At 49.1% G+C, this 71,502-nt stretch overlaps 1 protein-coding gene across 1 annotated transcript; it reads right to left on the minus strand.

Moving 5' to 3' along the window:
• Positions 1-40,271: 40,271 nt before the first annotated feature.
• LOC117011558 (TOG array regulator of axonemal microtubules protein 2-like) lies at positions 40,272-44,999 on the minus strand. The gene is made up of 4 exons (XM_033086983.1): positions 44,893-44,999; positions 43,652-43,804; positions 41,816-42,002; positions 40,272-41,055 (listed from the first exon to the last, which is right to left on the minus strand). The coding sequence occupies exons 2-4, from the start codon at positions 43,663-43,665 to the stop codon at positions 40,819-40,821; spliced, it is 438 nt and encodes a 145-aa protein (XP_032942874.1). The 5' UTR covers positions 43,666-43,804; positions 44,893-44,999; the 3' UTR covers positions 40,272-40,818.
• Between the last annotated feature and the right edge of the window lie 26,503 nt (positions 45,000-71,502).

Genomic DNA, 71,502 nt, shown 5'->3' on the forward strand with positions numbered 1-71,502 from the left:
CCACAGTGGCATCTCCATGGCCACCTGTCCCCCATCCTGGCACCCCTGGTGGCGTGGCCAGGCTGCATGTCCCCTGTCACTGCCACACCGCTCATGGGTGACAGGAACACGGGGGGCACGCACACCCTGTTCTGTCCCCTCCCATGGCCAGGGCACACCACGGCCCCTGCCGAGCTGCCCTGTAAATGGCCTCCCTTACAAGCAGCCAGTAAGGAAGAGAATGGAATTGTTACCATGACACTTGAATGCAGTTTATTTCTTTCGTTCATCCAGAGAAGTTGAGCAATATTGTAGGTGCTGTACTTAGGAGGAGTGGAATGACTGAGTTCACCAGGCTGGAACAGCTTTATTCTGGAGTGCAAGTGCAGGAAAAAAGGACCTCGGAAAGACAAATCAATGTGATTATGCAGAAGGCCCTTTATTGTTGACTTTTACCCTACTTATACATTCTAAAACTACTGTCCACGAGCTCATGCATCACTTGATTGGTGCCTCTATCTTGTCCACACGCTCTGCACACACCTTGCAATAAATATGATTGATTACAGTCCAGCGCTTCACTGCCCACCTTTGTCTTGGTTCTTCTAATCTTGGTGTTTTGTTTTTCAGCTTCTTCTCTTCCAATTTAGCACAATTTATGTTTCAGTAGCCTTGATGAATTCCAGAGTGTTTGATAAAACACCAGAAAAACAGCTAAAAATGGCTTGGCTGGTGCACCTGCTATAAACTATGGCCTTAACTAAGGCAATACATTGCTGCATCAAAGCTGAATGCTGGATGTAGAAGCAATTTCAGAGAAGGTCAGAATGTGCTGTGTTGGAAAGGCCCATCAGGATCACTGAGTCCAAGTCCTGTCCCTGCACCGGACCCCACAACAATTCCACCTAAGACAATGCCTGAGAGCACTGTCCAAATGCTTCTTGTCCCAAGACAGACTTGGGACTGGGACCAATTCCCTGGGGACCCTGTTCCAGTGCTCAAGCCCCCTCTAGGTGAAAAACTTTTTCCTGATATCCCACCTAAGCTTCCCCTGACTCAGCTCCAGCCATTTCCTCGAGTCCTGTCCCTGCTCATGAGAGTGAAGAGATTGGTACTGGCCCCTGCACTGCCCCTCAGGAAGATGTTGAAGAGCTCAGTGAGGTCAGACCGGAGTCTCCTCGTCTCCAGCTGAACAAACCAAGTGTCCTCAGCTCTTCCTCACAGAGTCCCTTTCCCATCCTTGTGACCTCCTCTGGACACTCTGCAATGGCTTTATGTCTTTTCTATGTTGTGCTGTCACTCAAGGAGAGGCCACCCCAGTGCAGAGCAGTGTGTGACAATCCCCTCCCTGGCGCGGCTGCTGCTGCTGGGCCTGCTGCCCCAGGACACGGTGGCACTTTGGAGTGCCAGGGCACTGCTGACTCATGTTCAACTTGCCCTTGGCCAGGACCCCCAGGTCCCTCCCCGCAGCTGCTCTCCAGCCTCACCTTCCCAGGGCATACACCCAGGCAGGGGTGCCCCATCCCAGGGGCAGAACCCGACACTGCCCTTGTTAAACTCCACACAGTTGGTGATTGCCCATCTCCAGTTGTGAGGTCTCTCTGCGGAGCCTCTCTGCCCTCCAGGCAGGCAACAGCTCCTCCCAGTTTAGTGTCATGGGTAAATTCACTGATTATCCCTTCAGGTCCTGTGTTCAGGTCCTTAAGGAAGATGTGGAAGAGCCGGGGCTGGCAGTGGAACCCTGCAGAACCCACTGGTGACCACTGCCAGCGCGGTGTCACCCCAGTCACTGCCACCCTCACTGCCTGACCCCTGAGCCAGTTGCTCACCCATCCTCCAATGTGTTTATCCAGCTGTGTGCTGGACACTTTGTCCAGAAGCATTCTGGGAGGTACAGTACGAAAAGCTTTGCTGAAATCCAGAAAGATTCCATGTGCTGGCTGTCCTGCATCCACCAAGTGGGTTTTACCCTGTTGTAGAAGGAAATCAGACTTCACAAGCAGAACGTTCCTCTCATGAAGCTGTGCTGACTCTGACTGATGCCTGTATTGTCCTCCAGGTGTTTTTCAATGCTTCCCAGAATAAACTTTTCAATGATTTTATTGGGTATCAAAGTGAGACTGACTGGTCTGGAGTGTCTGGGGTCCTCTTTTTTATCCTTCTTGACAATTGGGACAACATTCACCAGCTTCCAGCCAGCTGGGACCCCTCAAATCCCAGATGTGAGCTCTATGTTTGCTCTGATTTCTCCAGGGGTAGCAGCCTGCTCACACCCACATGTCTGAGCTTCTATTCTCCTCAGGCAAGCCCACTCTGAGGGCAGCAATGGGTAAAGAATAATTAAAAATACTCCCTGATTACAGGCACAAAGTCATTGCAGATAAAACAATCTCTTCAAAAGCTCTTTAAGGTGAGACTCACAGGGCACAAGTGAACTGCCATGAAAGGTTGGGAAAAAAAGTCTTCATCATGTCTTAGTACAAAATTTAGTACAAAATCCCAGCTTCAGGGGAAGTTGAGGAATGTTTTATTCCAGAAGGAATTGTCTTAAGTGGACATACTGTACTTCTTGTTCTTTGCAAAGCAAAGATAAGGAGTCTGACCCATTCTGCTGTTTAAATTAAATTGTCTGATTACATTTCAGGGATTTTAGTGGCTTGGAAATGGTTCGGTGACATTTTGTGAGCATTTTCTTTCTTGTGCATTTCAGCTCTATGTTTGAGGAATGTCTGCTGTGTTTTCCTGTAGAAAGCAGGTGTTCTTTATTTGGCTGAATGGGTGGGGCATAACTCCACCAAAGTCGGATATCGATGACTGAGAGAGAGAGGGGGACTACCTGTTTGTGATCAGAATCCGAATTCACTGTGAGCTACACATGCATATACACCATTTTTAGGAAGGCTCGTAATTTTTACTACATTCATTGGGCTGAACATCACACGGAGAGCCTTTATATTTCTACTTAGTTCAATCTTCTTTCCTGTCACTAGTCTTGATCCAATCTTCTTGTAATCTTCATAGCTCTGTTTGCTCTGGCCAAGACATCCTGGTTATCAAACTGCATATGCCAATTAAATCCACAGTGCTATCAGTCTCAGTTCCCACATCTCCCTCATTCCTTTCAACTAAAAATACACTCTTAAGTGACTTGTTTATTAATTTTTTTACACACTGTAAATTGCAAGAAATAACTATAACAATACATAATACAATGCCTAATACATATAAGCCTATTTTAACCGAATTTCTTATCCATCTACTAAGTCCATAAGTCTATTACAGGTCAAATGGGTGCTGATGAGGTTCTTCTCACAGGCATCCCCAGAGGGTGAAATCACAACTCTTCAGTGCCAGGGCTGGATTGAAATTAGCTAATTTTTTCTTTTCTCTAGGCCACATTCCTTTTGAAGGCAATCATGTTTTTTCAGATAAGCAGGTAACTACTTTGGACCTTCTGGTGATAAAACACATGCTCACCTTCTCCCTAGGTCAGTAAATCAGTTAGTCTTCATCACTGTACACTCAGTTAGGGATCTTTACATAGAAACTTTAGAAAGTGCCTCTGCACATGTAAATCTTCAAAGCAGTCTCACTCTGCCAGGGATTAAATTAGATTTGATTTAATTTTAAAATTCTTAGTATAAATATTGCATTATTTAAACATTTTTGAGGGGCCTTATTCCCTCTTCTTTAGTTTTTAAACAACAGTGTGTCTCCTGTTCTTGAAAATGAAGGAAACATAAAAAGCAAAATAAAACAAAGCAACGTGGCAAAACCGTAAATTCACACCAAGCAAAAATAAATTAGTTAAAACACACAATTTATAATACATGAAAGATAGAACGGTAATTTAAAACAATGCATTATCAGTTCCCTAAATACTGTACCATCACCCAGAGTCTGCAGTAACTGGCAAGCCTCCTTTTGGAGTGAGGGCTTGGAGAACCATTCCTGGGTAAGATTTTCCAAGTTCAATCCAAAAAGGGTTCCAGCTATTATAGGTCCAAATTCAGCAACTCAAAATGACTTAAGTATCATTTTGATGCAGAAGAAACCCAGGTTGTTAGCATACCTCTCGACCAGGAAAGGCTGGGATGTGGCCAAGGTCCAGGCCTTAACTGCAAGAGTCTCCCTAACATATTCTAAAATCTTCTTAGTAATAGTAGTTAGGAAGTTTTTAGATAGCTGAACAAGCATATATTAAAGTCTGTAAAGCAGCCAGCTTTGTAATTTGTCTTCAGCTAAAGTCAATGGTACCACAGACAAATAGCAAATTAGTAATGTAATAATATCTTAATGGATAATGCCTGGTACAAAAACTCAATGAATTCACATCATGAGATTAATAACATAATCAGGATTTTTAATATATCAGAAATGACTGTTTTAAGAAATTGAGGTAATATGTTCTTAGACATTTATCCATCATGACATTAACGCAAAAAAACAAAAAAGAAAGTACAGTAATTTCACAAATACAAGCCGCAGCAATTTGACAAAAATTTTGGTGGAAACCCGGAAGTGCGGCTAATACTCGGGGGCGGCTAATATGTGTGTAGAGAGTTAAGGACATGCATGCGGAAGATATCGGGCTGTACGGTCAGTTAGGACACACCCCCTCTGCAGCCAGACCCCTGCCCTGTACCTGGATGTACCTTGCTGACGTAAGCAGGAGGAAGTGACACTAACTACCCAAGCTATAAGAACCCTTGTGACCCCTCAATAAACGCCATTTGTTTTCCGCCACATTGGTGTCAGGAGCATTTGGACCGAGTGGCCCTGGGGTTGGGTCACCGTGCTGGGCCAGAATCAGGTCGCCACACCTTGAGAAGGCGACATCTGGTGCCGAAACCCGGGAGAATTTACGCCCGGAATTCGGGGTTCGCCTGGACGAGGCGCCGGTGGCCGCTCAGCTGGACTAGAGCGGTGGGGAAGGACGCTTCCCAGACCAGCGAAGAGCATGGACGCTATCGCGAAGGTCGTAAGTCAGTGGAATATTGAATGTAAGCTTAAAGATTTTATTCTCGCAGTGCTGAGATTGATTAAGCTGGGGGCTATAGAAAGCGCAGTGGACGTTCTCCATCCAGAGATATGGGATAAGTGCACAAAGGTGCTGGCTGAGGACACCATGTCCTGGGGTATAGGTTTCTGTCTTTTCGGTCCCTGGTGGATTTCAACGGGACCGGAGAGTGCTAACATGTAGCTATCTCTCAGAAACCCATATTTCATCAGCTGAGAAAGACCGGAGGCCACGCTTGACGATTTCCACACGAGTTTATTTCATGCGAAAGGGGGTCAGGCAGGATTCTCTCAGAACAAAGGGCAGACACCTATATTTATAGGTTCAGGAAGGATCCAACTACAACCAATAGAAGCTTATACAAAGAACAGAAACTGACCAATTAAACATCTGAATTTCTAACCAATTATGTTCCGAAGTGTTAGGAGAGTGACCAAATTCTTAAGGAATCTGGGTCAGCCTTGGTATCTAGGATATCTTATCTATTACAGCACGTTCCAAGGGCCAGGGGAAGATGGCTTTGGAGAAATTGTATCATCCACAATTCCTCTCTCTGTATTTACTAAAAAGACGCTTTTTGTAACTTTCTTGAAGCATTGAGCAAAGCATGCAAACATAACTAACACAACAACAACTACAATCAAAATCCACAAAATTCCCTTGACCAAAGATGCAGCCCATCCCGTCAGTCCCCATTGACTAAAAAGGTCATGGACCCAGTCGGGGGTGGTTTCCTTTTTCACCTCCTTTACGAGTTCGTGCAGCTTCTGGATGTTGGCGTGGATGGATGTGGAGCGGGATGAGAGGTTGAAGCAACACATCCCTTCAAAGTCTTGGCAGCCATGTCCATGGGCGAGCAGCAGGAAATCGATTGCAGCACGGTTTTGCAGAGAGGCATGTCTTGTGGTTTCTTCGTCTTTCAAGAGGTCACTCAGGGCAGCAGATGTAGCGTTGACCCGCTTACTAAGCCAACACCCCAAATGATCAATTTCGCCAAGGGCTTTTGCTGCTGCTACCCAGGGTAGAAACAGGGAGACAGCAACTCTTTTGGGTTTGTTCCAATTGTACAATTTAGGGTCGCAACTTTAATCATATTCAGTGTAGGATCTTTTTTCGCGTTTTGATTCACTATCTTTTCTCCAATTGTGCAACAGAGTGATGTTTGGGGTGAGGGTAGAAAGTCTGCCAAGGCTACAGGGTCCTCCCTGAAGGCGGGAGGGAATTCCGACCCAAACTCGATCACCACAGATAAGAAACATTCCTCGGGGCAAGGTTTTGGGATGGAGAGAAGATTCTGAAAGTGTGTGGGCAGTGTAATTGCACCAATCTAGGGAATTGTAAGCTTTTTTAATGGGGGAGATATCTTTTCGGTATGTGTTTTTTGTCAAATCCAAATCGGCAAAGTTTTGTCTTGGGCGTCTAAAGTAAAATTTGACACAAAATGTTGCCCTGGAGGACCCCAGCAAATCCAATTCTTGGGGTTCCTCCTGCGCATTTGGCAGCACTCGGGCTCGGGAAAAACTCTGAAATCGTGGGGGAGGGTGATGCAGGCTTTGCGAAAAGCTCGCCAGAAGCAGGAGACCTGGAAAGCCGCGCAAACTTGTTTATTAGCCACGCCGCAGCTGGGGATCGGGGCCGCTACGCAAACTGCGGAAGACTCTGACCCAATCGGGCGCGGGGACTCTGGGGCTCTGTAACCCGCTCCGTTACCCCCGGGAGAGAACTCACCACCATCGGAGGGGGGGAACACGCGCGGGCGTTTTGGCAGGGGCTCGCGGAGGAGGCGCGTGTTGCGGACATAGTATCGGAGCCCGAAACGGCCGCGGAATTAAAGGGAAAACCACCGCCATATGGGTTTGAAAATGGCGTCGGACCGCGTGTCTATGACGCGGGGGACGGAAATGCCGGGAGCGCGGCAAACGGCGCAAGTGCGGGCGAGGGGGGCGGAGGGACGGCCCCTGAGAAGGCGCCCAAGACCAATCACAGCACTCATTTTAAATCAAGTCCTTATAGGGCAAGAACCTCCCTCAGCAGGAGGCGGAGGGAGCCCAGGGGGAGGGAACGGCCCGACCCCCACAAGAAGGGGCGGGGTCGGAGCCCGAGAAAACGGCTCAGCAGCCCAGAAACGTCCAGCCAGTCGACTTCCGGCTCGGACTCTGACTCGAGCTCGGACGAGCTCGAGAGTTGGTCGGAGGATTGGTCCGACACCGAATCGGGCTTTAACAAACAGGGAGCGGTGGTATATTGTTGTAACCCAATACCCTACTGTTTTGGGGATGGTATGTCCCTTTAGCCCTGTGACCCCTGCAGGACCGGTGGACTGGCCCCTGCGGTGGGATTGGCCAGAGGCCAAGGCTGACCCCTCCCCTTTTCTGACTCATAGAAAAACCCTGAGCCCACGTGTGGACTCACTCTTTAATCCCCATCTCTCGCTCTGACCACATGGAAGCCTAAGAATAAAGCAGAATACCAACCCTGGGAGAAAGAGCCTCTAATGTCTTACTGTTCTACATGAAACAGCATCCACGGCCAGCTCTGCAAGGTATTTGGGGAGCAGGGCCAGGCCCTAGGGTGCAGTTTCAGTTGGCGCCCCGGAACGTGGTGCTTTTTAAATTAAAACCCACGTGAGAGGCTGTGACCCTTAGAAGGGTTAGGAAGCCGACGGGAAGCCCAACTACCCTGCGGGCGAAACTTGCTTTCTAGCAGGTCTAGCTTAATGGGACGAAACCGGTAAACCTTCCAGCCCAAGGGAGGTCGGTTTTCAAGAACAGATTACAAAGTACAGTTCTTCAGCTCCTCGGTACTTCGCACAGAGTGGTAAGTATAAATTTTCCTCCGTGGGGAGGGGGATTTTGAGGTGCTTTCTCTGTAGCATCGAGGTGCGGGGGGCTGGGCTGCACAGCGTCCTCCCTGGGGGTTTGGAGCTGTGTGCAGCCGGAGACACTGGTGGGGGTAGCAAGGCCGCCTTGAAACAGTTTCTGCCATATGTACAGTATCACGCCAGACAGCTGATTTCAAAGAGAGGCGCCGCTTTTGCTGCAGCCTGTGATTCTCTGTGGGGGAAGTGCCAGTTAGCCGGCAACTAGCAGTCTTCTCTTACTGTGTTTTAACTGTGCTTTGTAGTGAGATATTAGAGTAAATTGCTGTGGAAATATGGGCTCCCAGCATTCTAATTTGAAAAAGAGCGTGGCTTCACAAATTAGAGAACTTTTAAAGATTGCAAATGTGAATATTACTAACAGAAAACTAGAACGCTTTGCTAAGTGGCTGTCTGTAGAGAGATCTGATCTTAATTTGGCAGATATGAATTCGGTTTTCTTTTGGAATGAAATTGGAGATTTATTAACTTTAAAAGTCGAACATGGAGATAAAAAAGCCTTAATGTTCATCCCAATATTTTTGCAAATTAGAAAACTGTTACTTCAAACAGGAAATAACAGGCAGCCACAGAAAACTGCTTCAGAGACAACCAGTTCTTGTATCTGTCCCTCTGCATGTGTTCCTTCTTCACCTCAGAAATCTGACTCCTCTGTCTCTCTAACTCATGCTGACACCCACGTGTCTTTTACTACTGAGGCTGAAAGCAGACACCAAAATGGCTCCAGCCACATGGCATTAAACTCTTCTTCTTCCCATAATACTCCTTCTCCCTTGATAACACCCTCAGACCTCTCTCCAAACTCATCCTCGCCTCTGGGTATTCAGGACTGTTCTCCCTCTACCGGAGCTTTGCCATCCCCTCCCCCAAGCTATCAGGCTAGCACAGATGGGGGTAGGGGGTGGGTGTGGAAAAACTAGGTTCTACAGGTTCTACAGGACCTCCCTCTGAGATAAGGGCCTGGGCCTCGGCACCGCCCATCGCTCAGGACACTGTCCCGGTGGAGGCACATTATCGACAGTTAACACAGCCCAGAGCAGAGGGAGGAATACAGCCCATCCCTAAAACCCTCGATCTAGAAACTCAGATACCGTCTGTGGCTCCTGTCATTTATATGGGTAAGAGAAATGGCAGGAGAACATATCAGCCACTACCATACCAAGATAAAAAGGAAATTTGTAAGATTCAAAGAGAATTTGGCAGACACAGTGAAATGTTTAAAGGATTTTTAAGAGCAACATTTAGTTCTCATGAGATGGTACCTAATGATATTAAGGATTTATTCAGATGTTTACTTTCAGCTTCTGAATTTGATTTGTGGGAAAGTATTTGGAAAAGATCTTTAAGAGTGCTTTTGCAGGAACTACAACAAAGCCCAGAAAGTGCAAAAGATGAGGATGATAATGATATTACACAGGAACACCTAACAGGAGAAGGAGAGTACCAAAGCCCTGATAAACAGGCACGTTTATTAACTAAATTTGTTTTGGATAAGATCTCTCTAGCAGCAGAAAAAGCTTTCCATCAGTTACCTACTGCTGAAGTTACAAGTAGTTATGTTAATATTAAACAGTTTCCTTCAGAAAGTTTCTTGCAGTTTCTGGATCGCCTCCGTGCACAGGTGGAGAGACAAGTCTCGGACCCAAAGGTGCAGGCAGAGCTACTAAAGGAGATGGCTCAGAAAAACGCTAATGAATCATGTCGCAGGGTCATACTTAGTCTTCCCCTCGACCCACCACCTAGCTTAGCACAGATGATAGAAGCCTGCACCAGAAAAGCAGAACTGTTCAGTGCACCAGAGAGGAATCCAGGACCAGCACACTCACGATCTGCAGCAGCTATGACACCAGGACCAAGGAAGCAACCGGTACCACCACAGCAGCTGCAGCACATCACCTGCTTCCAGTGCAAGAAAACAGGACACTATGCAAGGGATTGCCCACACAGCCAGAAACAGAAGAAAACCAACAAACAAAAAAACTAGGTGTACAGCGCGTGCCCGCCATAAATACCATAACGCGCAAAGATATAAATACTGCGGGTTCCACACGGGAAAAAACCTCTCTCTTTAAAACTAAGGGGGAGGACGGGACAAATGGTGTGGGGATTAATGATAGCATTAATGTTAAATATTCAATTGGCAAGGGTTGGACGCCTTTTGGTCGTCTCAATCTTAAGACCACTAAAGGTGTTTGTTTTATGTCAACAGAGTGGACAGCAATTACAGTGGATCTGTCTAGCACTTCACTGGACCTGACGCTGTTGCATTTGGAGCTGCGCTGTGAGTATTTAGTTATGGGGGACACAGCACACACACCCTTGGAGATGGAATTACTTCCATTATCCAAGAAGGAAAATGTCTCAGGTTTCGTTCTCTTAGCACGCTGCTCACAACCACCTTATTACCTGAACGAGGGGCAAATCCTCGCCCAGGCCATCCCTGTTCCAAAGGAAATCACAGCAGAAGGAAAATCACCTGAAGTCTATTGGGCAGAGGTGGTGGGTGAGGAAAAACCCTCTGTGGCATGCAATCTGACCCATGGTTCAGACCATCTCCATGTGGAGGGGGTACTGGATACAGGGGCAGATGTGACGATCATACCCGAAAGGATGTGGCCGTCACAATGGGAATTGCAACCCGTGGCAGGCAAAATCCAAGGTATAGGGGGAATCAAATTGGCAAAAATATCAAAAAGCATCGTGCAAATTGAGGGGCCGGATGGAAAAATAGCTAGTGTCCGCCCGTTTGTTACAGACTATAAGTGCCCCCTGTGGGGAAGAGATACCATGTCCCAGTGGGGAATGAAAATGGTGATTCCCAAAAATTCTCAGGATTTTTAAAGGCGGCCACTGAGGAGCGCCCTGCCCACAAATTGACATGGTTAGATGATTCTCCAATCTGGACAGCTCAGTGGTCGATGAGAAAAACTTAAGGCACTGGAAGAGCTTGTAGCAGAACAATTGGCAAAAGGACACATAGAAGAAACTACAAGCCCTTGGAATTCCCCGGTATTTGTAATTAAGAAACCAGGGAAGGACAAATGGAGATTGTTACATGATCTCCGGGAAATAAACAAAATTATAGCAGACATGGGATCACTTCAACCAGGGATGCCCTCTCCAACGATGCTCCCTCAAAATTGGAAATTGGCAGTTTTAGATATTAAGGACTGTTTCTTTCAAATCCCTTTACACCCAGCAGATGCTCCACGGTTTGCCTTCTCTGTTCCTACCATCAACAGAGAAGCCCCAATGAAGCGCTACCACTGGAAAGTGCTCCCTCAAGGGATGAAGTGTAGTCCTTTCATATGCCAGTGGTATGTGGCCTCATTGCTGTCTCCAGTGCGTGCTCAGAGAAAGGAAGCTATCATCCTACATTATGTAGATGACTTGCTTGTGTGTGCCCCCGATGACTCTATACTCCAACACACGCTTGACCTAGTGGTTAAGGTTTTAACCTCTGCTGGATTTCAATTGCAGGAGGATAAAGTCCAAAGGATGCCACCTTGGAAGTACCTGGGCCTGGAAATCACTGCAAGGACCATTGTTCCTCAGAAATTGGACATTAATTGTAACCCAAAAACCTTAGCAGATCTCCATTCCTTGTGTGGGTCTTTGAATTGGGTTAGGCCCTGGCTAGGCCTCACAAATGAGGACCTAGAGCCCCTTTTCAATTTATTGAAGGGGGAGAGAGAGCTGATTTCTCCCAGGGAACTGACCCCAGAGGCAAAAGCTGCAATCGAAAAGGTACAGAAAGCATTGGCAGAGAGGCAGGCTCATCGCTACAAGCCTGAACTGCCTTTCAAATTCATAATTCTGGGAAAACTACCACACTTACACGGTTTGATATTCCAATGGATCGAAGGGCAGAGAGATTCGCTCTTAATCATAGAGTGGGTCTTCCTCTCCCACCAAAGATCCAAAACCATCACTAAGCCACAAGAACTCATAGCTCAGCTAATTCGTAAGGCAAGGATGAGACTGTATGAGCTGGCAGGTTGTGACTTCACATGTATTCACCTTCCAGTCAAACTCTCCGAGGAGGGAAGGAACTCTCCTGAGAGGCTGACAAAGGAGATGTTCGAGCACTTGCTCCAGAGCAATGCCAGTCTCCAGTTGTCTCTGGACAGCTACAGTGGACACATATCAGTCCATGCCCCGTCTCACAAGCTGTTCAATGAGGAATTCCACCTCATTCCTCGTGAGAAGAGGAGTCGGAGACCACTCAAAGCTCTCACAGTGTTCACAGACGCTTCTGGGGCTTCCCACAAGTCGGTGATGACTTGGAGAAATCCTCAGACTCAGCATTGGGAAGCTGATGTTGAGTTTGTGGAGGGTTCGCCTCAGGTAGCTGAACTGGCTGCAGTGGTAAGAGCTTTTGAGAAGTTCTCAGAGCCAATCAACTTGGTAACAGACTCAGCTTATGTAGCGGGAGTAGTGTCCAGGGCGGAGCAGGCAGTGCTCAAAGAGGTTGACAATGAGCAGCTTTTCAGGTTGCTATCAAAACTAATCTATCTGATTTCTCATAGAGAACATCCATTCTATGTGAGGCATGTGAGGTCACACACCGATTTGCCAGGTGAGATCGCAGAAGAGAATCGTCAGGCAGACTCCCTTGCCACCCCAGCAGAACCAGCACGCCTCCCAGACATCTTCCAACAGGCAAAGCTGAGCCACCAGCAATACCATCAGAATGTGCCAGGTCTGATCCGTCAGTTCAAGCTAACACGGAGTCAGGCTCGAGCCATTGTGGCCACCTGTCCCAGCTGCCAGCTCCAGGCCATGCCATCACTAGGTGCAGGGGTTAACCCCCGAGGCCTTGGCAGCTGTGAGGTGTGGCAGACAGACATCACACACATTCCCAGTTTTGGTCGCCTCAAATATGTTCATGTAAGCATTGACACATATTCAGGTGCGGTTTATGCCTCTGCCCATGCAGGAGAAAGAGCTGTGCATGCCAAACAACACCTAGTGCAAGCTTTTTCAGTATTGGGGATCCCTAAGGAAATCAAAACAGATAATGGCCCAGCGTATGTGTCCAAGGAGTTCCTGGAATTTGTCCAGCAGTGGGGAGTGGAACATAAGACAGGCATCCCCCACTCCCCCACAGGCCAAGCTGTGATTGAGCGTGCACATCAGACACTCAAGCAGGTTCTGGCTAGACAGAGTAATTCAACTGTGTGGATGTCTCCACAGCAGAAGCTGTGTAAAGCCCTGTTCACTACCAATTTCTTGAATTGTTCATTTGAAAACATGAATCCTCCTGTGGTTCGTCATTTTAACAGTGGCAAACAGTTCAAGCTGTCTGAACATCCACCAGTTTTGATTAGGGATCCAGAAACATGGGAAACCAAAGGTCCCTATGAGCTTGTTACCTGGGGACGTGGTTATGCGTGTGTATCCACTCCCTCAGGCCCTCGGTGGATTCCCCAGAAATGGGTGAAGCCTTATGTCCCCAAACAACCAGCTCCAGCTGAAGAGGAAGAGAAGCAAGTCGCAGTTGCTTCGAAAAGAAGACGCCGCCGGAGAGGAGAGAGAACTGACACAGAAGACGACCTTCCCGGCAGACTCAGAGACTTTTAACATGTTTTAAAATATTTGTTTTCCTTTTAACAACCTAATACCTTTCTCTCTTCTTTTAAACAAAAAAAGGGTGAGATGTTGTAACCCAATACCCTACTGTTTTGGGGATGGTATGTCCCTTTAGCCCTGTGACCCCCGCAGGACCGGTGGACTGGCCCCTGCGGTGGGATTGGCCAGAGGCCAAGGCTGACCCCTCCCCTTTCCTGACTCATAGAAAAACCCTGAGCCCACGTGTGGACTCTCTCTTTAATCCCCATCTCTCGCTCTGACCACATGGAAGCCTAAGAATAAAGCAGAATACCAACCCTGGGAGAAAGAGCCTCTAATGTCTTACTGTTCTACATGAAACAGCATCCACGGCCAGCTCTGCAAGGTATTTGGGGGGCAGGCCCTAGGGTGCAGTTTCAGTATATAAGATCACTAGCTGCAACGCTCCTGCATGGGTTAAGGGGATATCAGAGAAAGATCGAACCCCGCTTACAGACTGGCGGAAAACAAAGATAGCGTGCGCGGAGTGGACTCCGTCTGCCAAGCTGGTGTTCCCGGTCCGCGCGGATGGGGTGGGCGGAAACCAAAGAACCTACTCGCCGGTAGACCCGAAAGACGTGCAGGCAATTTTTAAAGCAATCGCGGACAGGGGGATTAATTCTGCCACGGTTTCCACACTCATCGATAGCGGTTTTGGAGGCGATGATATGCTTCCCTTTGATATCAAACAGACGTGCAGGCTGATTTTCGATGGGGCGGGGATGATCGTTTTTAAACAGGAATGGGAGGACAACTGTGCAAAGCAGCTAGCCCTGGTAACGGGGGCAGACCATCCACTGCATGGCTCCAGCATACAAAGGCTAATAGGCACAGACCCCACTATGATCACCCCCCAGGCACAGGCAGAAGGCCTGCGGGCCCATGAGGTTATGACAACAACCTGTGCTGCCCCAGAAGCCATCTGTGCTGCTTCTAAAGTAATAGCCAAGCCATCGCCATGGTCCACTATAAAGCAGAGTGAGAGTGAGAGCTTCACTCAGTTTGTGGACCGCCTTCAGGCAGCACTGGATTCCTCAGTATTACCCTCAGAGGCAAAGGGTCCTGTGCTTGCAGACTGCCTGCGCCAGCAATGCAATTCAGCCACCAAGGACATTTTAAGTTCACTGCCACCTGGGTCCAATGTTGCTGCCATGATCAGACATATTGCAAAGGAAGAACACCTGGCTCCCATCCAAGCAGCAGTTCACACTGCAACAACCAGTGTTATGGCATGCTTTAATTGTGGCCAGGCAGGCCACGTGGCAGTCAACTGCCCCCAGTCAGGGCACCTACCAGCAGCTGCTCCACCACGCCAGGGGAAACTTAGGGGACCATGCTGGGCTTGTGGAAAGAAGGGGCATCTAGCTAAAGAATGCAGATCCAAGCCTCAGGGAAACGGGAAGGGGAGGAGGCAGCTGGGTCGTACCCAGCCTCCTCCCTCCTGGAACATGAAGCGGCCCAGCAACAGCAAACCCCAATGGGGTACAGGGCTTCCATGCCCACCACCCCCTCAAGAAATGTCCAACTTCGTCGCCCAGCCAATGGCTCAATCAAACCCATCCGCACCTCAGGAATACCAAGAACAGCTCCCTGGGGGCGAGGCCCCTGGGTGGCTTTGGCCATGAAAGCATGGGAACGAGACCCATGGGTGGCCTTCGCCGTGAAGGTGGGCAGGCACCCACTGATCGTGTGGGCAACGTGTCGTCTCCACAACAGCGCTGATGACCCAGCCATCTGCCTTCCCTTTTGGGTGGACACAGGATCAGTCGTCACCGTCATCCCAGACATACACTGGCCTCTTCCATGGAAGCTAGAAGAAGCCCCCATGGTGGGCGGAGTTGGAGGACTGTCCCGAGCCCGCAAAAGCACCCAGTCAATAGCAATAACACTCTGCACCGAGAGAGGACCAGGAAGAACTATCACCCTTACAACTTACGTTATGTCGGATTGCTCACCCTTGTTAGGGAGAGATGCCCTAGCCCTGCTGGACGTTAGGGTGACAAATTTGTTCTAAGGACCACTGTCGCATACCCACCACTGCCCATCAAGCTAACCTGGAAATCAGTCAATCCGGTGTGGATCGAGCAGTGGCCCTTGTCCAAGCCTCGAATGACCGCCCTCCTTGCGCTAGTTGGCCGTGAGCTGCACAAGAATCATATAGAACCCTCCACAAGCCCATGGAACACCCCAATCTTCGTGATACCTAAACGGTGCAGTGAAGGCTTTCGTCTCTTGCACGACCTGCGAGAAGTGAACAAGAGAATCCAGCCTATGGACCCCGTGCAAACCCTGCTGCCCATGAACTCGATGATACCGAAAGGACAACCCTGCGCAGTGCTCGACATCAAAGACTGTTTCTTTTCTATTCCCCTGCACGAGGACGACAAGGAGCGGTTCGCCTTTTCCATCGTCTTTCCGAACAGCCAACGGCCCAACCTACGCTTCCAGTGGAGAATGTTACCCCAAGGAATGATCAACTCCACTACCATCTGCCAGATCACAGTAGACCGAGCGCTAGCACCAGTCCGGCAGAGCAACCTGACCGCTACCATCATGCAGTACATGGATGGCATCCTGATCGCCGCACCATCAACGAGACAAGTAGACCAACCGGTATCAACCATCTCCGAGACCCTGAAGACAAACGGCTTCGAGATGTCGAAGCTAGCACCACAATGTTTGTTAATGTTGTTTGTATACATTGCACTAGCATTATATGTTTTTAGCCATCCAGAAAAACTTTAAAATATTACTTTCTTTAACATTATAAGTTTAGTAAATCGAAATTATGTGAATTGGTTTACTAGAAAATATTTCACAGTCAAATAAAACTTGCATAGTTTTCTACCACTTATTAAAATTGAGTAAAAGTTTAATCTAAAAATATAATAGAAAAATATTTTGCCTAGTCTAATGTTTCAACCCTGGCCAGGCTGGAATATTAGCTAAGCAAAAGAATGTTTACTATCAAAACCCTCTCAGTCTGTTTCAATTGTGACCAGGTTGAAACTTGCTGACAAAAGGAGAAAATTGTAACATTCAAACATTTCTGAGTTAAAATTGAAATCAAGTAATTTGGACTAGTTGATTTAGCCTTGCAAAAGCTAAAACCTTTTCCTTTGAGATAAACATGAAGAATCTTATCCGGAGAAGATTCTCCTAAGTTATCATGTAAAAAGAAAAATTCTTAAACAATATTAAACACTAAAATTGAATTGTAAAATATCAACAATTATAATTCTCACCAAGCTAAAGTAATTCAAAGCAAAAAGAAACTCGGGAAATGGGAACAAAGTCAGAGGCTAGTGCTCACGAGGCGAGGGTATGTGGTGTCCACTCAAATCTATCAAACCAAACCTTCAGAGTAAAACTAACGAAAGTTGTGAGATTCTATTTGCAGGACCAGATCATCAGACGCCCCCGCAACCCACGCACCCCACTACCTGAAGAGAGGGAGAAACCATCAAGCAGCCTGGCACCGCCCAAGATGCCAGCGAACCCAAAGAGAAAAGAAGCTCAACCGGGACAGTTTGAGTCATGGTTCAACCGGTCCCCATGGCTCACCACCCTAATTTCTTCCCTAATAGGCCCATTCGCCATAATCCTACTAACACTAACCTTCGGACCTTGCATATTAAACAAATTAGTGCTATTTGTTAAAAAGTGTTTAGAAGCGGTTAACATTATGTTTGTCGAACGCCGACAATTACTTTGAAGCGTTCCTGTTACTAACACACTTATAATTTTGTGTACTAATCTTACTAACCCACAAAATTTTTTATAACATTTACCTTTTACACATTTTTACTAACCATGAGAGAGGGGGGAAATGTAGAGAGTTAGGGACATGCGTGCGGAAGATATCGTGCTGTACGGTCAGTTAGGACACACCCCCTCTGCAGCCAGACCCCTGCCCTGTACCTGGATGTACCTTGCTGACGTAAGCAGGAGGAAGTTGTTGCCCGACAGAGAGACACGAAACAACTAGGTTGTTTAGTGCGGTGCTTTATTGAGGGCCCTGGGGTCTGAGGACTAGCGTCCAAAGTCAGAGCCCAACGTTCCCCTTTTTCGACAGGTTTTTATATCCTTTTACAAAGTGATCTACATACAATAGTACACATTCTTCAAGACAATACAGTTACGTAAATCTCATAGATATTATTTCTAAAAGTCATAAATTCTACACGCTTGTCTACTCAAAACTATAGGTTACCCCCCTTTAATCCCCCTTGCTCGTCATCCCACCACCAGAACCCTTTATCATTTATTATTTCACTGTGTTCTGCATGCCCTACTAGATCCTTTAATTATTTATTTTGCTGTGTTCTGCATGCCCTACTAGATCCTTTAATTATTTGTTTGTGGTTCTTAGTACATTCCCAGGGCCTGTCCAGGCCTGTTTCTTAAGGCCTGCTTGTGAACTGCTGCTTTCTAAGCCTTAGCATAACTACTGCTATTGCTATATCTACATTAGTTCTTTTTCTCGTTATTTCGGTATCAAAGTGACACTAACTACCCAAGCTATAAGAACCCTTGTGACCCCTCAATAAACGCCATTTGTTTTTCCACCACATTGGTGTCAGGAGCATTTGGACCGAGTGGCCCTGTGGTTGGGTCACCGTGCCGGGCCAAAAACCAGGTCGCCACGCCTTGAGAAGGCGACATATGTGAAAAATTTTCTGACATTTACAACCCCAGACGTGCCAACCAGGGCGCCGAGCCAAGCACCTGCCAGTAAAAGCCGGCATTTCGCGATTGTTACAAAGTGTTACTCTGTTGCCCTGGCTCCCTGCAGGCAGCATGGGGGGTGGGGAGAGAGGCAGGAGAGCTCTCTTCTTCCGTGCTCTGCCGCAGCCCGGGGGAGAGACGGGGGGGCCCGCGCCGCCATTGCCGCGGCTCAGGGAGGAGTGGGGGGGGCTCTGCCCCCGCCCTCCACCGCCGCAGCGTGAGCGGGGCGCGCTCTCCGTGCCCGGCCAGCATCGCGGTGGGAGCGGGGCCGGGGCGAGTGAACCCAGAGGTGGCGGCCAGCCCCGAGCGGCTCCACCGAGCTGGGCCACCTGGCCCCGTCAGCAGCCCCTAGCGGGCTGAGCCTGCACAGCCTTAGTTGAGCCAGTAAACCCTGCCATGTCGTGGTTCTGTTAGTATTTGGCAACTTTGTTGCACACGGGTCCTCGCTGCCAACGACAGAGCGGCTTATATTCAGGTGCAGCTTATTTATGGACAAAAACCGAAATATTTGCCAACACCCAGAGATGCGGCTTATACTCAGTGCGGCTTGTATTCGTCAATTTACTGTACAGTAATTTCACGACTATAAGGCGCACCCTTTTGACTAAAATTTTCCCTCGAACCCGGAAGTGCGCCTTATAGTCCGGTGCGCCTTATCTGATGGACAAAGTTGTGACGTTTGCCACCCCGGAAGTGCGAACTGCGAGCCGAACCGGGACCCGCGGGAGGTGCGGCTGCCGCGCGGGGAGACAGTCGGGACCCGCGGGAGGCGCGGCTGCCGGGCGGGGAACCAGCCGGGACCTGCGGGAGGCGCGGTTGCCGCGCGGGGAACCAGCCGGGACCCGCGGGAGGCGCGGCTGCTGGGCGGGGAGACAACCGGGACCCGCGGGACCCACGGGAGGCGCGGCTGCCGGGCGGGGAATCAGCCGGGACCCGCGGGAGGCGCGGCTGCCGCGTGGGGAGACAGCCGGGACCCGCGGGAGGCGCGGCTGCCGGGCGGGGAACCAGCCGGGACCTGCGGGAGGCGCGGTTGCCGGGCGGGGAACCAGCCGGGACCCGCGGGAGGCGCGGCCGCCGCGCGGGGAGACAGCCGGGACCCGCGGGACGCGTGGCTGCTGGGCGGGGAGACAACCGGGACCCGCGGGACCCGCGGGAGGCGCGGCTGCCGGGCGGGGAACCAGCCGGGACCCGCGGGAGGCGCAGCTGCCGGGCGGGGAACCAGCCGGGACCCGCGGGAGGCGCGGCTGCCGCACAGGAGCCGAGACCCGCCGGGAACTGCAGCTGAGGTGGGGGAGCCGGGACACAGCCGGGACCAGCAGCCACGGGGAGGGACCCGGACTGCCTGTGTTTCGGGATTGCCTTGTTTCAGGGCTACTCGCTCTCAGCTGGGCGTCTGGTGTGGTCGCCCTTCTCAGCATGTCCTCTGGTATTGGTCTCTGTAGTCTCCTGGGAACTGCTTTTCGTTTACTCAACAGAAGACGTGCTAACGAGTATTGCACTCAGCATCTCTAAGCACCTAATTAGCAGGGTTAGATAACAAAGGACGTTTCATTACACAGACCCGGTTGCTCCCCCTCAGGCGTTGAAGCTGCTGGAGCAGCGAAGCCAGATAGCACCGCCTGGGCTGTCGTCCCAGGTTAGAAAGAGTGAAGGGAAAAAATCTTCCCTCAGCGCTTGTACCCCGGGTGTCAGCGTTGGTCTCAGAACCAGGATGCTTCTTCACCAGTGTCGCAGTGCAGGGCAGATCCCTCCGCGGAGAAGAAACCTCTCTCCTCCGCTTTCAGGTCGGCGAAAGAGTCCCCCGGAATGACAAAACAACCCACACCCATCCTCCCCCCACCACTTCCTTTTGTCTTGAGCAATTAAAGGGGTAATGAAGTCGTCCGTCCAGGACAATGTGAAAAAAACCACCAAGGGAAAGAGTAAAAAAAAAATCCCCTAACCCCCAACACGCGGGTTTACAGGAAAGGTGCTGATTTTGCAGACCTTTGCAACATGTCGGAATAGCCTTTAAACGCAGCCTAAAAGAATCAAAGCACTAACAAAATACAGAGAAAAATCACTCACTTCTATGAAACTTTCAAACAGCTTTATTTTTAAACAAATTAATCTTTAAACAGGGTCGTCTTTAAACAGGGTCGTCTTTAAACAGGGTCACTTTTTAGTCGCCTCTATTCATCTTCAGCCAAACCTTCGAAACCTTCGAAGTCTTCATCCTCCGTATCAGAAACCATCAATTGGGCGGTGGTGGCATCCAGCAAACCCGAAGCTGTATCGCCTGTATCTTCATCTTCAGAGTCGTCAGGTTCGGCACCCTCGGTGCCGTCGCTGGTATTAAATTCTGGAATGATGTCAGCCCTCGCGAACCCTCGGATGATAGTATCGCATGTTACTTTACTCCAAGCATCCAGTATCCACTTGCACACAGTGGAATAACTTGCCCTGCGCAGCCTGCCGGTGGTTGTGTAGGAATGCTCGCCTTCTACCATCCAGTTTTCCCACAGAACTCGCAATTTAGCCTTAAAAGAACGAATAACGCTTATGTCCAGTGGTTGCAGTTCTTTAGTTAAACCACCTGGTATTACAGCCAGCTCCGAGTTCATCTGTTCCACTAGGGCTTTCACGCTATCCGTTTTATGGGCACACATGGAATCAAGAACCAGCAATCCCGGCACTTTACGATTAAAGAACCTCTGCGGTGCACGAGCATAAACTGTTGTTAGCCAAGTCTTCATCACGTCTTCATGCATCCACCCTTTTGTGTTCACGGCAACAACTATTCCATTTGGAAATTTTTCTTTAGGGAACGTTTTTCTTTTAAAAATTACCATTGGGGATAATTTCTGCCCATCCGACGAAACTCCGAGAACTACAGTAAACGATGTCTTTTCGTTCCCTGTGGTGCGAACTGGTACCGTGGATGTTCCGGTTTTCTCGACAGTTCGGGTGAGTGGCATATCAAAGGTGAGGGGGACTTCGTCCATATTGATGATGTGTTTGGCTTCTATATTGTTTTCAGCGATCTTGCTTTTGCAATATCTCCTGAATGACGCTACCTTTTCCTCGTAATCCGCTGGCAGCCTCTGACAAACCGTCGTTCTGGTACGGATGGAAAGCTGCCGTCTCTTCATGAAACGAAAGCACCACGATGGCCCTGCTTTAAAGTCCTCTATACCCATTTCGTTCGCAATCGCTTTTGCTTGTATCCGAACGGCAACAGTAGAGAAACTTCTGCCAGCTGCTCTTTGTTCGGAAATCCATCGCTCCAGTCTGTCCTCTAGTCGCGGCCATCTTGCTTTATGCCCGCGAAAACTTTTCTTTGTCTTCTTTGCAAGTCGTAAGTCATCCTCTTGCTGTCGCCACTTGCGCACCATGGATTCATTGATGTTGAATTCCCTAGCTGCATCTCTATTTCCATGCTGTTTTGCATGGTTAATCGCTTTTAATTTAAAATCTGCGTTGTAAGCTAGTCTCCTCTGTGGAGCCATGCTGAACTCACGCTCGCCGTTCACGCGCACCCTCAGTAACACCTTCACCGCTGCGTAGGCAAGAAGATTTTCTCTGATTGGTTTATCGTGGTCAGAAACGCAGGAATTCTCTAAATCTCCACGCCCAAACAATCCCGGGGGGAAGCCGGGACCCGCGTTTCTGACCACAATAAACCAATCAGAGAAAAGCTTCTTGCCTACCCGTGGATGAAGGTGTTACTGAGGGTGGTTGTTAACGGCGAGAGTGAGTTCGACGTGGACCACACCAGATCCCAGCCGCCAGCGAGCAGTCCCTCCCCACGGGCAGTCCGGCTCCCTCCCCCCGGCTAGAGCTCCCGGCTGGTCCCGGCTGTGTCCCCATTGTCTGTGGGCGTCTGCCTCTGCTTTCTGCCCGCTCTGTCCCAGCTGTGTCCCCGCTGTCTGACTCTGCTTTCTGCCCGCTCTGTCCCAGCTGTGTCCCCACTGTCTGCCTCTGCTTTCTGCCTGCTCTGTCCCAGTTGTGTCCCCGCTGTCTGACTCTGCTTTCTGCCCCCTCTTTCCTGGCTGTGTCCCCGCTCTGTCCCCGCTGTCTGCCTCTGCTTTCTGCCCGCTCTTTCCCAGCTGTGTCCCCGCTGTCTGCCGGCTGTCTGCCTCTGCTTTCTGCCTGCTCTTTCCCGGCTGTCTCCCCGCTGTCTGCCGGCTGCCTGCCTCCGCTCTCTCCCCGCTCTGTCCCGGCTGTATCCCCGCTGTCTGCCTCTGCTTTCTGCCCGCTCTTTCCCGGCTGTGTCCCTGCTGTGTCCCCGCTGTCTGCCTCTGCTTTCTGCCCGCTCTTTCCCGGCTGTGTCCCCGCTGTCTGCCGGCTGCCTGCCTTCGCTCTCTCCCCGCTCTGTCCCAACTGTGTCCCCGCTCTCTGTCAGCTCTCTCCCAGCTCTTTCCCGGCTCCCGCCCGGCGGCCGTGGGCAGTCCCCAGCCGCCCCGAACCGCGGGCAGTCCCGAGCCACGCCAGCCGGCGTCATCGGCGTGCAGGAGTGCCGGGCCCTGCCCGCGCACGGGGAGAGAGCCTGGGGCTGCATTTAAAGGCTACACCAATCTGTTAAAATGTTTCCAATTTGAGCACATGCCAGTAAACCCACGATGGCGCGATTCTGTTACTAATTCGTTACTTTGTTGCACACCGCGTGGCTCCTCGCTGCAAAACAAAAGTGCGCCTTATAGTCCGGTGCGCCTTATCTGATCTACAAAGTTGCAAAATGTGCCAGCTCACGGGGGGTGCGCCTTATAGTCCGGTGCGCCTTATAGTTGTGAAATTACTGTATATTGCTTATTTGGTCCTTGTTTGCTTAAGGTTCAAAAGAGGGGACATGAAAATTATATTTATTGGAAGTTTGTGAACTGACTTGAAAAAATCTGAGTTCCAGCACACCGGAGCATTTTCTGATCTGCATATACAGCTGATAGTTTGGAAGAAATTCTGGTGTTCTCTATACAAAAGGCTTTTCTTATGCTTATGTTTCCTACCACAATACGTATTTCTAGAGAATTTAGATACTGTAAGTTTGGATAGCAAAATACTGGGGTATGTAGAAACAATAAGTCAATATTTATTGAAAATCTCCTATTTTTTGGGTCAGTATTTGTAAACAGCTTGCAAATGCAAATAGGCAGAACTAATGGAACTCCACTTTTTCTTCAGCAATCTGCCCAGTGGCAAAACATATCTTATGGAACTTAATTTTCATTTTATGCATCACTAAAGATCATTCCCAAAATATAATTTTCTGAACAAGTCCTTGGGGATCAAACCTATCAAATTCCAATACCTAACCAGAAGTAACTTAGATGACCAGACAAAGCCAAGGTATGTTGATTATAGCAGACATTTTTTTGCATTCAGATGGAAAAATATTGACAGTGGCTTTTGACTATAGCGTAAGCAAAGATTTGTCTTTTTTTTTCTTTATTAACCCAGTGAATTTAAATGTGACTCTTTCTGCTGTGACTATATGCCTCATGGTTCATTACTGCAAGAAGGTTTATCTAATAGATCAGATGTATGCTTGTGTCACGGTCTGCACAACCTGAGTGGGGGTTGTGATGGTTCATTCGACCACAGGGTGCAAAAGACAACAGCAAGAGACTAAGGTTTTGTTCAGCAGCAAGCAGCAAAGCAGTTTATTGAGGGCCAACAATTCAGTTTTGGGTAATGGTGAGAGGGAGAGAGATAAAAATGATGAAGTAGAGAGAGAGAGAGACACACACACACAGAGAAACAGAGAGAATAGGGGGAATGGCTACCAACAGATGGGACATCCTCGGATAATCCGTTGATGTGGGGAGAAAGAAGTCTCCAAAGTCTCTTCAGAAAGTAATCGTTTTTATAGTTCTTTTCCAAGGCAAGTGACCTCTGGCCAAAAGGTGGGGAGATTTATGGACTATTGTTTTCAGAAGCCCGGACAAGACAGAACACTACAACCAGTTCTCTGTTTGAGAGCAGTGTACCATGGAAGCAGCTCTGGCAAGCACACCTGTACACAGTCCCTTGGCAAGCATCCACCTTGGCCAGGCCCAGCAGCTCCTGTCCAGAGTGAGGAGTAGGGGTCCCAGCGTCTCAGGGTCTCTATCAATGATTGTGAGGCAGATCAGGGAATCTTCGGACCGACCCTTACAGCGTGTCACAGCTAACTTGATATTTGTAGGAAACTGTTACTTCTCTATGTCAGTTCATAAAAATTATGTCCAGGTCTGCGTCATCCATTGCTTATAAGTAATGTGATAACAGCCAATCACTTTTCAGACTTGTTGATAGCTTTTTAAAATTTGGGGTAATAAAAATAACTAGATACTTGTTACTGTATGCAGTTCCTAGAGTGGTGATGGTCACAGTAATATGGCAGCTTTCTTACAAGAGCAAGAAAGAGCATTTATTGAAGGAAATAATGGATTTAGATAGTGTACATCATAGAAAGCAATTTAAAGACATTTAATTGGACAGAGGAGAAACACCCTTTTAAAAACACACTCCATGAGTAGAGTCACGTACACTGCAGATGTTATAATCTTTGTTTAGGGTTCCTTGTCCTTGAGAAGCCTGAGAGCATAGCTCCAGCAGCTTGAGGAACTGGCTGCTTTCTTGGTTCCCAGGCCAACAGATACATCTCTACTAATTTCCGCTGTGGCCAGATATGTCAATTTTTCATTCAGTTTGTCTGGGGTGTTTTGCTTGCCTCACTTTGGCTCTGATGTTTTTTGGCTTTTTTGGACGTACAGATATTATACACTGAAGTATCAATAAAGCCTCATAGATAGAAGGATCTTTGGTGTCCTTAACTGATTGCCTTTGTGAAGTAGGGTTAAATATTGATTGGTGTAGCAAATAGAGCTGGGAAGACTCTAAGCCCAGTGGCTATGTGGTTAGCTGGGAGATAAGGAACCATACATCCCCTCGTCTATGCTGTTCAACACTTTCTTTGAATTATGAAGTCAGTGGAGCAGCATAGAAAGCTGTTTCTCTGGCAAGGAATTTGATACCCAAAGCAGTAGTCCATTAATTCTTTTTATCCTTTTCTTGGCTCAATCAGTATTTCATTCATCCCTGTGAAATTGTTTAGCTTTGGTAGAAAACATTGAAAACACTGCCTTTTTGACCTCAGACTGTCCTGTATCAGGAGGTCTAAACATTTCCTGTGATAGGTGGCAGCTTCAATAAGAGGAAGGATAGAACTGAGCTCCTCTGGCATATATTCTGTCACTGGTTTAATGCTTGCAATAAGAAGGACAAGAAGGTAAGAGAGAACAGTACCACTGTCTTCTCTTTCTCTGGCACTCTTCCATCAGATACACTTTCAGATCTGCAAGCAAGTGCAAATATGGGTCCTGAAAAAGAAGTGTGTTCCAAAGAGCCTGGTTTGGCCAGAGCTGAATTTAGAAACCCAGACACTCCCTGTTGAACACTATCAGGACCTGTGTAGCTCTTGGAAATGCTTCAAACAGAGTTTTACTTGCATGAAGACTCTTAATATGGAAAATATAGGTCCTGTGGATTTTTAACTGACTCTGCAATTGAGTAGTAGTTGGGCAGGGGAGCATCTGTATGGACCTAGTTTGGGTGTTTGAACCTCATTTCTCTGCTAAGAGAGTTCCTATCTCTGCCTGCTCTAAAGGGAAGAGGAAAATGAAACAGCAGTGTCAAGACTGGCTTGGGTTCTATAGTGCACAATACACTGGATTCTAGTTGGGGGTTGGGTGTGGGTGGTGTATACTAAATTAACTATGTGCTTCTTTAGGAACTATAGTTAAATTTGATTTTAATCTATCGGCAAATTTACCTTAGCCATGGGAGGAGATATTTTATTGAAGCTTCCGACTTAGGATGGAAGTCTGAACTTAGTTATTAATTGACATGGGAGGGATGTAACAAGTTTGTATGGCCTAGAGTCACTTTGGAGGGAAGACTAAAAGCAGATGTTGTGTATGAAGTAAGGACTTAGGAAAAATGTCTTCACTTGAAGCATTGGTTAAGCATTGGAACAAGTCCCCTAGGGAAGTGGTGGTGTCTTGGAGTGGTGGAGTGCTGGAGTCAGTGAGACAAGAGCCTGCCTGAATCCCTCAGGCAGAGGCCAGAGTCCTGGGATTGAATTAAAGCCCTTAGAGGCATTAAAGCATGTCAAGCCACCTACACATATAATGGAAGTTTAAATAAAAGAATAAGCATAAGTTTAAGTTTAGGTGTAAGTTTAAATTTTAGGACAAGTAAGTAAGTTTCAGTGAAAGCTGCAGTACGTTTAGTAAGTAAAAGGTGTAAAAGAGCAAGTTCTAGTAAAGGTTAAAAAACATACTGATGTTTTTAGTAGAGGCTCTAAAAGTTCGATGGGAGACCATGCTTAGACAAAATAGGGCTCCAGTAAGAATATTGCTTATATTTTTCAGATAGAACAAGACAGATCATATACATAGTTTATATGTATTCTAACATGTTAAGAAGTTAGAATTCTAATAGGTTAAGTAGTAGTGGTCCGAGTTTATGTGTTAGCTTTTTAGAAAATTCCTATATAAGATTCTGTCTTAGGGAGAGTTAGGGCTTTTTGCCATCGCTTTGCCATTGCTTTATGCCATTACTTTTCTGCTATTGCTTTATGCCATTGCTTTTCTATTTTGCTTTTGCTCTTACTTAGCTAAATGTCTTTAACTGTGACTTTGCTTTTAAGACTGATGCGTTTTTGAAATAAACAGCCTTTTAGCAACTATTAGCTGCTTTAGTCATTTGGAGATAACCCAACAGGAAGGGTGCGTCAAGAGCACAAAAGGTTCTAACCCCACAGTGGAGGTTTGAACCATCCCTAGAACTGTTTAAAAAAAAAGCTGATGTGGCACTTCATTATATGGTTTAGTGAGTGTGGTGGTATTTGGTTGAAGGTTGGATTTGATGCACTTGGAGGCCTTTTAAAGCCTTAGTGATGCGTGATTCTACAGCTTCAGAAAGGCTATATAATTGCAACACAGAGATGAGTCCAGTGTGTACAAACAGTGAAGAAATATTCTTGTTTTTCCTGTCCAGCTTGAGCAAAACCATCTCAAAGTCAGAAGGGCAGGGTCAAACAGAAGAATCCAGAAAGAATAAACTGGAAGTTTACTGAGCAAGAATTCCCCTTAGAGTTCATTCCACTTCCTTAATGTTAAAGCCTCACACTAATGTGTAATATGAATTATCTTAGAAAACCCATTACTCTTGGTGTGAATAATATTCAGGATGCTATAATTAAGTATTTGTTTTGTAAGAGCATCACTACCCAAAGCTCAGAGAAGTAATGGTTTTTAGTTTTCTCATGTGGGGGAAAGACGAATTCTGCTTTTGTAGCTGTAAATTTCAAGGATGAAACACATCTACTTCTACTCATTTGACATATCAAGTAAAGGAATAATTGGAAATATTCGTACTAAACACAGATCTTCTTGTGATCATTTCATTAAATGTTTGTACATTTCCGCAATGAGCAGAATGATCAGTTTTATGATAACACCTATCAAGCAGATAGGCAGATGTGGCTTATGTATGAAAGAAAAGACTTGAAAATACTTATTAAAAAGGGGAACTCATTCTCAAAAACTTTATTTCTAGTTAGGTTTACACTAGATTACTTGTAAATGATAAGTTATTTGTATATTATGGAAAAAAAAATTGTTAATGCATTACATAGCATTGTGGGCTGCCCTCTGCTGCCAAGGACGGCCGGGTCTAAAGGCAGAGGGTTCACCCAGGAGGGTCCCATGAGCAGTAGCAAAGCAGAGAGGGATTTTAGAAGCTTCTGAAATATTTGGTAACAAAGGCACAAGAAAGAAAGCTTAAAGGAAAGAAGGAGAGAAGGAAGGAGGGACGGAAGGAAAGGAAGGAAGGAAGGAAGGAAGGAAGGAAGGAAGGAAGGAAGGAAGGAAGGAAGGAAGGAAGGAAGGAAGGAAGGAAGGAAAAAAGAAAGGAAGAAAGGAAGAAAGAAAGGAAGAAAGGAAAGAAAGAAAGAAAGAAGGAAAGAAAAAGAAAGAAAGAAAGAAAGAAAGAAAGAAAGAAAGAAAGAAAGAAAGAAAGAAAAGAAAGAAAGAAAGAAAGAAAGAAAGAAAGAAAGAAAGAAAGAAAGAAAGAAAGAAAGAAAGAAAGAAAGAAAGAAAGAAAGAGAAAGAAAGAAAGAAAGAAAAAGAAAGAAAGAAAGAAAGAAAGAAAGAAAGAAAGAAAGAAAGAAAGAAAGAAAGAGAGGAAGAGGTCATCAGGGCTCAACATGAAGTCACCTTTTGGTGCTTCTGTTTCTTCTCCCAGCTTTGCTAGCAGAGCAAGTGCCTCTGCCCCTGGCATCTGCTGGCCCTGGGAATGCAGCCAGAGGCCTCCCTCGTTTCACTTCAGGAGACAGGGAGTGGCCATATCAGCTCGAAAGGACAGCGGTTGTTTCACTGTTGCATTTCTTGGCTTGTTCAAGGCCCTGCTAGCCCTCGGCCTGTGCTGGAAGACACAAAGTTCCCATGCTGAAGGAAAGGCATGGGAAGCTTGAAGAAGGCTGAAGGCAGCCTGTGTGTAAATACAGTATAGAATTATCTATAGGAAGCATGAGGTGTTTTGTCCTGGTTTTCCTGTCAGTTCAGGAAAGGTAAATTATTGTGCAATGGCAACAAGGTGCTGCTAATAGGACCTGATAACAAAGCAGACGTGTTTTGCTTGTTCCCTGGGATCCTTTGATCCCACAGAAGCACACCCACATTTTCAGAGTGCAATAGTATTTTTCTGTTGCCCCACGTTCTCCTCTAGCCTCTTCTGTTCAGGTGACAGCGCTGTGCAGTGACAAGTACGGGTACATTTCTCTGTTTGCTGAGTAGGTATTGCCTTCTCCTGCAAGGATTGCACCTGATGAGCTTAAGGTATCAGCCTCTTCTGTTAACAGTCTTCCTTTCTTTGTTCACTTTTCTTTCCTGCCCTTCCTTCCTTCTTTCCTGCTTTCCTTCCTGCCTGCCTTCCTTCGTGTTATCCTTCTGTCTTTCCATAGGCATTATGGCCAGGAGATGGTGAAGATGTTGCTGAATCACCAAGAATGAAAAATGCTTTTGGAACGATCCGTTCCCACCCGTGACCTGGAGGATATTCTGAGAAGAATTAAGAGAAAGTAAGTGCTTGGCAGGAGAAATGTCTCCTTTGTGCAAGTACTGCCACTGCTAATAGGAGATCAAATATACCGAATCTGTCTTTATCTCATTCCTATTTTGTAGAATAATTTTTCTGCTGGGAACGATCTGTTAATCCCCAGCCTGTTCATCTGCAGACCACAAAGGAACTGATATTATTATGGAAAAAGTGGAGTTCTGAATATTTTCAATAATGGTTGCAAACAGGAAATGGGAAGAGGAGAAAATGGGTTTACATTTAAGCATAACCTCCTGCTCCCCCACACTCTCCCTACTCTGCCCCCCGTGAAGCAATTTTGTGAGAATAGTGCTTCTGAAGATAACAGAGTCTTTGCAAAAGACACCAGAACCACTAGTGCCAAGAAAATTTCCAAACATGCAAAAGATATCCAAGTCAATTCTAATGACTACAATTACTGTCTGTCTTTCCAGAGCATTGCCCTGCTGTCAAAGTGTGGAGCTGCAAGAAGCTTGGTGAATTCAGCAGCATTCAGTGGAAATTCATTTGTTTGTTTGGGAGGACTTTTTATTCTTTTTTTATTGACATTATAGAAGGGAGTGTGCTTTTGTGCAGGAACAGGGAGAGCCAGGTTGAACCAAATCCCCTTCCAACACAATGGGCCCACCCCGCAACGAGTCCAAATTTCTCTGCTGCTTCCTTTAAGAACACTTGTTGCCTACCAGTTAGCATTATTCCCATTTATGCTCAAGACTCAGGAATTTGGGATTTTAGACTGCTGCTCAGTATGGCAGTACCCATAACCTGTCTTGAGCTATTGCAAGCAAAGAGTTGGTGCCACCGAATCTCTGGTCTTTTTCCTTCTCTAAGTTAGGAAATGTTTCTCTAAGCCTTGGTAGCAGTGATCCTGGTTCTAACTTGTGTTTTAAACAGGCAATTTCCTATTTGATATTCTAAAGATTGGTGGGGTTTCTCTATGTCTCTGTAGGGGATGCAAGAGCAGAAGGGTGAACGCCCATCTGTCAAGAGCCCTGTGAAGAAGAGGAGCGATGGCTCCAAGAAGCCCCAGGCCCCATTGCCTTCTAGTCAAGGCTACTGAGCACTTTTGTTAGATGTGACAAAGCACATGACAGGCTTGACATGTCTCTTCCTCAGGAAAATCTTTCTGGCAGAGATGGCCAGAGATTGTTTCCTTTCCCTACAAATGCTGTATGATAAAAAATATCTACTTCTGCATTACACTGGACAAGCTTGAATGGCTATTAAGCATGCGTGGTTGGCTTCTTGAATTAAGTCTGGGATCGTTTTTGTGGGGAGGGGTGTTAAAAGGAGGAAGTAAGGCGAGTCTTCCTCGCCCTCAACTCTCTACCTTTTCTATTAATGACAATAAAAATGGCTTTTGGGGCAACTCGAGTTTTGCAAAGAATGAATTTGTGGTTGAAATTGTTTGTGTTCTTTGGACCTACCTACTACTTTCATCCTTTCCCATTGCAAGCACAGCTCAGCAAACATAAATTGACAGGCAATCAATTATTGAAGTTTCAGGTAACTATCTCAAGCCCAGTTTCTTCTAACTTTTAATGAAAATCCTCATTTCTTTAGGATTAGTGTTTCACTGGATTTCTGCAGCCCTGTGTAGAAAGCTGCTGTAGCCAGAGTGTTTGGAGTTGGTTTTATGCCCTTTATGTGTGGAACAGTAGGCAGGGCTCTCCTAGCAGAAAACAGTTTGTCCAAGACCAGGGCCATGGTGCTGGCAGAAGCGCAGCGGCCCCGCTCCCAGTCCAAGAGTCTGTGAGCTGAGCCGTGCCGGGGAGAAAAGACACCGAGGGGCTCCAGCCCAGCTGCTTCACCTGCCGTGACCATTCCACGCAGCTCTGCACTGGGAGAAAGTCGACGCCGGATGAGCCACCGAGCTTTCATCTGCTGCTAGAAGTCCTTTGATGACCAAGTGACCCTCCTGGTGGATGCAGGAAAGGCTGTGGATGTTGTCCATTTGGACTCCAGCAAGGCCTTTGACACTGTCTCCCACAGCATTCCCTGGAAAAGCTGCAGCCTGCGGCTTGGACAGGAGCATTCCCAGATGGCCAGGCCCAGAGAGTGGTGCTGAAGGGTGCTGCATCCAGTTTGGGATCAATCACCAGTGGTGTCCCTCAGGGACCTGTGCTGGGACCAGTCCTGTTCAATATTTTTATTGATGACATGGATGAGGGTATGGAGTCTTTTATTAGCAAATTTACAGACACACTGAGCTGGGAGCATGTGTCGATCTGTTGGAAGGTAGGAGGGCTCTGCAGAGAGACTTGGATGAATGGGCAGAGTCCAATAAAATGAAGTTTAATAAATCCAAGTGCTGAGTCCTGCATTTTGGCCTCCATAAGCCCCTGCAGTGTTATAGGTTTGGGATGGTGTGGCTGGACAGTGCCCAGGTGAAACACTAATCTTAAAGAAATGAGGATTTTCATTAAAAGTTAGAAGACACTGAGCTTGAGATAGTTACTTGAAACTTCAATAATTGATTGCCTGTCAATTTATGTTTGCTCGCGATGGGAAAGGATGAAAATAGTAGGTAGGTCCAAAGAGCACAAACAATTGCAACCAGAAACTCATTCTTTGCAAAACTGGAGTTGCCCCAAAAGCCATTTTATTGTCATTAATAGAAAAGGTAGAGAGTTGAGGGCGAGGAAGACTGGCCTTACTTTCTCCTTTTAACACCCCTCCCCACAAAAACGATCCCAGACTTAATTCAAGAAGCCAACCACGCATGCTTAATAGCAATTCAAGCTAATTTCCATAGCAAGAGGGGGATTCCAGGGGCTGGTATTATGAATATGTATTTGTCCGACTCCTTTGTCCATTAATAGACTCTGTGATCACCTGTGATTTTGCAGTGTGTATTAGAGGGCTACCCCACGCTGCTGCCCAGTGCTAAATAAACAGAGACTTTCAAACCTTAAGGTAGAGAGTCTTTTGTCTGTCACAGTTGAGTATGGGTATTAGACCAATACTCATATTTTGGTAAATCACAGGCAGGAAGGGACCTGGGGGTACTGGTCGACAGCCGACTGAACATGAGCCAGCAGTGTGCCCTGGTGGCCAAGAAGGCCAAAGGCCCTGGGCCTGGGTCAGGAATAGTGTGGCCAGCAGGAGCAGCGAGGTCATTTTTGCCCTGTACTGGGCACTGGTGAGGCCACAGCTTGAGTGCAGTGTCCAGTTCTGGGCCCCTCAGTTTAGGAAGGACCTTGAGACATTTGAGCGTGTCTAGAAGAGGCAACAAGGCTGGTGAGGGGCTTGGAACACAAGTCCTTCCCCTGAGAGGAAGGACTGAGGGAGATGGGGTTGTTCAGCCTGGAGAAAAGGAGACTCAGGGGTGACCTTATCACTCTCTACAACTCCCTGAAAGGTGGCTGTAGTCAGGTGAAGGTTGGTCTCTTTCTCCAAGCAGCACTGACAGAACAACAGGAAACAGTCTGACGTTGCACCCAGAGAAATATAGGTTGGATATTAGACAAAAGTGATCAAGTACTGGAATTGTCTGCACAGGGAGATAGATGGTGGAGTCACCATCCTTGGATGTGCAATTAAAAAAGGACTGGATGTAGCACTCAGTGCCATGGCTCAGCTGAGGTGTTAGGGCATGGATTGAACTTGATGATCTTGAAGGTCTCTTCCAACCCAGTGATTCTGTAATTGTGTGGAAGGACAAGAAATAATTCAGCCTTGCCAGCATTGCTTAAGAGTGTGTTGGGGTTCTTGAGCAAGGCTACATATTTGGGGAAACAGCTTTGGAGAAAAGGGGCTTGCTTCTTAAGGAAAGTGCTTCCCAAGGAGCTCGCAGTGAGGTAGGTGCAAGTGTCCCCCTTTGGCTCTCTGTGGTCCTTTCAGTCCTTGAGGCCCACTGCCCTTGGCAGAGGGGCAGGGAAAGCAAGAAAGCTCTGAAGAGCAGGTTTGGAATTTGCCTGGACCTGTGCAGACCAAGCCAAGCACCTGCAGCAGGGTGTGTTACCCCGATTTGGACAGAGGTGTGAGCAGGAGCATCTCTGTCCAGCTGCGAGCCCCAAAGTTCTCTTGGAGAGCTGGGAATTCAAAGGCCTTTACACACACGCTTTTCACATCTTACCTGCCTGCTGTTTTCTAACTCTTGGCAGTATGCAATTGCCTCTCGCTTGGTGGAAGTTCCTATGGGCCAGGGCCAGCACAGAGTTGGGCTGTGTGGGCCGGGAAAAGAGCAGAGTCTTGGCTGATCTTGGCGTGTCCCTGGCCTCAGCAAAGGCTTGGAAGGTTTGCCTCCTGAGCCATCCTGCTCATTGGCTCTTCCTATGTGCCTTGAAGAGAACAGGGCAGGCATTTCTGGGAGCTGGGCATTAGCAGGACTTAAAACAGGGGCGTGTTGTGGAGCAAGCCCAGCTGAGATACCCTGAGAGGAGCCAGCCCAGTGCTCCTCACTCCTCTCTGCTGAACCCAGATTGTTTGTCTGGTTTTGGGAGACCCTGGCTCTGTCAGGGGATGCTATGTGGACACGAGACAGCTGCTCCTGTCCCGCTGGGTCCCAGCAGTGCCTCGCAGCAGTCCTGCATGCACAGGGATGCTGGTCAAGAGAGGTCCTGGAAGCTGAGGCAGCTGATTTTAAGCTTATGCAGGTGCCTACAGGTCAAGGCCAACTGTGTTCCCTCAGGATACAGCAGTCCTGAGGGTTCCCCCCAGAGCTGTGTGAAGCTGCCCACTTCTTTTGCCACCAGTTGCTTTCCTGTGGAATGTTCTACCTCGGCCAAGAGTAAAGAGGGAGCTGGAGAAAGAGCTTGCCAGGCCGCTCTCCATCCTTTCCCAGCAGTCCTGGCCAAGTGCAGAAGTCCGAGCTGAGTGCCAATGTGCGAATGGAACAGCCGTGCACAGGAAGGGTTGGTGGGAAGGATGATCCAGGAGCCATAGGCCTGGCAGCCTGAGCTTGCTACTGAGGAATGCCTTGGAGCAGATCCTCCTGAGTGCCATCCTACAGCCCCTGCAGGGAACCAGGGGGTCTGCTGGAGGCTGGGAAAGCTCTGCGGAGGGATGGGGACAGCTGGGGGTCCTGGCAGACTGTTGAGGGCTTCTGTGGGCTGTTTAGAGGGGTTGGTGTTGTTGGGCATCTTGGGGAAGGAGTTGCCTGGAAGGTGAGAGGTCTAGGCTGGAACTGGGAGTCAGCTTGAAGGCAGCATCTGTGGTTTGGCACAGCTTTGGCCTTCGAGGGCAGAAGGAAGAGATGTGATTTTTTCTGTTAGTGGTCCTGATTCTCCTGCAGGGAAGAAGTGGGGACAGCTGTACTTTATAAAACACTTAGATACCTGTAGCAGGAGGAGGATTAGCCATTTGCATTCTACTCATTTGTTTGGGTTAAATTTAGAGCACTGAGTGGACTTTGATTCCTTGCGAGCTTTTATTCCTTCATAGAATTAGGATGTTATCACCTCTTCATAGAAAACCATTTGCAAAGCAAAGAATGGCCCTTTTATTACCTCTGTGTAGTGTTGTTTTGTAAAGTGACTCTCAAGGGATGACATAAAGGCAAATGAGTTGCTGCTTGGAGATGGGAAGCAAACTTCCAAATTTCAAATTCCATTCTCAGGCCATGCCAATGAATTTGGGAAGTTTGTAACTTTTTCAAACTACATGAGTTGAGTAAATGGGAAGGAAAGCTTTCCTGAATTGAGGATTCTTAAATGCCCTGAGCCCACAGAGCAGGGCTCTGTCTGCTGATGATTTGAGCCACTCCTAACATTCCTGTCGGGCTGTCTTAGACACTTGGGCCAAGGGATTCCTTCCAACCAGGGCCACTTTGGATGGGCTGAGGGTGTCCCCAGGGCAGGTGGCAGGGTGTGCAAGGGCCCTTGTGACACAGTGCAGCACGGTCACCATGGCATGGAACAGGACAGGGTGTCACAGGACCCTTTGTGATGTGTGGTGACATAGGAGCTGGCGGTGACACGGCCACACCACAGTGCTCGGAGCACGCGACGGGACAGGACGCGCCAGAGCGGTGCTGTGAGGAGCCCCCGCACAGCGCACTCTTTGTGTCTGACCCGGAGCTTTTCCCAAGTGTTATTCCTGCAGGTGGCCTTGAGACCAGACTGAGCCCTTGAGACCAGACTGCAGGACCTGCTGTCCTGTAGTCTTCCCAGGACATTAGTCTTGCAGGTGCCTTCCAGGCTCCACCACAGGACTTGCTGACTCGGAGCTTTTCCGAGCCATCTCTCGACAAGTAGCCATCAGTCCAATCACTGACATGGAGCAGAGAGCCCCAAGAGTGCCCAAGGTGACCTGGGGGAAGGAGGAGGAAGAAAGTCCTGGAGGTGCCCCAGCACAGGAGACTGAAGAGCTGGTGCCGATCCAGCCAGCGCAGGAGGGTGAGTGGCAGAGCTGGGCCTCAGGGCTGGTGCCTGCATCCAGCTTGGCCCCATGCCATGCCATCCCATCCCATCCCATGCTATCCCATCCCATCCCATCCCATCCCATCCCATCCCATCCCATCCCATCCCATCCCATCCCATCCCATCCCATCCCATGGGGACATGGCCAGGGACAGGACAGAAGAGGGCCCGGGCAGACACCCTGCAGTGCCCGTGCTCCATCCCCTGGGGCATCCTGGGGCTATCCCTGCCTGGGCAGGGCAGGGCTGGGCTGTGTTCTCCAGCCTCTCCTGCAGCCCCTCAGCTCTGGCTGTGCTCGCTCTTTGCCAGGTGCAGCCATGGACCGGACACAAGAGCAGGAACCCACCAGTGGCCTCTTCCACACAACACTGAAGGTACCTGCAGCCATCCCCACCTGGGCTGGGCCTGCTGTCACTGCTCAGCCCAGCACAGCGTTTGCAGCACTCCATGGAACATCCCTCTCTTCCTGCCCTTTGTTCTCCTGCTGGACTTGCAAATTCTTTAAATGCATTTGGCAGGACCAGACCAGCGCCATGGGCACTGGGTCCATGGAGAACTGTGATGTCTACAGCACCAACACCAGCGCTGCTCTGCTGGATATGCTTGTAGAAGAGGGTTTGCCCAACCCAAAGCAAGTAAGCAGCCTGTGGCCAGGCTTTGATCCTCCCAGCAATTGCTTGGCCTCCCACTAGGGCCCTGCGTCCCCTGTCACTGCCCTGTGCTTTTCAGGTCCTGAGGTGCTTGGACATGACCAAATACGGGGCCAGCCTCCTGGAGATGATGTCAAAGAACCTGCAGAGCGAGTGCAGGGAGAGGCGTCGCCTGGCGCTCAGCGGCCTCGTGGTGCCTCCCCTGAGTCCCCCCATGGTGAGAAGGGAGCAGTTGCTGAAGCCCTGCCAGCAGCGTGAGGCTGGGCAACGCAGTCGCTTGGGCATGGCTGGGCTTCGGGTGCTGGGGCAGCTGCTCCCAGTTCTCCTGCCTCCCAGTTCAGCTGCCCGAGTTCTTTGTGACAGGCCTTTGGTCTCTAGGCCCTGCAACTGCAGGGTAGCCTTCCACAGAGTTGTGTTCCTTACAGGCAAAAAAAGTGTGGACCCTGACTGAAAACCTTGTGGAGCTCCTGCAGGAAAACGATTACAACATGGTCAGGATGGCCATCATTCTACTCAGACATCTGTTCGTGTGTAATGGTGCCCCTATGCACAGCCCCATCGCCCTGCGTCTGGCTGAGGTGCTCCTGCCACTCTTTGACAGCGTAAGGCTCTGTGCTCCAGGCCACAGCACCGGGTGCAGCCCGGACACTTTGTGGCCCACGGATTTCAACGCTGGTGCCCAGGTGGGCCTGAAGGAACCAATGCTTAGGGCTGTTTTCCTTCCTTTCATACAGGATGATAGCCAGGTGCAGCTGGGTTCCATGATTCTCTTTCAAGAGATGATGGATTTATTAATGGAAGAGGAAAGAAAGGCCCTGAAATCACATGTGCAGCAGAGCCTGTTCCCACTCTCTTTCCACTGCCATGATGAGAATCCGGAGGTGGCAGAGGTGAGGACGCGTGGGCTGCTGGTGTCCCCCTGGGAGGGGGCTCGGCTGCCTCCTGCTCTGGTGCCTGGCGGGCTGCAGCCTCCTCCAGGCCTTGGCACAGGGACGCGGGTCCTGTGCCCTGGGCTGTGGGGCCATCTCTGCACCTCTGCTGCTCTCCAGGCTTCTCGGGAAACGCTGCATTGTTCAGCAAGGTTCCTGAAGAGGAGGGATATTGAACAGATGCTGCAGGTGGATAAGACATGGAGGTTCGGTGAGGGACTGGTAAGGACAGCCTGGAAGCCCCAGGCTCAGCCTGGAGAAGCCCCCTGCCCGTGGTGCTCACTGTGTGCGCTTGACCGCTGTGGCCCTGCCCAGTGCTGCACGCAGGGGCCGCACGGGCTCTTCTCCAGGCTCCTGTGGGCCCGAGCCGGGTGCCAACTGAGCCCGGTGCCAGCGGCTGCTGGCCGCGCCTCAGGGCTGTGCGGGCAGGGGAAGCCGGGGCCGGGCACGGGCAGCACCTGGCAAAGGGGCAGAGCCCGCCCTGACCCTTTTCTGCCACCGCTCTCTGCAGCTGGCACAGGACAGGAGCCGAGCGGCCGAGCACCTGCGCCAGGCCCTGCCGTACCTGCAGAGCCCCCAGGAGCCCCTGCGAGAGGCGGCCGTCAGGTTCATGGGTGAGCCCGGGCTCCCTCCCCGCCCCTCTTGCCGCAGCTCGGCCCCAGCCCCGCCTGCTGCCCCGGCAGCGCCATCCAGGCTCAGCGCCGCGGAGCCCCGGCTGCCCTCGGGGCTGCTGCCGCCCTCTGGCAGCCGTGCCCTTGGGCGTCAGCATGCGGCAAGGGCCCGGGCTGAGTGAGCCCTGCCGGGCCAGGAGGGCGAGTGGCCACAGGGCTGGCAGTGCCACTGGCAGGGAGCTGTGCTGCTGGGGCTGTGACAGGCTCTGTGTTCCCAGGGATGGCCGGGCAGTACCTGAGGGGGAAGAAGGAAGAGCTGCAGGTCATCTGTGAGGGTGAGTGAGGGCAGTGGGCTGTCAGCAGGTCCTGGCAGGAGGAGCTGCAGGCTCTAGCCCAGGTGCCGAGGGCTCTGCTCCCTGTGCGGACGGGGGTGGTGTGGGCAGAGCACACGGAGATTTCAGGGGCAAGTGAGGGATTCGTGGCCAGCAGCCTCGGGCTGATCCCAGTAGTCCCTGCTCCCTCCTGGCCATGACTAGAGCAGGCTGGCATGGCCCTGGCACAGGGGTCTCCTCAGATCCCTGCAGATCTGGGATCTGACCATTGTTCTATTCCTCTCTCTTCCAGCCCTTGAAGACATGGAACATGACACCAGCCCTGCCATTAGGAACCTTGCAACTGAAACAGCGTTCGTCCTCCGGGCAGTACAGAGAGCTCCCTACTCCATATTGCGGAAGCTGCAAGACCGATTCCGCGGGGCATGCAAGGGACGGCCTCGTCTGTGCGGCAGGGCCTGGCTGCGCTGCTGGAGCTCAGCAGAGAGCTGATGTTGTGGGTCCTGTCTGCTGTGGCCACCTGAACCAGCAGAGATTTTTCTTTAAGTTTGTTCTCCTTTTTGTTTTACTTTATTATATAAATCTAGGATGTATTAGAATAGACAGACTCCCAGTAGCTTTTTTTTTCCTGCCCGGGGTCTGCAGGGCATCAGGGAAGAGGGGGAGAAGGGTGCTTGTGCTCAGCAAGCTGCCCAGGCGTGCTGTGTTGCAGGGAAAATGGCCAGAAGCCCCTTGGCCTTTGGTGCTTGTGCTGAAGCCTTTGTGCTGGGGGCAGAGCGGGTGGGCAGGGGTTGGAGCTGCAGGGACCCCTGCAAGACGGGTGCCTGGAGATGGCCATGACCCCTGTCCCAGCCAGGAATCGCCATCGGTGTCCTCCTGCCCGGGTGTTGCTGGCTGGATTGCTGAGGGCTCGGTGGTGCCTCTTGCTCGGGCTCCTCTGGAGCTCCTGTGGTGCTGCAGCGCTGCTGCCAGGCAGGTTGGCGGGGCTGGGAGAGACCCTGAGGGGATGGGGCACTGGGAGCCATGAAGGGATGAGGGGCTGTGGAGGCCCTGATGGGACAAGGCAGTGGGAAGGCACAAGGGGGATGTGTCAGGGAGTGGGTGCCAAGAGGTTACAAGGGGACAGGAGACTCCTGAGGGGCCGGGGCAGTGGGAAGCCCTGAGGAACTGGGTGTCAGAGGCCATAAACAGCCCCTGGGCAGCCACCTTGTTCCTGAGCTGCTCTGGTGCTTCCCCAAAGCCTCTCCCAGGTCTGTGGCAGAAGCCTCAGCAGGAGTGGGGACACTGCCCAGGTGCCCAGGCTGGGCTGGCTGGAGTCAAGGAGGGCAAGGCTCCCATGCTGGGGGACAGCACAAGGTTCACTCCTTGTCGAGTACCCAAGGCATGTCACTGGGGTTTCTTCAAATACATTGCCTGCCTTTAGGCAAGCATTTCTGATACCTTCAGAAGCCTTACACTGGTCCCTGGTAGCATTACAAAGGATAATTATCTTACTAAAGTTTCCAGTACAAATAGTTGAGTATTCTGAGTACCTCAGCCCATAGAATCATGTAGTTGTGCAATCAGGATTCCATGCTCTCCGAGTTTATGGCAAATTTGGGGAAAACCTCCAGAAGGAGCCCCCAGAAAACAAAACCCCCACGACTCCTCCCCCCACCACTGGGTTCGGGAAGAATTTCCTCAGAGGAAAAGTGGAAAAAACCTGTTTATTTAACAAACAAAACATTCCCCAACACAAGAAATAAATATAAACAGCCCCAGATGACAAAAAAACTCTTTCACTGCTCTGAGAGGATGACAAACTCAGAAATCTCTCCTGCGAGTGGTCGGCCAGTTATCAGTCCCCGGCGCTGGGGATGACTGCTGCAGATCACAAATTGCAGACTCCCGGTGTTCCTTGGTGTTTCACAGGTCCCGGTCCAGAACAGGTTCAGATGGTATACAGAAAGGGAAAGAAAGCAAGAACAACAACAAAAAAAAAAACAGTCCAGGGAAAGAGATTGGACTGCCTAACTAAACTAACTAATAAGCAAAAGCAAAAGCCAGCAAAGCTGAAGCCAGCAAGCCAAGCAAGCAAGCAAAAGCCAGCAAACCTTGCCTCCCCTAAGCACAGACGATGGGGGAGGGGAGCCAACTGAAAAGTAGACAAAACAAACCTTCACTTGAACAGAATACACAATTGGGGATACAAACACCATAACATCAGCCCAGGACAGGGCACTACAACAGACTCCCCAGGGCAGTGCTCACAACACCAAGCCTGACAGAGCTCCAGAAGCATTTGGACAACACTCTCAGGCACATGCTGTGACCCGTGGGGTGTCCTGTGCAAGGCCAGGAGCTGCATGCCATGATCCTGATGAGCCCCTTCCAACTGCCCATATTCTACAGTTCTGTGATTCTAAGAACTCAGGCTGCAGGGAGGGCAGAAATAGGGGACCAGAGGGAAGAAATGAGGTGCATTGGAGAATCCAGTCACTGAGCTGACAGAAGATGCAGGATACAGGACCCTTCCCTCCCACCATTGCCATTCTTTCTCTCATCCCTTCCCCCACCTGCACACTAGAAGATGAAGAATATCACTCAAAGAAGAAGAACCTACTTGACTCCACTGTCCAGGAGAGCAGTCATTGCTTGTGCAGGAGTCACATTCTCCACCATGATCCCCAGGGTCTGACTGGCTGCTTTCTCAAACTCTGGGCAGTTACGCAGCACCTGGAGAAGGACTTGAGCCACCTCATCCACCTCAGAGTCCATGTCCTTCTCCAAGCTTGCAAAAAACTCTCCCAGAGTGACGATGGTCGAGCAGGACACCTTTGACCACAGCTTGGTCACCTGGGGAAGTCATGAGGGGAAACATAAGAATCACCTTGAAAAGAAAACCAGTTGCCTTAGACAAAAGTCCTGGGAAATGACAACACGTCCCACTGAGTCCAGAGGAACATAAAAGCACAACAAGAGCAGAAGAGTACAAGCCCAGGAAGGCACTTACTCTGGCACCAATTTCTGGCCTCAGACCTACTTACTGAAGGCCAAAAAATAAAAATTTCACTAAAGTGATCTACTTAACACTTCTATAATGTCAGCTCCTTTGATTTTGGGCTCTTTTATTTGAAAAACAAAGAACCAAATAAAAGCAAGTGCTGCCTTCAAACCATAAAGGCACAGGTCATAAGGATAAAGAGTCACGTGCTCCTGTTCAAAAAAGCAACACCAGCAGTTGAAGCACTCAGCCAGTGCTCAGTGCTCAGCCAGGAAATAGAAAACTCTGGCTCAGGTCTACAGATGAATTTGCAGTGTTGAATTACATCTTGGCCAGAGATTAGGACTCTGGCTTGCTGTATCTGTTTCTGTATTTGCACATTTCATTAGAATGGGAGCTCACTCAAAGATGAGTGTCAGATACCTGACCAGCCAGTAAATACAACTCCATGTACACACAGATCCTACAGATAGCTGACAGACATTAGAAATATAAGGTCTAAAAACAGAAATGAAGGCAGTCCCTGAGCACACATGTGGAGATGAACAAGCACATATCTACTCTACACACCGTGCATGAAGTACAGGGCACAATTCAGAACAATGTGCTCACCTCACTGGTAACTGCCAAGCAAATGTCATGAAGTCTTGAAAGCAGGACTTCTGAATGGGACCCAGCCAGGTGTTTGATGCTGAAGAGTCCCTTCTCCTTCTTCCTGAACACCAAGTACCAAAAGGATTGATTTTTCTCTCCACCCAAGAACGAGGCAGCATCCTCTGAAATTACCAGGCTGGCAGCTCTGTCAAACAATGGGAGGTGCTTTTCAAGGAGTACTTAATGAAATCATGAACTCATTGCCACAGGAAGCTGTGTCAGAAGCATACACAAATCTAAGAGGCAAACAGAGGGGTTCCAGAGCCCTCATTTGAGGCTGTTTTAGAAGACAGCCTTTTTGAAATCTCTGGCCCAGGAAGTCCCTATGTCACTGCTTCCTAGAAGCTGGGAGACTGGCCCATGCTGCTGTTTCTTCTCACCTCCTGGTACCTGTCCCTAAGACACAATCCCATGGGGCTGTTACTGGGGCATTTTCCTTCTTTGCCATCCCCAGCAGGCAGTTCAGCAGTGAGAGTCTGCACTGGCACTCTGGAGCTGAGTTTCCACTCTACAATCTAGGCCTGTCTGTCACCCACTCCACTCCACCTCCGCATTCCCACAAAAAACCAGCAGGATGTCCCACAAGATTCCACCCCTGGGCAAGAACACTTGAAGCTCTGCCTTTTCCCCAAATCCCTACCTAAACCAATCCCCGGAACAGCAACATGTTATTGCAAAGGTGCAAACAACTCTGTCTCTCAGCACTTGCTCTGTGCAAGCCCTGAGCTACAGGAAGGTGTGTGAGGCATCAGGGCTGGCGACCACAGCCAGCGGCAGGTTCCTGAGGCTGCAGAGCTCCCACTCCCTGCCAGACAGGGCCGACCAGCGGGAATGGCTGCCCCAGGAGGGAACCCCAGGGGCCTCTCTTGTCCCAGAGCCCTGATTTCCTCCAGCCCTGAGGACAGAGGCACTCTGCAACTCCCCGAGGAAGGACCTGCAGCCGCCTCTTGACAGCACCAAGCCAAGCCTGAACAGCCCAGGCTCAATTCTGGTCAGTCCTGAACGTGGAAGTGGCATCACTAGAAAAGAGCATTCCAAGTAGCATTCTTAGATCCCTCCTTCTTATCTCACCCTACTTGGGATCATAGCACAGGCAGTCCACCCACAAAGGAGAGACAAGAGCCACTAGGGACTATCTGCTGTGCATTTCCTACAGGCAGCAAACAGCCTGGGAGCACCAGGCAGCCCCTCCTGGCTGCCATCTGCCACACACAACTGCTCTGTTTGCGGGCAGGGACACGGCAGGCACTGCTTGTTCCCTCTTGGCATTGCAGGCCTGGGATGGCGGCAGCCAGGAGCCATTGGGCACGTCTGGGAGCAGCAGAACAATGGCACCAAGCCACTGAGTGCCATGCAGAGACAAGCCTTGCTGGGAGAGCAGAAAAGCTGGCTGCAGAGCCAGACAGCAGCACAGGCAGAGGGCCCTGGTGGTGAGTGGACAACTGATCGGGGTGGTGCCCGTAGGTGCCCAGTGAGCACACCCTGGCACACTGCCCCACTGCTCATCCCTGCAGTTACAGCTGCCTCCTGCCACCAGCACTGTACTTTGCACTATCAGGATGGGCAAAAGGCAGAGCTTAGGCCTTTACCACTGCTTTATTCAGCTCAACTTTCCAATGGATCTCATAGAACCAACTGCTGCAGTACTACCAAGCTGGAGTAACTCAAAAGTAGATTTGAGCTCATTCTCAGGACAGGCTGTGGACCCAAGATCCCAGCTGTGCTGGCTGAGGCAGGAGGCACTTTGTGCTCCTTGTGCACATGTGGGAAAAAGCTGCCACGGAGCAGGCTTACCTGAGGAGTTGCATGGGACACTGCCTTCCTCATGGATCATGGGCATACTGGGCACCTTGTCCTGCTTCCTCAAGACCTTCTTCTTCAAGGCATTACCAGGGTGTTTTCTCTGCACAATGGAAGCTGTGCCGTTGACAGGTGGTAAGCAAAAGCCTGCAGAGACCAAAGAAGAGCTTGTAATTGGAGAGTGCTGGACAGGGTGACGATGGAATGAACCAGAAAACTTGCTGGAGCTGGGTAACATCTCTTTGTTATCCCAAAGCACTTCAAGTAGAACACTGGCATGGGACAAGGATCACAGAATCACAGAATCCTAGAAGAGTTTGGGTTGGAAGACCCCTTTAACCAGTATCTAGTCCAACCCATGGGAGCAGGGACATTTTCATCTAGAACAGGTTCCTCAGAGCCCCATGTAAACTGGCCTTGAACCCCTTCAAGGATGGATCAACAACAGCTTCTCTGGGCAAACCCTTCTGGTATTTCATTGCCTTCATTATAAAAAATTCTCCCTAATATCTAATCTAAATCTACCCTCTTCTAGGTTAAAATCAAAGTGCAGTGATGCTTCCCCTAAGAAACAAGGAAAACCCAGTGTTGCTTTGCTTTTCATTTCCTGTTTCAGAGGCTGGCTGGGGAAGTTCCCAAAGGAAAGTGCAGATTACCTTGGGTGATGCCCTCGGGCTGAGTGCTGCCCCCGAAGGTCCCTGCTGCCGCCCTCGGGGCAGCGCACACAGCACTGCAGCCAGAGCCCTCAGCCGGGATTCACTGGGGAACGCTGCTTGCTCCTGGGGCTACAACAGCAGCACTGCCTCGGGCTTCAGCACAGCTCTGCAGCGCCAGCTCCTCGGCAGGGAGGGGCAGGAGACAGAGCTCTGGTGTTTGCATTAGGAGTTGAATTTGGTTTGTTCCATGTTGCACCTCGATTGAAAAGCATTCTTCTGGACTCTCCTTCCCTGGAAGCTGCTCTCCAGGAGAGAGTCTGAAGCCCCAGAGGACTTTGCAAGAAAGGATTTTCTACTCTGAAAGACTTTAGAGGTGAAGGTGGGAAGCTGATATTCTGTTAGTGACTCAGTGAGGCCATGGGCAAGACACTCCATGTCTCTATTTTTCTTTGGGGAATGGAAATCAATCCTATGCAAGCTTCCACTGAGATGCCAGCAGAACAGCCACCAGTCTGATTGCAACACTGTGCAAGGGCAAGCAAGGGGTCAAAAAGGACCACAAGTGTAGCCACCACTTACTTGCTTCAGCTGCATCCCTGGGCTCAATTGTCTCTGGAGGCAGCTGCAAGGATGTATTATTTTCTCTCCTTTTCTTCATCTCTTTCTGAAAAAGCTCAACATCCTTTGGCTCTAAGTTCTTTCCAGCCAACTTGCACAATGAAGCGTGGATCTAGTTGCAATGGAAATACATGGCAGACTGTTAAGCAGAGACACACAAACCAGGCACAACACCTCATCAGGAGCACAGAGTCCATGGAGTGCCATAGTCTTTAATCCAGCTCCATATACATTCCAATAGGAGAATGTCTCCCATTCTCACCTTGGCAATTACACACAGTGAGGTGGAACACTTCAGTGCCACAACCTTACACTTCTCCAACTGCAGCCTAGGACAGGAAGCCCTGCTTGAAGCATGAAAGTCATAGCAATGCTCCAAGACAAATGAAGAGCTCCCATGACCACGGAGCAGGCAGTTCAGTTCCTACAGGCCATGGCAGGAGAATAAAAACCATGTGCAATATGCAGCAAGGACAGGTAATTAGCTGTTGCTTAAGGCTCGTGGCCAGGAATTGCAGCTGTTTCCCAATTCCTGGCTTCTGAAAGACTCAGCTCTGAAGGACTCTGAATGCCTTGGCTCTGAGGCCAGGAGAACAAAAGGAGGAGTCATGTGAAAACAAGTTGCAGAAACACTGATATTAATGAGCAGAAAATTTGAGAATGAGAGGACTGTGAGGTACAGCCAGAAAGGTAACCCTGTCCTTATCCCTTACCTTTCCAAAGCCGTTCCTCAGGTCTTTGTCACTCCTAAGATCAGGGCTGGTGGGATGATCTGTCTCCTTGGCCTGGCTCACTGGGAGGACTGCTACTGGAAGCAAAGGTTCCTGTAAATCTCTGGCAGACTTCAAGTCCCTAAAAACGTCATGCTGGGCAACAGGCAAGACAGGTTCCAGACTGCAGAGCTCTCATAAGACACTGGGATGGTGCTTGAGAGCAGCAAGGTACATATGCCTAGACCATCTCCCAGTGGATGGGCTACTGGCAGCAGACATGGCATTGCACTGCTGGCCAGCAGACTGGAACCTGCTGCATGATGAAGGCCTCAGCCCTCGATGCTGGAGAGCCTCTGTGTTTGACAGAGAAGGGCAGAGATGGAGACTGCTCTTGACAGAGATTCTTATCTGCCCGTATGCTGATTTTAGTCAACATCTTCTTTCCAGTTCCTAAAAGAAGTCCTGTGCTCTAATACCTGTATGCATTTAGTTCAACATTTTCTTCTCTTTGTTGGAATATCTTAGAGGACATTGAAAGACAAGCTTAGGATTGCAGGAGTGTGTTATCCAAATGTAAATTATGTTCTTGACACTAGATAATTCATTTTCCCCAAGGATTTTCATTCTAAACTGTATGAGCTGGGGCCACTTTTGGGCCAGACTGAGGAAACGTGGATTTTCTTAATGCAAGTAGAACAATGTAACTCATTTGGAAATACTCCCCAACACAGCTATTAAAGCATTCTACACAGCACCTTTTAACCTTTAAGAGCTTAAAATCAAGTGTCAGCAAAGCAGAAAAAAACCCCAATGTTGTAAATCAATATTTCTTGTCCTTGCAGAATGGCTAGTTTAATAAGAGAGTTAGATACGGGCTTTGAGGAAGGAGGGCAATTCTGGATGAGAGATGAGCACTTGGAAAATAAGGGAATCTGGGAAGTTGGCAGGGAAACTACTGACCCCAGGGTAACCTGCTTGGGACCACTGCAGTCAGTCAGGTCTGCAAAATGGACACACAAAATTTAACAGAGGCTGCGATTCAAACCTAAGGCATCTCAAGCTCCGTATTCCATGGGACACACTTCCTGGAAACTTCTAAATAGCTGCACAGGGAAACCTGCTCCTGCCAGCAGCCCCTTGAGGCAGGCCAGGGGCACACCCTGCCCCACTTGCACAGAGCTCCCAGGGGAACAGCCTGGCCTCTGGGCTGCCCTGGGACAGCAGGGAGCCCAGAGCCCTGTGCTTTCAGCAATGGCTCAGCTGCACATGCAGCCTCCTGCTCCTCTCCCTGCCCCACAGCTCAGCAGCCCTACAGCCCCACGGGGCACTGGCAGCAGCACAGCTCATGGCAGGGGGCACCTGCAGGGCACAACTGTTCCCTGCCAATGTGCACAGGCTCTCCAGGCTGGCACAAGACCCTTCCTCCTGCCAGAGAGCGGCCCAGCTCCCACCTTAGCTGTGTGTGAGGCTGAGCCCTGCTGGGCCTTCCCCTTGTCCTCCTCCCTGGCAGTGACCCTGGGGCAGCGCTGCTCAGCTGCCTCTGCCGGGGCTCCTGGGCAAGGCCCCTGAGCCGGCCGGGAGCCCAGAGCTCCATTCCCAAGGCCGGGGTTCCGCACACACGTCTCCATGGCCAGCAGGGCCGGGAGTTTCCTGGGGAACAGAGGCATCCCAGGCGCTATCACACACCAAGAGCTCTTTCCCTTCATCCTCTGGGTTTGTGCTGTCGACCCAGAAGAAGCTGTAGGTCAGGTGCAAGAGAAGTGAGTTAATTGAACTCACACCTTTACAACCAACCCATCTAATGGGTGGGGAACTCAAAGCATATTTCAGTTCATGGAAAGATTGGTTGTTTTTTAATTTTCATGAAAATGGCATCAGTTGGATTTCTTGGAACAATATGGAGCTGGCAAGCCTGGAGAGAAGGGTTCTACCTCTTTATGTTTCCTGTTCCCTCCCCACTACTACAGGATCCTTTCCTTCCAAACAGTTGGAAACTCACACTGCTCTCTAGAATTTGACACTGTCTAGCAAGTAATTGTTTTCAGAAGTCGTTTTTAAGGCCATTGTTTCTGTAACTCCCACTCAGTTCTAGGTTGAGTATTGCATTATTGGGATTTTTTTATTTCTCTTTACAACAGAAGAAGTGCTGGGACACAAACAATGACACCATACATTAGACACAAAAGAAGCTTTGCTTTCCCCATTAGATGTCCCCAGTAATCTCCAAGCATGTAATTGGAGGGAATAAAGTGGTCATCCAAAAGATTCACTTTTGCTCTGCTTCACTGTTTGAAGGGTTTATTCCCTGCCTTCTTTCCTGCAGAGGCATCCAAGCCCAATACAAAGATGACCTGCCTCAAAACATTTCTGATCATGGCTCACACTGACCAATTAAATTTTTTCTTCATGGAAATAGCAGAGTGCAGGTCATTGTGACATACTCTTCCACAGAGCTGTTACAAGTAAGAGAACTAATTCTGTACATGGCTTCACAGAGGATAAAAATCATAAGGCAGCCAAGTAGTAAGAGTGGAACAATTGTCTCAAATAAGGATTATATTTCCCTGTAGAAACGCCAGGACAATTACAAAGCTGCAACAGCTAAGGTTTAATGATATAACTCATTTCTAGTCCAGCATGAGTCCTGCAAAAATGTCACAGTACTTACTGAGCAATACTTCTCCCTAGCTACACAAAGCATTCCACCTGCATATCAGCAATTAAGGAGTCATTCCAAAGAGGCTGTACCCAGAGGTTGGCAGAAATAACCCTGAGCAAAAGGACTAGGTGATCTGATCCCTTTCTTTGCATCAGCAAATGTATTTCTTCAAGTCTCATCTCTCCTATCACTACATTCCCAGAGAATGAAAAGGAACACTAGCAGACTTTCACTGAGGCTTTCAACTCGAAGGCATTGGCTGACACTGATGCACCAGAGACGGCATTTTCTCTGGCACAATTCCACCTGTCAGGGATCAGGCAAGGCAGGGACAGGGGCACAAGGCAGAAGGCATCTCCTGCCCCAGCCTCAGCCTGTAACACTGACACAGACAGAGACAGTCGGGCAAGAGATTTGTCATCGTCACCGTGCCATAGGTGGCTTTGGGCTTGGGCTGTCAGAGGATGACAAACTCAGACCCTGCATAGGCTGCATCCATTTGGAAGTCTCCTCCTTCAATGGAAAATTCAAAAGGACTTTCTGTCACAGGAGGTTTCCCTGTTTCTCCCAGTGCAAAACCAGGCAATGTCCATGAGTCATGTTCAGATCTCCAAGGGTTCAGCTCAGAAACTGCCCCAAGGAAAAACTTTCTCCTTCAAGGGCAGGAGGACAAAGTGGGAACATTTCTCATTTCATGTAAAATTATTTCTTTTTCTCTACTAATTGTAAGACTAGAAAGGCTGCAGGGAGATAAAAGGCATGGGCAGGATGGAGAAGAATGTTTCCTTTTCCTGTGCTGCATTTCCAGGGCCCCAAGGTCTCACTCCAGCTCCTGCCTCCAGACACTTCACACTGAAGGAATTTTCACTGCACCACTGGAGCACACTCCCAGTGACTGGGCTGTGGGAGAGTCCACTGAGCCCATCAAGGAGTTGAAACAAATTTAAAGAAATTTTAGAAAGAATGGTTATTAACCAAGCTTTCAAAATGTCACCTCTGAGTCAAAATTCCAATGGTCATTTTAGGACAGACATGCCATGTACCTACCTGCATGTTCAGGCATCTTCTCTTTGCTTCTGCTGCTGGATCTCGGCCTTGAGAAAATGTAGGACAAAAGAACATATGGCAAAGAAGAAAGAGAAAGGAGGGAAGAGGTGCAGCATGAAAGGAGGCAAACCATCCTCACTCGGTCACTCTGATGAAGGAGGAAATGCAACACATCAACCCAACAAGATGCAAAGCTGATTCATTCTCCTTAAGCTTTCAGTTGCTGCAGACAGACAGAGCTGGCCAAGCTTCAGCTGAAACACAGCACTCATTCTTCAACTTGCATCCTAACTCCTCAATTCTGCTGTCTCTCCTTTTGGAGCCAAGTTGCTCCTACAGCCTCCCTGAAGCAGCAAGAGCTGCTAAGCTGAGACACGAGTCTCTGTGGAGGGCAGCTACTTTGGTACTGCTGCTGAAGCTTGACTTTGGCTGCTCGTGCCTTACACTGGGGCCAGCCTCGTGCTCCAGGTGGTGAGAGCACTGCTGTGTCCTGAGAAGGATATTCCACCTCCTTGTCTTTTCAAGAAGAAAAGGCTTTTTCCAACTGACCTATTAAGCAAAGTGTAGTGTTTTAATGAAGGACTGCTTTTCAGGTGGTGGTGGGAGGTGACTTAATGTCAGAGCCAATGCTGGAGCCAATGAACTGACTGGTTTGGAAGGGTCATTGACCTGGCTAAATTTCGGGGTTGATATCTGGTTGGACCACTTGAAGGAGATAAGCACAGCCCTGTGGAATTGCACATTTAAAAATGAAAGAAGACCCGGAAAGCTTCTTGGCTTCTGGCCCCTGCGGAGGAAACTGGCCAGGCCCCACACGGCTGCGTGGCCGGGTCGGTGCTCGGCGCAGGTGAGATTTCTTCTGCTGTGGGTCCAGGCCACCCGGACTGTCCAGGCCTCCAGCACTGCCCAGGCTTCCAGCACTGCCCAGGACTCCAGCACTGCCCAGGCCACTGGCACTGCCCAGGCTTCCAGCACTGCCCAGGACTCCAGCACTGCCCAGGCTCCTGCACTGCCCAGGCCACCGGGACTGTCCAGGCCCTGCGGGTGACCGGAGCAGCCAGCACTGCTCAGCCAGAGTTGGCGTGGCCGGGACTGTCTCTGCACGGCTCGCAAATGAACTCAGTTTGCTCTGGAACAGAGCTGGAAGTGGCCCCACAGCCGGTGCTGGGCACGGCCCCGAGGCCAGGAGCAGCCAGGGCTGGCAGTGGCCGCCGCCATCCTGGAGCGGGAGCGGTAACGGGGCTGGGACTGCGCTATTGTGGCTGCCTCAGCAGGGCTCACAATGAACTTGGCTCGTTTAGTTCTTTTAGCGGCCATGCAGATCACAGAAGGACACAAACGGCAGCAGCAGCTTGTCTTGTTTTTCGGTGCCCCGTGGGAAGGAAAGGCGCAGGGGAGGTGCCGGCATCCAGCGCTGCTTTGCGCAGGGCCGGAGGGAACAGCGTGAGCAGCAGCGAGAGGCACGGCGAGCGGTCTCTGCCATGCAGAGCCGGCATGGGATCAACCTGTCAGCCCTGCAGGACTATAAAACGGTTTCAAGTGAAAAGGCTGGAGAGCAAACAAACCTCTGAACACCCACTGTCTCCGGAATCAGAAAAAGGAAAGGTGAGGACACTTAGAGACAACAACATGGACACTGAAGTCAATGAAGAGGGAGTAGAATTCTAGATGGAGGGGATTAGAGAAGATGCCTCAGTCTGAGGCTGAAATCCTCTTGCAAGGCTATAGAGAAGACATAATTGATACATCAAACCCTTTTTTTCCCTGTAATTCATGAAAATATATTGGGGGGATGCAGTGTTCTGAGCCCAGCCACGAACAGAGGCAGCAGTGCTGAAGGAGCAGATGTTGAAGTAAATTTGATTCAATGAGAAATTTGAACAGAGAGAAAGATGAGAAACCTTGCCCCAGTGATAGCAGTAGAAAATCTCTGTTCCCACAGATGGATTCGGAGAACTTTTGTTTTATACTGGAACAGCTTATCCTTAAAACAGCAACCCAATAAGTTGACAGGGCCCATGAAAGCAGCTGTGGCATAGCTGTGAGCTATGGGAGTAACTTTTCACACTGCAAGCACATTTTTCTTTCCCAGGCGGATGATTCACTGTGACATTAGAGCCACGACAGAACTGTTTCTTGTGGAGAAGTATCCATAGCATTGCAAGAGAAACTCCTCTCCCTGAGTGAATTGGAGAAAGACTGCTTTAGAGATGATAAACTGACTGATTTATCTCTGTACATTGTCAGTGGCAAAGAAAAGAAGGTGAGGGGAGAAGAAGTGTTCTGGAGGTTTATTCTGATTATTCTTATCCTTTTTCTGTTAATAGAGTTTTTCTTTGCACACTTTAAATTTTGTGCCTGTTTTGCCCTCCTTCTCCTAATTGCTTATCTGGCAAAAGAAACATCGGTAAATATATTCCAGTGGCTGTGCTGGCATTTAGCCAGCACTAGATCCACTACACAAGGATATTCAGATTGCACTTTAAAAGCCCCACCTAAGCTTTTTAATTGGAATGAAACTTCTGTGACTCCTTCTATATTGCTATCACTCAGATAAGCTTGATGGCTGTATTTTCTCACACATATCCAAACCAATATCTTTCCATCAGGTAGAGTCTATAAACTCTTCTCTAGCAGTTCGCCTTCTTTGATTTTAAGCCCAGACCTAAATATAAAACATTGATTGGATTATACATCTATACCCCAAAACTTATCTGGGATCTCATTTCACAGTGGAGGCCAAGCCTCTGAGAAGTTATGCCTCACATTGACTTTGGGCTTTCTTTCCTTCCAAACAGTTGGCAACCCACAGTGCTCTCCAGGATTTGACAATTACACTCAGCAAGTAATTGCTTTCCAAAGCTAGTTTTCATGGCTAGTTTTCTTTCTGTAGCTCCCACTAAGTTCTGGGTTGGGTTTAGTTGCTTGTTTATACTTGAGATACTACAAAATTAAGTGCTGCACGTAAACAACGACACCCATGGTCAAATTAAAAGAAGCAGCAGCAGAATTTGCACACACCTCTCCAGTAGTCAATATTTGTCCAAACATATTCTTGTGGGTGCTGAAGGTGACAGCCAAGGATGACAAGTATTCAATGACCTTCAGGATCCAGACTTATTCAATACAGGTTCCAAATGACATCACAAACATTACAGAGGGAATCAAAAGCCAAGCCCAGCAGAGGATACATCTTGAGATACTTCTAAGCCTGACCTCCTCTTCTCCACTGCCACCTCTGCTCTTGGGACATAGAGTGTGGGGTTTGACATTGAGCTGGATCATCATACATGGGCAAAATGGTGAATACACAAAGGTTGGCCTAAATACATGGGAGAGCTGACAGTGCAAAAGAACCTCAGAAGAGGGGAAGAGTGAGCAGAACAGCCCAGTGGAGCAGCAGACACCTTGGCTTACCTCATCTCCTGGGACTCTTGGACATCCAGCTGCAGAGAGCTGCTCAGAAACCCTGCAGCACTGCCAACACGGGGAGTTACTGCCTTGTGCATGGGCGGGGATCAAAGGCGGTCCCAGTGACCCCTTCTTCATATCCCCACCACTGGGATACAGTAAGGAAACCTGGAAAAATTAGAACACAGTGCACAGAGATAGCATCCATCCTTGCCCCCATTCATGGCTCAAGGCATTTAGCCATGCTTTTAACTGGCACCCATCAGGAAAAGACAAGTCATTTGAAACAGATGGAGCAGCCACACTCACCCTGCTGTGGAAAGTAAACCCACAGTTTTGGGAAATTGACTGTGGGGGACGTGCTCGTGTGCCCCACAGAATCAAACTCTCATCTCCAGAACCTCCAGAAGTGCTGGATTGGGCCTGGCTGCCAGCCAGCCAGTGACTCTGGAGACCACCTCGGTTCATTTAGTCCCTAGAGGCGTATGGGGACCTTGTGGCAATAATGCATACTTTGTTAATTGGACGTTCTTCGACCATTAAACTAGGGCTTTTTGTGTCACCTGGTGTCATCAACTCCAACTTTGAGTGTCACATACAGATTATGCTCTGGATGCCCGTGCCACCTTGCTTTATACCCACTGGGCAGCATCTGGCACAGTTTGTTCCATTTTTCAGCACAACCCAGGGCAGAGAAGTTAAGCGTGGCACTGCTGGTTTCAACAGTACTGGCCAACTTCACATTTTTTGGGCAAGTACTATCACAGCAGTTCAGCCAATCACAGTATGCACTAAAAATGGCAAGGAATTCACAGGACTTGCTGATACTGGGGCTGGCCATTTCATTCTCAAAAGCAGTGACTGGCCCAGTGACTGGCCCATGGTTGACCCGACCCTGCCTCCACTCTGATTGGGGTAGGAGGGCTGCATCACACCATTCATTGCTCTGCTCCCGTGTACATTATGGAGACGGGATGGATGCCCTGGGACAGTTTGGAACCACTGTGAGCACAGACCTTGATTCACATCACACTCTTTTGCATAGGGGCCACTGAACTGCTGTTCTGGATACAAATACTGAACATATGTAAGCTCATATGGAGAACAGATGACCCTGCTGTGTCTCTCAATGCCCCTGAAACGGCTTCAGAACCTACAGCAACTCAGAGATGAACAGCGATCTCCTGGGCACATACAGCCATCCTCTAGCCCTTGGAACACTCCTGTATTCTGCATGCCCAAGAAAAGTGGCAAATGGAGACTCTTTCAGGACTTGCAGGTGGCAAATGCAGTCATGGAGCCAATGGGTGCTTTACAACCTGTACTTCCCTCTCCAGAAATGATTCCTCTCAACTGGCCCCTCACAATCATAGATTTAAAAGCCTGCTTTTTCACATTCCCTTGCACCCTGATGATGCACCTCGCTTTGCCTTTTAAGTGCCCACCGTAAACCATGCAGTGTAACTTTCTTTTTGGTCCCTGATGGTATTTACCAGGACCACAGAGTGCTAATCATTTAGCTATCTCTCAGAAAGCTCACATTTAGCCAGCAGAGAAAGACCGGAGGCCTTACTTGACGAGTTCCACAAGAACCTTTATTGCATGCGAAGGGATTCAGGTAGGATTCTCTCCGAACAAAGGGCAGACAGTCTTATTTATAAGTTCAGGGGAGATACAAAGTACAGCCAATAAAAGTTTATACAAAAAACAGCATCCAATCTAAGAGAGAAGTTCTAAAGATGAACTGACCAATTACATAGACTAATTTCTAATCAATTATCTTCCGAACTGTTAGGAGAGTGACCAAATTCTTCAGGAATTTGGCTCAACCTTGGTATCTAGGATACCTTATCTATTATAGCAAGTTCCAGGGGCCAGGGGAAGATGGCTTTGGAGGAATTGTATCATCCACAGATAGTTGTTGTGTTAGCTGCAGGGTCCCCATCACACATTTATGGGTTGTTATTTTAATTAGGTGGGGAGTTTAAGTATACTATTTTTAAAAATCTTATGTCTAACTTTTGCTATTAGAAGAAAAGAAAAAACTTATATACATACAGAAAAGCTATTTTAATATTATACATATAGCATATATCCTAATAGTCGCAAAAAGTCAACAATATGTCATTCACTTATAACAGGCGTGTTCCTTTTATCCTTGCCCTCACTGTCCTTTTGTCACACACAGATACATACAGGGACAGTTCTTGGTTCATTTCTGGTTTGATTGAATGATTATGTTTGGTTTTCTTTTAGTTTTGTTTCCTTGCTGTTCCTGAAGTCCCCAGTCAGGAGCAGAGTGATTCTCACCAAGGAACTTTGTTGTGCTGTCGCTCAATATGAAATCTGTTTTTTGCTGATTCCTTGCTGGGGCTTTTTTAAGCGCTCTCAACCGCAGGTTGATAACAGGGTGAAGGAGCCCTGGCCCAGGCTCTGGCCCTGGGGGACACAGGGACGCTGTTGGGGGGTCCCTGTCCCCCTGTGCCACCCCCATGGCCCCAGCCCCTGTCCCCATGTCAGGCTCTGGGGTCGATCTAATGGAAAATCCTCTGGGGGAGGCTGTGGCACCAGAGGCAGGGGGACCCAGGGGAACAGGGGACCCTGCTGTGCACAAGCAGCGTTGGACTTGTCTGGGGGAGCTGTGAGGGGGGCTGGGCAGAGTGACCTCCCCTGGGGACACAGACAGCCCCAGTGATGTCACAGAGCCACTTGTGATGTCACAAAACATCTGTGATGTCACAAAACATCTGTGATGTCACACAGCCTCTGCGATATCACACATCCTGCTCTGATGTCACACAGCCCCTGTGATATCACACAGCCAGCTGTGATGTCACACAGCCCCTGTGATGCCACTGCCCAGTCTGGGATGTCATGCAGCATCCTTGTGATGTCACAGAGCCATCTCTGGGATGTCACCCTATGATGTCACAGTGTGTTCTGCTGATGTCACAGCCTGCTCTAAGATGTTACACAGTTTACAGTTGATGTTACACATCAACTCTCTGTGATGGCAGAGTCTCCTCTAGGGCCTTACACCCTACTTTATGATGTCACAGCCAGCTCTGTAATGTCACAACCCCCTAAGCAATGTCATGCAATGCTCTCTGTGATGTCACACTGAGCCATAGCATTCGTACTCTTCTGTTACAGCTTAGAGAATCGCATGTTTAGGGAATAAGTTATGGGTTATCTTGAAAAACTTAGAAGCTACAGATTAGCAATGTAACCCTTAAAAAGAGATATCCTAGTAGAAGGAGTCAAAGTTGACAAAGTCTGGTTATATAACATGCAGAACCATTTAAGCGAAACTGATCTACATTAGAAAATACTTAGAGTTAGCAAAAAAAACCCCATCAACCATAAATTTTGACAGTGAAGTCAATAAAGACCAGAATGAAGGGATTAACAGGTCAGGTAGTCATAGTAACAGGACAGAGGTAAAGAGTGAGGTAGACAATCCTTACTTCATCCTTTGAAGTCCTTTGATTCAATTTGAAGCCAACCAACCCAAAACCTAGGGAATACTGCGCAACCATAATGAGTAGGCAACTAATTTTAATACTGAGCGGGGAAAGGGCAGTGACAGGTTGTCACGGTCTGCACAACCTGAGCAGGGGTTGTGATGGTTCGTTTGACCACAGGGTGCAAAGGACAACAGCAAGAGACTAAGGGTTTGTTCAGCAGCAAGCAGCAAAGCAATTTATTGAGGGCCAACAATTCAGTTTTGTGGTAATGGTGAGAAGGAGAGAGATAAAAAGGTGATGAAGTAGGGAGGGAGAGAAGGGACACAGAGAGAGAGGGAGACACAGAGAAAGAGAAAGAGAGAGAGGGACAAAAAGAATAGAGAGAGAGACAGAGGGACAGAGAGAGAGACAGAGAGAAAGAGAGAGAATAGGGGGAATAGCTACCAACAGATGGAACGTCCTTGGATCATCCAGCGACGTCTTCCATCTGTGGGGAGAAAGAAGTCACGAAGGTCTCTCTGGAGAGTACAGTAATTTAACGACTATAAGGCGCACCCTTTTGACTAAAAATTTCCCTTGAACCCGGAAGTGCACCTCATAGTCCAGTGCGCCTTATCTGATGGACAAAATTGCGAAATTTGCCAAACCGGAAGTGAGAGCTGTGAGCCGTGGGGGGAGCCGGAAGTGCCGCGGCAGCCAGCTGGGGGCGGGCCTGGAGGCCTGCGGTACTGCCCCTGCCGGGTGGAGGCGGGCCAGGGGGCCCGCGGCACCACCCCTTCCCGGGTCCAGGCAGTCCCAGGAGCCCATGGCTGCCGGGTGAATGCCGCCCAGGGGGCCCACAGCATCCCCCTTCCCGGGTCCAGGCTGCAGGGTTGTGGCGGGGACTTGGCTCGCAACCGTGCGGGGTGAGCTGGGGGCAGAGCCTCGCTGCAAAAAAAAGTGCGCCTTATAATCCGGTGCGCCTTATCTGATCTACAAAGTTGCGAATTTTGCCGACTCCGGGGGGGTGCGCCTTATAGTCCGGTGTGCCTTATGGTCATGAAATTACTGTAATAATATTATAGTCCGTTTCAAGGGGAGTGGCCGCTGGCCAAAAGGTAGGGAGATTTATGGACTATTGTGTGTGAGGCCTGTTGCTCAGGTGCAGAAAGTACGGTTCCTTCAGCCCGTACCTGCCCAAATGCAGTGCAGCGTGACAGTACAGCGCACACCCAACACAGTCCCTTGGCAAGCATCCACCTTAGCCAGGCCCAGCAGCTCCTGCCCAAAGAGAGAGGTGGGGTCCAGGGGTCTCAAGGCTCTCAGGTTCTCAGAGTCTCAGTCTCTAACAATGATTGTGAGGCAGATCAGGCAATCTTCGGACCGACACTTACACAGGTAATAAATATCTACAGGCGTTTTAGAATATGCATGATTTTTATGAATAAATAAAGGACCCAAAGTTGTAGAGGGGCGTGCACGCCTTTGGGAGAGATCCCGCGTGTTTGTCCAGCGATGAAATAAACATATCCTTTTGACTAAATCGGCTGAAAGGTATTTTCCTTGCCTTTTGTGGTTCAATACTGTCACTCTGTATTGTCACAGCACACACTTTGACCTCACAGCCACTCTAGGATGTCATACAGCCATGCCATGGTGTCACGGTCTGCTCTGTGATGTCACACAGTCCCCTCTATGATGCCACAGTCGTTCAATGACCTCACACAACAAACTCGGTGATGTCACAGCCCCATCTGTGACCTCACACAACCCACTCTGTGCTGTCACACAGCCCCTTTCTGACATCACAGCTGCTCTCTGGCTCCAGGACACAGCCACACAGGTGCCACTGTGACACAGCCCCCTCTGGGACATCACACAGCCCCTGCCAGTGCTGAGCACCTGCGAGCTCTGTCTGTGTCCTGCTCGTGTCCCTGACAAGTCCTGGTAGTGCCCCATCCTCCATGAGGCACCACAGGGTCACAATGGCCCCTTGGTTCCCTGAGATCCCACAGTGTCACCATGGTTGCTGTCAGAGGCTGGATGAGATCCATGTCCCAGACACCTCGGGATGCTCAGAATGCCTGAGTGAGGCCGGGGAAGGGTCAGGCCTTGCTTTGTGGGGGGACAGAGCCCCGGCCCCAGCCCTAGGCTAGCAGAGCTGTCAATCAAACAGCAAGGGTGCTACTAACCCAGCTCTTATTGGCTGAGCTGTCAATCAATCACACAACAGTCATCACTAACCCAGCTCTCATTGAATGAGCTTTCAATCAATCCATCAATTATTCAAAGCAGCAGCTGGTGCCTGCCATGACTCTGATTGGGCAAGCAACTGGAAGTCCTTCCCGAGGGCCGGGCCCATGAAGGGTCAGGGCGTTAATAGCCGGAGCACGAGGTCTGTCCCAGCTTTGGATCCTGGAACCCGAGCAGTTGCTTACCTGTATGTGTGTCTGCCTAGAGCTCTTCTCTCCTTCTGCTATCCTCTATTTCTTCTTCTTCTAAACCTAATTACCTGGAATACTCTTGGGTAACTTAACATCTTCAGTTTTTTGTTGAATTGGATGTTGAATTAACCGCTTTGGCTAAGTTCCTTGATTGTCTATATTTTGCCTGTAAAATTTTGTGTCATTTCCACCTCTTAGCTCTGTTGGTTAGAGCATGGTGCTGGTATCACTGCGGTTGTGGCTTCAGTCCGTGTGTGGGCCATTCACTGCAGAGCTGGACTTGATGATCCTTGTGAGTCCCGTCCCACCAAGAATATACTTTGCATCTGTCCATGTTGACAGTATCTGGATGGTGTTTGTCCTGTGCACCAAACTCGAGTAAAGGAACCTTTGGTCACCCCCAGCATTTCTGTGTTCTGGGGTGTTAGAGCCCTGCAGGCTCACAATGGCCTCTTGTTTCCAGGAGGCCCTGCTGTGTCACACTGGCCCTTGGTTCCATCAGCATCTGCAGTGTCACACAGGGTGATGACATTTGTCCTTGTTGTCCCTCACATCCCACAAACAGCCCCGAGCCACCCGGGAGGGACAGGCCCTGCTGTTTCAGGCCTGGGCTCGGGCCTTGGCCTTTCTGGTTCCTCCAACTAGCCCCAGGGAACCAAATATTCATTGTGACACAGCGGGCCTGCTTGTAACCAATTGTCCATTGTGATACTGCAGGCCTTAACACAGGGGCATGTTGTGGAGCAAGCCCAGCTGAGATACCCTGAGAGGAGCCAGCCCAGTGCTCCTCACTCCTCCCTGCTGAACCCAGATTGTTTGTCTGGTATTGGGATGATCCTGGCTCTGTCAGGGGGTGCTACATGGACACGAGACAGCTGCTCCTGTCCCGCTGGGTCCCAGCAGTGCCACGCAGAAGTCCTGCATGCACAGGGATGCTGGTCAAGAGAGGTCCTGGAAGCTGAGGCAGCTGATTTTAAGCTTATGCCAGTGCATACAGGTCAAGGCCAACTGTGTTCCCTCAGGATACAGCAGTCCTGAGGGTTGCCCCCAGAGCTGTGTGAAGCTACCCACTTCTTTTGCCATCAGTTGCTTTCCCGTGGAATGTTCTACCTCCACCAAGAGTAAAGAGGGAGCTGGAGAAAGAGCTTGCCAGGCCGCTCTCCATCCTTTCCCAGCAGTCCTGGCCAAGTGCAGAAGTCCGAGCTGAGCGCCAATGTGCGAATGGAACAGCCGTGCACAGGAAGGGTTGGTGGGAAGGATGATCCAGGAGCCATAGGCCTGGCAGCCTGAGCTTGCTACTGAGGAATGCCTTGGAGCAGATCCTCCTGAGTGCCATCCTAGGGCCCCTGCAGGGAACCAGGGGGTCTGCTGGAGGCTGGGAAAGCTCTGCGGAGGGATGGGGACAGCTGGGTGTCCTGGCAGATGTTGAGGGCTTCTGTGGGGCTGTTTAGGGGGGTTGGTGTTGTTGGGCATCTTGGGGAAGGAGTTGCCTGGAAGGTAGGAGGTCTGGCCTGAAACTGGAGTCCACTTGAAGGCAGCATCTGTGGTTTGGCATAGCTTTGGCTGTAGAGGTGTCCTGGGGTGACGTTATGGTGGCTTGTATCCCCAGTCGTGTGTTCTGTTTAAGCGAAAGTTTGTTTTGTCTACTTATCAGTTGGCTCCCCTCCCCCATGTCTGTACTTGGGAGGCTAGCTCTGCTGGCTCAGGCGGGCTGCTGAAACATAATATTAGAAAAATTAGATTTTAGTTAAACTTAAGTAGTTGATTGATCGTCTGTCATCTTATGTTTGCTCAGCTGTGCTTACAATGAGAAAAGTCGAAACTGGTAGGTAGGCCTGAAGAAGCACAAACAATCACAACCACAAACCCATTCTTTGAAAAATTGGAATATCCCCAGAAATCATTTGTATTGTCATTAATAGAAAAGGGTCGAAAGTTCAGGGCGAGGAAGACTCGCCTTACTTCCTCCTTTTAGGACCCCTCCTCACAAAAACGACCCCAGACTTAATTTAGGAAGCCATTTACGCATGCTTAAGAGCCATTCAAGCTAATTATCATAAGAAGCAGGGAATGAGAGGGGCTGGTATTATGAATATGTATTTGTCTGAATCTTTTGTCAATAAATAGACTCTGTGATCATCTGTGATTTTGCAGTGCATATTAGGGGGCTACCCCACACTGCTGCCCAGCACTGAATAAACATACCCTTTCTAACTTTAAATTGTTAGAGAGTCTTTTGTCCGTCACAGTTGAGTATCGGTACTAGACCAATACTCATATTTTGGTAAATCATTTCGCGACTCTGGTGGGACCCTGTTCTCTCTGGCCGAGGGGCCAGCGGGGTTCGGGACCCCTCTAGGGCGCCCGCCTGGGATCTTCCTAGGAGGAGGGCTCCTTTTCCTCACTGGCACCCCGGGGAGCAGAACTAGAACTGCCGGAGACACGGACAAAAAGGTATGTTATAAATTAAAGATAGGTACCTTTAGGAGAACCAAATTCGTAAGATACTGCAAGACATCGTGCGCACAGTGGAAAGGCCTAAAGTGGATTTGTTTGTAAGTTTCCGCAGAGCTTGAGCTGGCTTGTGTTCCAGGTGAGGCTGGAACTTGTGCCCCGTAGTGGGGGTGTATTGGCAGGCCAGTGGCAGCTGTCAGAGGTGGAGCTCGTGCAGCAGTGGGTCGGTGGAAGTTTTGTTTGTGGTTTAAAAGCAGCACAGTGGTGATTTCCAGCTTAAGGCACTGGCTGCGGGCATTGAGGTGTGATGACTGCATTTTTGGCTTGCAGAATACGGTGATCACAGTTTGTGCATGCTGAATGTGAGTGTGTCTAAGTGTGCAGTTTGTTTTTGTGAGCTTTGTGTGTTTGAACTGTGTAAGTTTTGTATAAGTTTTGTGAATAGAGTGTTTGAGAGTGTTTGGTTGTGATAGGTGAATCTTTTAGAAGTAAATAATGAGGAGATTTTAGAGAGAAAAAAAAGGAAAAAAAGAGAAAGAAAAATATAATAACTATTTGTCTTGGTCAGTGGCTTAAGCTTTGGAAGAATTACTCTAAGTAATTTGGTTCATTGAGTTTACTGTTAACTCTTTATTTTGTCAGTTGGTTTTACTCCTTCCCCTTTCCTCTGCTGATAAACGTATATGCCAAGGAATAGAAGGTTTAGGGAGGGGGATCCCAGCCCAAAGGACCTTCCCTGCCCCAGAGAGGGCTGTGACTCTAATCCGTGGGTTGTGTTTCATTGTGTAGCTTGTCAAGAATTGTGGGTCAGACAAGTGTTTAAGTGGAGGATACCTAAAAGTGGAATTTGTTATCTTTGTCATAGAAACGAGCAAAAGGCTACCCAGATAGTTATACGGGTCTTAATATCAACTGGTCAGGAGGACCCTGGTAGTAGTAGAATATTTGAACTGTTAGAAAACGGGGTTTCAGGAATCCTACAGAAGCCGGTGGAAATCCTTAGAGTTGAGTGTGCTCAGAATATTTTTGTACCAAGTTACTACCAGGTAAAACTCCGGAGCTGGGATAAAGTCAAAAGGTGTTGGGAGAAAAAGAATTTTCAGCATGGGAGCAAGTGAAAACAAAGAGATTCCTAAAGGTAGTCCTTTAGGATGTGTTTTAGCACATTGGAAGGAATTGGTAGATCATGAGAATGGAGAAACTAAAAGAGAGCTTATTAAGTTGTGCACACAGTGGTGGCCCCTCTATAGACTTGAGGAGGGGGCGAAGTGGCCCCCGTCAGGGACATTGGACTATAACACTTCAGTACAGCTGATGCTTTTCCTCAGGCGTGAGCAGAAATGGCATGAAGTTACTTATGCTGACATGTTTTTTTCTGTTAGGAATCACCCGGAGTGGCAAAGGGTTTGTGGAATGAGACCACCCTCTGACCCTTTAGTGTTGGCTCTTGAGAAAGATAATAGAACTAATAATGGGAAACCTAAGAGATGTTGTAGCACATGCTCAATAAATCAGAGGTGTACACATCCTGACAAAGTATATCGTATGGCAGCTCAGGAAGAGGAGACAGAAGAATTGCTTAAACCACCCCCTAAAAGACATGCTGGGTATGCAGTTACCACAAGCAAAGAGGTAATAGAGTCTGGACCATTGCCAGCAAGTACCTCTGCACAAAAGGCTGAAATAGTCGCCTTAACTCGGGCCTTAGAATTGGCAAAAGGAAAATAAATCAACATTTATGCAGACTCAAGATATGCATTTGGGGTGGTTCATGCACATGGAACCATTTGGAAAAAAGAGGACTGTTGAACTCACAAGGGAAGAATATTAAACACGCACAGGAAATATTAAAATTATTAGATGCAGTTCAGCTACCTGAAAAGGTAGCTATTACGCACATCAAGGCACACCAAAAAGTGAGCTCAGAATTGGAACAAGGAAATATGCAGGCGGACAGAGAGGCAAAAGACGCAGCCAAAGGTGAGGTACCCAACGAAATGGGAGGCAACATTAATTCCAGATGGAAAGATCTCTATTAAAGGTAAGCCAGTATATAACAAAAAGGATAAGAAACTTATTAAGGAGGAAGAAGCAACTTATAACCAGGAAGGGTGGGCTGTAACAAAAGAAGGAAAAATTGTGGTACCTTCCTACCTGTTGTGGTCATTAGTGCTAAAAGAACATGAGAAAACACATTGGGGAATAAATGCCCTATACAATTACTGGAAAGAGAGAATTTTGGCTAGAAAATTACAGTAATTTCATGACTATAAGGTGCACCCTTTTGACTAAATTTTTTCCCCGAACCCGGAAGTGCGCCTTATAGTCCGGTGTGCCTTATCTGATGGACAAAGTTGTGAAATTTGCCAAACCGGAAGTGCGAGCCACAAATGGCGGTGCCGTGGGAGTGCCAAGTCGCGTGGTGGGGGCGGGAGCGGGTGGCCACAGCCGGCAGGAGCCACAAGGGGAGGGAGGGAGCCAGCGCCGGCCCTGGCCCGGGCGGAACAAGAAGCCGGGCGGCGCCACCACAGGCGCGGGTGGAACAAGAAGCCGGGCAGTGCCGGCCCTGGCCCGGGCGAGGGAGAAACGAGAACCCGGGTGGCCCTTGCCCAGGCGAGGAGGGAACGAGAAGTGCGAGCCCGCAACAGCCCCGAGCAGAGCCTGCCCGGCGGCGGCATCGGAGCAGCAGTGGCGAAGCCCCTGCAGCCGCCAAAAGGCGGTGCCGGCTGAGCTGCTGAGGCCGCCAAAAAGTGGCGCCGGCCGAGCCCCCGCAGCCGCTGAGAAGCGGTGCCAGTCGAGCCCCTGCGGCCGCCGAGAAGCAGCGGCGGGGAAGCCCCTGCAGCCGCTGAAAATTGGCGGCGGCAAAGCGGCACCGGCCGAGCCCCTTGCAGCTGCCAAATCGTGGTGCCGGCAGAGCCCTTGCGGCCGCCGAAAAGCGGTGATAAGTCGCGCAGCCCTGGGGAAGCAGAGAGAAGCAGCGCGGCCGTGGGAAAACAACGGGAAGCGCCGCCGCCGCCAGCCGCAGGGAAGACAGGACGCAGCGCGGTCGCATGGTGGGAGCCAGGTGCCGTGAGCCGTGCCAGCCGGTGCCGGGGGCGGGTGGGAGTGCTGGGGCATGCTGCACAGGGAGGGCGCCTGGGGCTGCGATTAAAGGCTACACCGATCTTTGAAAACTGTTTGCAAATTGAGCGCCTGCCAGCAATTCGCTACTTTGTTGCGCACCGTGCGGCTCCTTGCTGCAAAAGAAAAGTGCGCCTTATAGTCCAGTGAGCCTTATCTGATCTACAAAGTTGCGAAATGTGCCAGCTCCCGGGGGGGTGCGCCTTATAGTCCGGTGCGCCTTATGGTCGTGAAATTACTGTACAAGGTACGGTGACACAAGTAGCTCATCAGTGTGGTCTTTGCCTCCGAACTAATCCTAAAAACTTTCCAAAACCTAAAGTTGGACAAATAGGGAAAGGTTGTGGACCTGGGCAACAATAGCAAATTGATTTTACAGAATTGCCCAGGAAAGGAGGGTAATGCTACCTTTTCACGATGGCCAGAAGCCTTCCCTACCCAGACAGCTAAGGCACAAGAAGCGACCAAAGCATTGTTACAAGAAATAATACCACATTTTGGAGTCCCAGCCACTATATCTTCCGATAGAGGGCCACATTTTATCTCGAAAATTGTACAGCAAATTAGTCGCCACCTTGGAATAGATTGGGAATTGCATACCCCATATCACCCTCAATCCAGTGGCCAAGTGGAAAAAATGAACCATTTGATCAAACAACAAATTGTTAGGCTAGGGCAAGAGGCAAATTTGCCTTGGACCCAAGCTCTTCCACTGGCACTAGTACGGATTAGAGCAAAACCAAGAACAAAAGGGAAATTAAACCCTTTTGAAATTTTGTATGGGAGACCATATGCAGTTCAAGCAGGAGTAACACCCATTCAAGTAGAGGAAGAGACTCTACACAAATACATGGTGGCCCTAAATAAACAACTTAGAGAAATTGGAAAATATGTGGCTGGGGCCCAAAGCAGAGAATTAGATGGGCCAGTGCATGATGTACAACCTGGGGATTATGTATATGTTAAGTCTTTTGCAGAAAAGACTTTGGAACCACAGTGGGAAGGACCATTCCAGGTACTCCTCACCACCTTCACAGCAGTCAAGATCAAAGAACAGAAGGCTTGGATCCATCACTCCCGAGTGAAGAAGGCTCCTGAGGAAACTGGAAAGATTGCACCAACGGACAGAGACCTAGACCTGAAGCTGAAGTTCACCAAGAACAGCGAGTAATGGACTTATAGTTATCATGGATATAATAGAAAGGGTTGTGACCCTTATGGTCATTGCCACAACTATAATAAGAGCTGAAGCGACACCACACCAGTACAATGTAACCAAGATTTACCAATGCCAAGGGAAAGCTTATGACTGTGACTCTCGTAGGGCTTTGAGCAAAATGTTAAGAGTTACAAATGCAAGTATGTGGGAAGGGAGGAATGTTTGGGGATGTGAATATGCATTCATGCAAGATGGGTTCCATGAGGCTCACTATCCACCCATGGAACTCATCCAAGTTGGTCCTGGATGCTGTGACAAAATACTTGACCACATGTCCTGAGTTTAGACTGAAAATTGAAGGGTGCGCAGCAAAAGGGTTTAATCTCGACTTTAACATCACTCAATATTGCATTGGGTTTCACAAAACCAAGGCGAGACCAACCCCACCAGTCTCAGAAAGGGCTGTAACAATTAAAATTCCGATTATTTCAGAGGAAAAAGAACAACCTATAATTCCCTTAATTACTAAAATTGGGCCATATGCTATCAAAAAAACAGGAATTCAGAGACTGCTAACTAATCCAGAATGGTCTCTGAAGCGAGTAGAAATGGGAATGCAGGTAAATGCTTCTGCCATTCGGCCAGAATGTGCCCCATTTCTCAAAACTCCTTTTATGGATTGGACTACTTGGCTTCAAAACCGTAGGCCCCCTAGTTTTAGGAAAAAGAGAGATCTCACTGGGATATTAGGAACAGGGAGTTTTAAACACGATGGATTCAGAGGTCCTAATGAACAAATTGACTGTGATGGGAAGTGATTTGGTTAAATTACAGCAGCCCTTGCAATCTTCCTTGTTAGCATTAGGAAACAATCATTGGAAACTGACTAAAATATTACCAAAATGGGAAAATACAGAAGAGCGAGACCGTGAGGTAATAATTAAAGCACTAGGCACAACTAGTGCGAACATTTCTTTGGCTCTTGGATGTACTCAAGCACAAATGTGGATGCAGTCAGTGGCTGCCGCAGTCATCAGAGAAGGTGAAGAAGGGATATTCCCTGCTGAAATTCGTAAAATTGTCTGGGACAATGCTTCTGAAATGGAGAGAGAGCTTCAATCTTGGTGGGTCTTAGTCAATTTTACCTATGATCCTGTGATAAATACAGTAACAGCTTTAGTTTTAACAATACACAATGCATCTGTGAGCTTGATACATCCAATAGTCGCTCTGGGACTAAATCACGAAGGGACTGCATTGTACCCTTCTGAGCATAGAATGTGGGCACAAGAAATTGAAGGGAAGTGGCAGACCATTAACCTAGAGCCCTGTTCTATGAGGAAACAATTAGGATATATATGTGAGGGAACTTTAGAAAATGATAAAGATACTTGCCTGGACATGGACCAAATCATTTGTCACTTTGAAATGCATCTAACCAACCAGACAACTTCACTTGTGTATATAGGACAAGGTTGTGTCTGCCTCAGAACAGCATGTCCCATCATAATGATAGACGACCAAATCGTAGATGAGACTCAGTTCAATTTATGTGTTTGCAATTTTGCTAAAATTAGAGGATGTGACTTTTCCTATTGGGCACCTGTAATATCACATCAGTACATAAAGGCAAACCTGGTTACTGTGCAGAAAATATTGCCTGTGCCTATAGGAATGAACTTAACCCTAGTCACTCAGCTACTGAAACATCAAGCTACTGAAACCCCACGCTGCTGCCCAGCGCTGAATAAACATACTCTTTCAAACTTTAAATGGTTAGAGAGTATTTTGTCCGTCACAGTTGAGTATCGGTACTAGACCAATACACATATTTTGGTAAATCAGCATAAGCTTAAAATCAGCTGCCTCAGCTTCCAGGACCTCTCTTGACCAGCATCCCTGTGCATGCAGGACTGCTGCGAGGCACTGCTGGGACAGGAGCAGCTGTCTCGTGTCCACGTAGCACCCCCTGACAGAGCCAGGATCATCCCAATACCAGACAAACAATCTGGGTTCAGCAGGGAGGAGCGAGGAGCACTGGGCTGGCTCCTCTCAGGGTGTCTCAGCTGGGCTTGCTCCACAACACGCCCCTGTGTTAAGGCCTGCAGTATCACAATGGACAATCGGTTACAAGCAGCCCCGCTGTGTCACAATGAATATTTGGTTCCCTAGGGCTAGTTGGAGGAAGCAGAAAGGCCAAGGCCTGAGCCCAGGCCTGACACAGCAGGGCCTGTCCCTCCCGGGTGGCTCGGGGCTGTTTGTGGGATGTGAGGGACAACAAGGACAAATGTCATCACCCTGTGTGACACTGCAGATGCTCATGGAACCAAGGGCCAGTGTGACACAGCAGGGCCTCCTGGAAACAAGAGGCCATTGTGAGCCTGCAGGGCTCTAACACCCCAGAACACAGAAATGCTGGGGGTGACCAAAGGTTCCTTTACTCCAGTTTGGTGCACAGGACAAACATCATCCAGACACTGTCAACATGGACAGATTCAAAGTATATTCTTGGTGGGACGGGACTCACAAGGATCATCAAGTCCAGCTCTGCAGTGAATGGCCCACACACGGACTGAACCCACAACCTCAGTGATACCAGCACCATGCTCTAACCAACAGAGCTAAGAGGTGGAAATGACACAAAATTTTACAGGCAAAATATAGACAGTCAAGGAACTTGGCAAAAGGGGTTAATACAACACCCAATTCAACAAAAACTCTGATCATAGCATTACCTTCCCTAACTTCACTTAACCTAGAAACCTCTAAGCCTGAAGATGTTAAGTTACCCAAGAGTGTTCCAGGTAAGTGGCATTAGAAGAAGAAGAAATAGAGGATAGCAGAAGGACAGAAGATCTCTAGGCAGACACACATACAGGTAAGCAACTGCTCGGGGCTCGGGTTCCAGGATCCAGACCAGGGACTGTCCTCGTGCTCCGGCTATTAACGCCCTGAGCCTTCATGGCCCCGGCCCTCAGGAGGGACTTCCAGTTGCTTGCCCAATCAGAGTCATGGCAGGCACCAGTTGCTGCTGTGATTGATTGATTGATTGATTGACTGATTGATTGATTGATTGACACCTCATGCAATGAGAGCTGGGTTAGTGATGACTGTTGTGTGATTGATTGACAGCTCAGCCAATCAGAGCTGGGTTAGTAGCACCCTTGCTGTTTGATTGACAGCTCTGCTAGCCCAGGGCTGGGGCCGGGGCTCTGTCCCCCCACAAACCAAGGCCTGACCCTTCCCCGGCCTCACTCAGGCATTCCGAGCATCCCGAGGTGTCTGGGACATGGATCTCATCCAGCCTCTGACAGCAACCATGGTGACACTGTGGGATCTCAGGGAACCAAGGGGCCATTGTGACCCTGTGGTGCCTCATGGAGGATGGGGCACTACCAGGACTTGTCAGGGACACGAGCAGGACACAGACAGAGCTCGCAGGTGCTCAGCACTGGCAGGGGGTTTGCGATGCCCCAGATGGGGCTGTGTCACAGGGGACCTCTGTGGCTGTGTCCTGGAGCCAGAGAGCAGCTGTGATGTCAGAAAGGGGCTGTGTGACAGCACAGAGTGGGTTGTGTGAGGTCACAGATGGGGCTGTGACATCACCGAGTTTGTTGTGTGAGGTCATCGAGCGACTGTGGCATCATAGAGGGGACTGTGTGACATCACAGAGCAGGTTGTGACACCGTGGCATGGCTGTATGACATCCTAGAGTGGGCTGTGAGGTCAAAGTGTGTGCTGTGACAATACAGAGTGACAGTATTGAACCACGAAAGGCAAGGAAAATACCTTTCAGCCGATTTAGTCAAAAGGATATGTTTATTTCATCGCTGGGCAAACACACGGGATCTCTCCCAAAGGCGTGTGCGCCCCTCTGCAACTTTTAGTCTTTTATTTATTCATAAAAGTCATGCATATTCTAAAACGCCTGTAGATATTTATTACCTGTGTAAGTGTCGGTCTGAAGATTGCCTGATCTGCCTCACAATCATTGTTAGAGACTGAGACTCTGAGAACCTGAGAGCCTTGAGACCCCTGGACCCCACCTCTCTCTTTGGGCAGGAGCTGCTGGGCCTGGCTAAGGTGGATGCTTGCCAAGGGACTGTGTTGGGTGTGCGCTGTACTGTCACGCTGCACTGCGTTCGGGCAGGTACGGGCTGAAGGAACCGTACTTTCTGCACCTGAGCAACAGGCCTCACACACAATAGTCCATAAATCTCCCCACCTTTTGGCCAGTGGCCACTCACCTTAAAACGTACTATAATATTCTTACTCTCCAGAGAGACTTTCGTGACTTCTCCGCACGGATGGAAGTCATCGCTGGATGATCTAAGGACGTTCCATCTGTTGGTAGCTATTCCCCCTATTCTCTCTCTTTCTCTCTCTCTCTGTGTGTCTCTCTCTCTCTGTCCCTCTGTCTCTGTCCCTCTGTCTCTCTCTCTATTCTTTTTGTCCCTCTCTCTCTTTCTCTTTCTCTGTCTCTCCCTCTCTACTTCATCACCTTTTTATCTCTCTCCTTCTCACCATTACCCCAAAACTGAATTGTTGGCCCTCAATAAATTGCTTTGCTGCTTGCTGCTGAACAAAACCTTAGTCTCTTGCTGTTGTCCTTTGCACCCTGTGGTCGAACGAACCATGACGACCCCCGCTCAGGTTGTGCAGACCGTGACAACCTGTCACTGCCCTTTCCCCACTCAGTATTAAAATTAGTTGCCTACTCATTATGGTTGCGCAGTATTCCCTAGGTTTTGGGTCGGGGGGCTTCAAATTGAGTCGAAGGGCTTCAAGGGATGAAGTAAGGATTGTCTACCTCGCTCTTTAACTCTGTCCTTTTACTATGACTACCTGACCTGTTAATCCCTTCATTCTGGTCTTTATTGACTTCACTGTCAAAATTTATGATTGATGGGTTTCTTTTGGCTAGCTCTAAGTATTTTCTAATGTAGATCAGTTTCACTTAAATGTTTCCATATGTGTATTTTGCTGGTTCTGCATAATATATAACCAGACTTTGTCAACTTCGACTCCTTCTACTAGGATATCTATTTTTAAGGGTTACATTCCTAACCTGTAGCTTCCAAGTTTTTCAAGATAACCCATAACTTATTCCCTAAACATGTGATTCTCTAAGCTGTAACAGAAGAGTACGAATGCTATGGCTCAGTGTGACATCACAGAGAGCATTGCATGACATTGCTTAGGGGGTTGTGACATTACAGAGCTGGCTGTGACATCATGAAGTAGGGTGTGAGGCCCTAGAGCAGAGTCTGCCATCACAGAGAGTTGATGTGTAACATCAGCTGTAAGCTGTGTAACATCTTAGAGCAGGCTGTGACATCAGCAGAACAGACTGTGACATCATAGGGTGACATCCCAGAGATGGCTCTGTGACATCACAAGGATGCTGCATGAATCCCAGACTGGGCAGTGGCATCACAGGGGCTGTGTGACATCACAACTGGTTGTGTGACATCACAGGGGCTGTGTGACATCAGAGAGGCTTTGTGACATCACCGGGGCTCTGTGACATCACAATGGATGGGTGACATCACAGAGGCTTTGTGACATCACAGGGGCTCTGTGACATCACAAGGCCTGTTTGACATCACAGAGGCTGTGACATCACTAGGGCTGTGTGACATCACAGGTAGCTGTGTGACATCACAGAGGCTGTGTGACATCACAGGTTGCTGTGACATCACAGGGTCTGTGTGACATCTCAGAGGCTGTGTGACATGACAGGTCGCTGTGTGACCTCACAGATGTTTTGTGACATCACAGAGGCTGTGTGACATCACTGGGGCTGTCTGTGGTCACAGGGGAGGTCATTCTGCCCAGCCCCCCTCACAGCTCCCCCAGACAAGTCCAACGCTGCTCGTGCACAGCAGGGTCCCCTGTCCCCCCGGGTCCCCCTGCCTCTGGTGCCACAGCCTCCCCCAGAGGATGTTCCATTAGATCGACCCCAGAGCCTGACATGGGGACAGGGGCCGGGGCCATGGGGGTGGCACAGGGGGACAGGGACCCCCCGGCAGCGTCCCTGTGTCCCCCAGGGCCAGATCCTGGGCCAGGGCTCCTTCACCCTGTTATCAACCTGCGGTTGAGAGCGCTTAAAAAAGCC

The sequence above is a fragment of the Catharus ustulatus genome, unplaced genomic scaffold, assembly GCF_009819885.2.
Source record: "Catharus ustulatus isolate bCatUst1 unplaced genomic scaffold, bCatUst1.pri.v2 scaffold_92_arrow_ctg1, whole genome shotgun sequence".
Classification (NCBI taxonomy): domain Eukaryota; kingdom Metazoa; phylum Chordata; class Aves; order Passeriformes; family Turdidae; genus Catharus; species Catharus ustulatus.

Coding starts and splice junctions, on each gene's coding strand:
- LOC117011558 (XM_033086983.1), bottom strand. Junction 41,056..41,815: donor GCTTGGCAGTTACCAGTGAG/GTGAGCACATTG, acceptor TGACTTCCCCAG/GTGACCAAGCTGTGGTCAAA.